Consider the following 72089-nt stretch of genomic DNA (forward strand, 5'->3'; position numbering starts at 1 on the left):
TTAGATTCTAGTTAATTAATTCGTTTCCTAGTAGGATTCCAATACCTTTTCCATAGCCTATAAATATGTGGTTAATGCTCACAATTTATAACGAGTTTTAAGTATTCAAAGGAGTGAATTTTAAGCAAAAATTCAGTCACTTATTTGCCCCAGATGAGCCGAAAATTATAGTACCTTAAGGGCGATTCTAGTTAGTCAAGCTTAAGGCGGATCCGGACGTGCTGTGGACTTTCTACGGAGGGACGACACTTGGAGTCCTAAAGACTTGTTCTTGTTCGGTTCGGGCGCAGCAAGGGAGGGCACGCTACAAAGAGTATGCATCCTAATTATGCTAATTGTTATGTGGCAATTAATTTGGATTCCTGGTTTTAATGGTTTTTCCGCATGATTTATATTCAGTTATATGTATCATAACCTAACAGTGGTATCACGAGCCTCTAATTAATTCCATAATAATTGCTTAACATGGTTAAATTTTATAAATTTGCAAGGAATTAAAATGGGTGATTAATTTTTGTAATTGTAATTAATTGCAAATTTGCGTTTATTTAATTATATGTACGCAGTTTTTCGGCAGTTTCTTCGTTACTCAACGAAATCGAGTGATTTTTGTGTCAATTCCGCATGTAAAAGGCATTCTAAAATTTTGACAAAAATATTGTTTTTCGGCCGAAACCAGAATTCCCAAATTTGAAGCCTAGCTATGACTTTTCGGAGGTTTTAGTTTTTCGAATGCAAAGTTTGTAATTTTAAGATGTTAAATTCAAATATTTGAGATTCTTGTTGTTAAATCTTGAATTTTTTATTGACCTACTGTATATGTTTAACAAATTTGAATGCTAGCTTGTTAATTATACAACCTAATTTGTAATTGTAATTAATTTGTTGAAATTCGAATAATTTAGAATTGATTTGATTTTCATAATTAATTGACGATTTAATTAGGTATCCATGATTAAAAACCACCATAAAAATTGTTAATTTATGATAAATTTTAAATTTTTATGACCTAGATTTGAATCAATGATAATCGGAAATTAGATAGTACCCTTTGCCATAAGTATTCCCATTGACTGTAAAGTTTACTTCATGAGCTTTACCTTGATATAAATCATCGAACACCGTAGATCGTTGCAACACGTTGATGTCATTGCAAGTTCCGGGTGTTCCAAAAAATGTGTGTCATATCCACAATTCACCAGAGGCATATGCTTAAGGGATTTTTTTATGGGATAGCTGATATAAAAATAGATCAAAAGAAGAATTCTTTTGATCTTGGGGTGGTGGCTGGATTTTTTTTGGCTTACGATTTTTTGGTCTTGGAAGTTTCTTTTTTAGAGAGCTCTTTCTCTCTCTAGAAAAGAAACCTATTTCCTTTATATATATTTTATGATTTTACTAATATTATTTTTGAGAAATAAAATTAATTACAATTGAAACTTATACCAAGGACTAAATAAATAGGAAAAGATAACATATTACTCAAAATACTGAATCTTTTCCATAAAAGTTAATTTAAATTTATAAATAAATAAAAATAAGTTTTGGATACTAATTTTTTCACCAGAAAGTAACACGTGTCACTCCCAGTGTATAATGTAATAAAAATTATAAAAATATGGGTAAAACTTATTCTGGTGTGCATGCAAGATCTTTTGGAATAATATTATCATTTTCTTTACTAATCTCCTTTCCTCCTAAAATTGAGTTACCGAACTTGGTTCATAAAAATATAATGGAATGTTTTTTTTTAACAGTAGGTGCAGTTGTGTAGGAAATTTTATTACAACCGGTTGTTGGAGTACAAAACTGTGTTAATAAATGAACTAAACCACTTCACTCACATCCTCCATTCTTAGTCCTGATCTCCGATCACAATCATAAAAAACCAATATTGTTAATACGTGTATGACAATTTTTATTAACTAATTCTGTGATCCGTTACCTTTACGTTTGTCACTTTTGTAAATTTCTATATTTTAATTTTTTTGGGAAAAAATATGATCCTGGCCCTTAGAGCATCAGCAGCCGCAAGCTACAACTCTTATAGCTTTCTTTGCCACCTCAACATTTCTAACTACACCTATTTTAAGTTAGAAGTCTTCAAATTGGTAAGTTGCAACTCATTTTTATTTATATGGGTATCAGTGTATCACAGGTTGAAAATATGTTAAAATAAACACTACAAAACAACTGAAATTGTAGTATGAACCACGTATAGCCCACATAATGCAACAAATGACATTATAACCATGTGGCTTTGTGGAGATACTTAGCTTTGTGGAGCTACAACATACACATTAAACAATTAATTCCAGAAACCCCCACCCCTCCAAAATTTAATGGTCCCCACTTGTTTTACTTGATTAAAATACTAGTTTAGGACCCGTGCCACGCACGATAATCCAAAATAATTTAGAAGGTACTCCTTAAAAATATAATCCGTAATTTGGAGCAAATAATTTTTTTATACCACTAAACTATATAACAATAGCTAAAGTGGAAAAAAGTATTTATGTATTAAATAGATCATTAAAAGTAAATATCGGATATTATTTTGAAATAGTCAAATAGGTGAACATGTTTGGTCGTATCTTGTAGTTATATGTATTAAGCTTGAACGACACCAGGTTATTAAAGCCCATAATCTCGCTACTTATGAGAGAATGTGTGAAACTTAGTTAGTTATCTGCATAAAAATGAGATTATAAATTAATTATTTTCATATTCTACCATTCTCTATGACCACGGAGATTATAAAATTAATATTGATTATAAGTCTATATTATCTTTTTTTTAATATTTGACAAAAATATGTAAATAATTAGAACATAGAATTGTGGTTAGGTAGTTTCATCTGACTAATAGTAAGAGTTGTATTCGTTAAAAAATAAAAATGTAAAATCTTTTAATAAAAAAAGTAACAATAAAAATAAAAATAAAAATAAAATGGGGAGGAGCTTGGTTTGGCGGAAGTAATTAAAAATTAGGAGTTAGAAGTAATTAAGTTAGAAGTAATTAGGAGTTGGTTTGGTGGAAGAAACTACAAATATGATGGTGCAGGGGTGTGCACAGTGCTCTTGGTGCACTGGTGTCCAAACGACATGCAATAAATATAAAACGCGGATATCTTGTTGAATCCGGAGAAGAAAAGAACAAATGTTGTTTTTTTGATAAGAAAAAGAACAAACGTTGTTCTTTTGTGAAAAAAAGAACAATGACTGCTCCGTCCCTTTTTTTTCGTTCTTTTGTTTTTCACTCCATTTTTCTGGTATATATACCTTCTTTTTTATAATTTTCGAATCAGAATTTGTGAAGAGGAGAGAGAAAAACTATGGAAAGGAGAGAGAAACTGTGAAGAGGAGAGAGAAAGTAATAGAAAATTCTCAGATTTTGGTTGATTTTTCTACTTCAATATCAAATTCTATTGATTCTTCTTCTTCAAATTTGAATTCCTCTGCTGATAATCCGATTTGTGAAGGTAATTTTTCAATTTTTTAAAACGAATTACTTATTTATGATGATTTTGATTTTCATGTTTATTATTTTCATCATTTCAATTTATTTTGATTTTTTGGATCATTTCGATTTCTGCATTTCTCAATAACCTTGATTAATGTATTTTGATTCTATATTTTGATAATTTTGATGATTAATGTATCTTGATTATATATTTCTGATGATTTTGATTTCTGTTCTTTTTTCGATTTTATATGTTCTTTTAGTCTTATCTTTTGTTCTTTTATATATTGGTTCTCATATATGTATTAAGAGATTGTAATAATACAGAAAATAATTATTGAACATGTTGTTCTTTTTTGGTTTAGCTTGTTGTTCTTTGTTCTTTTTTGCTTTAGCTTGTTGTTCTTTTGATATTACACACTTCGGATCAAATTGTTCTTTTACCATTTTTGTTGTTCTTTTATCTTTTTCGTTGTTCTTTTTTCACATGGTTAAAATAAGTGTTCTACATGATATGTTCTTTTCTGCTATTTTTAATGTTCTTTTTATTTACTTTATTATGTTCTTTTATGCTCTATTGTTGTTCGTTTTTTTATTGGTAATGTTGTTTTACATGGTTAAAATAAGTGTTCTACATGATATGTTCTTTTCTGTATTTTTAATGTTCTTTTTCTTTATTTATAATGTTCTTTTAGGTTCATCCTCTTTTTGTTCTTTTGAGGAATTGCTCTGTTTATTCAGCCTCTCTTCTTGTTCTTTCAGGTGTTTTTGAAGATTTAACATCATTTGTTGCTGGTCAAGTAAAAGCTTCCTTTGCTCTTCAATACTGTACTTTTTGAAAAAAGAACAAACATAAAAGAACATTAAGATTTATATCTAATAAATATAAAAGAACAGAACAACAAAACCCACAAAAAAAAAAAAAACAAGTGCACCGTTCTTATCATGAACATGGCTTGTATTTCATCTCCTTCCCCCTCTTTTGTTTTATTTTTTTTATTTTTCATTTTCTATATATATAATATTTCTCCTATTGGATTCATAACTTCTCATTTTAGAAACACATTCTTGAGAGAGAAAGAGGAGAGCTTTTAGTTTCTCCCAACAAAAGAGAGATTTTATGAGAGAGAAAGTTCAAAACAAATTTTCTCCTCCTTTCTCTGAAATGTGATTTTAATTGAATTACGTTTACAAAAAACTAGTTTATTAAGCGAAATACTATTTCAATTTCGCTATTTTTTAAATTTTTTTATTCATTCAAAGAGGTTTATGCTGTTGATGAAGGTGCATCGGGTGATCAAGGTAAATTTTCTCGTTCTTAATTCTATGTTCTTTTAAAATTTTAATGTTCTTTTCTTATAACTTTCTATTTCTGTGGCATCAAAACAGTGTGTTCTTTTTTAGAATCAGCAATTGTTTTATAGTGTTGTTTTCAGATATCTTTTGATAAATAAAATAACGGAATTAGAACATAAATTGGTTGAAAAAGAACATTTCCAGAACTTAAAAGAACAAGAAAAAATATAGATCTGGTTTTAAGTTCATCAAATGTTCGTCGTTTTATTTTTTAATTAATACATAAATTGGTTGGAAAAGAACGTTTCCAGAACTTAAAAGAACAAGAAAAATTATAAATCTGGTTTTAAAGTTCATCAAAGGTTCGTCGTTTTATTTTTTAATTAGAACATACTGTAAATTGGTTGGAAAAGAACATTTCCAGAACTTAAAAGAACAAGAAAAAATATAACTGCTTTTTATATTTGTACTTTTTGTCTGATTTGTCACTATTAGTGTTCTTTTTGTTAGTGTTCTTTTTGTTAATGTTCTTTTTGTTAATGTTCTTTTGTTAATGTTCTTTTTTTTTGCGGTTTTTATTTTTGTTGCGTTTTATTGTTATTTATGTGCGTTTTGGGACAGGTGCACCAAGAGCAACATGCACACCCCTGCACAATCTGAGTGTTGGGAAGAAACTACCCCACGTGCTAATATCCCTTTTTTGACAAAAAATCGATAGTCTTTCAAAAACAGCTATGTGCTAATATTAAAAAAAAAAAAAAAAAAAAAAAAAAAAAAAAAAAAAAGAAAATCCATGGGAAACATTCTAGTTTCTTCCGCCATCCAAATTCACGTTCTCCAAACACCACCGGTCCACCACCCATTCATGTTCTCCAACCAAGTAATCACCATAGCCTCAATTCACAAAAATTTCTCAGAAATTCACAAACAAAACAGCTAATCGCAATCTTGAAGCCCTCTTATTATAGGTTGCTTCTTGTTTTTTCCAAGTCTAAATCTTTCTTAAAGCTCCAGAAAAAAATCTCTTAATTTTGATAAATATAGTGAAAAGTATCTGATTTTCCATGAAAACGCGGGTTTGGAACGCTTGAGTTGACATCAGTAAACAAATTGTGATCGATTGTTTGGGATGCATCTTCTTCGTTCCTCCTCTTTACCAATGTTCTGGTAAGATATTTTTATTTATTTTGCAATTGATCTTAAAAAAATACTGTTGAATTTGCATTTTATAATTATAGATCTTTCATGGGTAACTACAATTTTGGTTGAATTCAGGATGTCGAAATATCTCCCGTGCTTATTGCAAAATTAAATCGGGATTATTTTTTCAAAAATAATGAGATCTGATCACTACCATTGGAGGAGAGGAAAGAAAGAACCACCCAAATTTTCGTTGGATCTGTAAGTGTCTTTTTAGCAAATTTACTCAAAGATCTTGTTTGTTATTAAAGATATTTTTTTAAAAAGTTACTACTAAAAAATATGCATGTTCGTTTTGATGAAAATTGCTTATTACTGAATTTATATTTCTGCAAGTTCACTGATTTATTATTTAATCTATGGAACAATCTGATTTAAGTTTGAGCATGCATGCATTATTCTTACATAGTAAAGATGAAAAATACCAAGTTTAATTAATCAAGGTTGTTTGCGAAAAAAATAAAAAATTAATCAAGGTAAAATACCAATCTGTAAGTTCCGATGAATGTGTTTCAACTGGAAAAATAGCAAAAAAAAATGAAAAAAAAAACAATTGAGTTTTGAAGAACAGTTACTAAAATTGTCCATTATGATTGATGTGTATTTCCCAGCGCAAGACATGATTATGCTCATAATGTATCTGCAATAAGCACATGAAATATTTGTGTTAAACTGTCACTTAAAATATATAGTTAAGTCGGTAAATAATTTTGACCAAAAAAAAGGTAAATAAATAATTAAAAAGAAGTTAAAATTACCTCATTAAGCTAAATTCTGGAAAACTTCTTTGTATACTACATTTTGCGTAGTATTATATGTGCGACCATCCTTATCACATATCAAAATTTTCAACCCACTTTTCCTGGTAACCCTTGATATTGCTACATATAGTTGACCATGACTAAAGACCGGTCTAGGAAGATATAGACCTACATGAGAAAGAGATTGGCCTTGACTTTTGTTTATAGTCATAGCAAAGCAAACAACCAATGGATATTGCCTGCGCTTAAACTTGAAAGGCAATTTTGTGTCAGATGGGGTCAAGAGTAGTCGAGGTATGAAAACTTTGTGACCGACGTTGCTTCCCGATAGTATTTTAGCCTCAATTATATGGTTACCCAACTGTGTAACCACTAATCTCGTGCCATTACACAAACCAGCAGGTTGGTCTATGTTCCTAAGTAACATAACAGGGACTGCTACCTTCAGTTTTAGGGTATGATTCGGTAGCCCAGAACACTTGATACTGTTTAAGAAGTCAGGTGTATATAGCTCTTGATTACCCTGCATATCTGCTTTGCAAATACTATCTGAACTTAAGTATATTTTCTCTTCTCCTGATATCATTGACAACAAATGTTCATTTACCTCCTCTACACACTCGTTTGTTGGAGCAAGAATAGCTCTATCTTGGAAAAACTTTGGGTCATTGTGAGGGGGTCGAAAAAGCGCGAGGCTAATGCGTGACCTCGTCCCTCGTGGGTGTGACGATTCTTTTTATTCAATCAAGTGTAATTGGATTTCCTGTGAGTTTACACCCAATTGACTAGTAATATAGCAGTCGCCATTCAGTTTTTAACGACAATGAGAAAAACTGACAAAACCCGGTTATCGTGACATAAAGGGAGTGCAATTATGTTTGACCACGACGGCCGTAGGTTCCTTTGTGATCCCTGGTGTGGGGATCTCTCAACATACACCCGCAAGGTAGAGATTGAGGGTTCGGGGGACTGTAACTACCGAGAGGAGTACTTCGCTCGTCAATAACTCCAGAGGCAGGATATCCTTACTAGCTCAGCATAAATAATTGAAGGGACATGCGTTAACTATTAAACTAATCTGAGTTGATTTTAGCAATATGCAACATATAATACTAGATCAGTCGCGATTATCTGATTTAGATAGCATTAAGGGACCTAGCATGATAATCCAATTTCCCAAAAATATTATATTTGTTAAGCGTGATAGAACAATCAGATTTAGTTAGTTTAACAGTTCATAAAAAGGGCGAGGAAAGCAGTTAAATCATCGAAAAGGGACACAAAACTAACCACTTTGACTTTGCTATTTCTCCTTTTTATTTAACGAATCTCAATTATGGGACAGGATACGTTCTGTTCGATTTATGGATCCATTGCGACAGAACGCGTGAACAATTTCGCAGCGTGAGGCTTAGGCTAAGGGTTGGAGTCAATACTCAGAATATAATTGTGTTGTGTGTCCTTTTCACGTCGAATTTGGGGATGTATTTATAGGGAAGAGTTCGTGGAAAGATAGAATTGCAGAGTTCTAATCCGCAAAGAATTAGGAAAAAACACGTACCCAGGTATTTTCAGCGCCCAAGCCTGGGCGCCGAAGATTTAGGCGCCCAGAGCCAGGCGTTGAAAATAGGGTCTGGGCTGTTTTCTTAGTCAGATCCGAATTCCTGAAACCCGTAGAGTTTGAGACTTAATCGAGTCTTTTAGTGCGTATTAATCTTGTGATGGGATGCGTCTGGGCCCGTTACGAACTCTAGGCTCGTTAGGATTTTAATTAATACGTAACTCTTATTTCCGAATCATATTAGGAATAGGATTCTCGTAGTTTTCTATCTCGTTTAGGATTTATGTTGGAATGCAACACCTAATTCTGACAGGTTTCTATCCTTTATGATTTGCCACTTTTAGAAGCTAACTTTTACGGCAGTTACTATTTTTAGCAGGTTTCCATAAATAGCAGTTTTCTATAAATATCAGGTTTCGGGTGAAATGAAAAGGGGAATTGAGATTCGTTTATTTTATAGGAGATGCGTTGTCAAGTGGAGATTTATGCTTTCATCATCGAACCTTTCCCTTTCGGGAATGGGGACAAAAGTAGGTGTCTACAGTCATCCAAGTTCTCCAAGACAGAAGGATAGATACTATCAACAATTGCTGCAATGGGATTAGTTACCACATCTTTAATCAACACATCATCTGGAATCTCTATGGTTGTTTCCCCATCATTAGGTTCTCCTTCCTTACCATCTCCAATTCTCAATATCCACTCTGAAAATTCTCTAATCTCATTTGAATCTCCTGAACTTCCTAATTGCAGTCTCATGTTTCGTGTCAAATATAACATTCGACAAAAATCCCATAAATAGGAAGAGTTTATGGCTGCAAAAACAATATCTTGACGACTTCCCTTTGGGATAACCGGTAAAAATTGTCGAAAGTCTCCTCCAAAAACAACTACCTTTCCACCGAATGGTTGTTCCATACTATTTGGATTTGAAAATCTGAGAATATCTCTCAAACTTCTATCTAGAGCTTCAAAACAAAACTTGTTAACCATTGGTGCTTCATCCCAAATAATGAGCTTTGTCTTAATTAAAAGTTCAGCCAATGGTGCTCCTTGTTTAATCTCGCAAGTTGTATCTTCATTCACATTGATAGGAATTGCGAATCTAGAATGAGCAGTTCTACCTCCGGGAAGAAGAAGAGACGCAATTCCACTTGATGCCACATTAAGTACAATTTCACCTTGGCATCGAATAGCTGCTGATAGAGTTTTCCACATGAATGTTTTTCCTATGCCACCATATCCGTAAAGGAAGAAAACACCCCCTTTATTTCCAGCCAGAGCACCCATTATTTCCTCATAAACCTCTTTCTGCTCATCAGTAAGAAATGAAAGTAGTCTCTTGTGCTCTATATCTAAGGATGTTCTATCATAACTAAGTTCTTCTTGGATTAGTTTGTTAAGCCCATCTGAGACTAAAATATGATCTGGAAACGGCATTGGAGGAAAATGTGCAAGAGTGCGTCCATTACTTCGAAGCAATTTCTCTATTTCGGCTAAAGTGTAGTTCTTTATTTGGTCTTCACTTAACTGCAAGTCTAATCATAAATCAAAATCTAGGTCAGAAAAGAAACTGATTTAGTTATACAATAATCTCTGCAAAATATTATATTAGAAAGGGCTGGTCATAGTAAAAATATTATTAGAAATCAAATAAAATGTCACAAAGCTTAAAATACGATAAGTATCCTTAAAATTATGCCATACCAGGTATTTGGAGGATACGTTTTTGCCTATGAAGAATATCGTCTCCAAGGAATTTCCATATTTGCTCCCATACAAATTCGGATCTAGACATACTGCTTGACAACAATAAAGTCACAAAAAGACTTCTTAAATATTGTGTTGATCCCCAAAAACTTGCTTCTGTTATACCATCAATATACTCTTTGTCATCATCTAGTAATCCACGTGCATAGCAAGCTTCTTTGAATGAGGAGTACAATACACCATTAACAGTCCGGATGTCTTCGTAACATGTTGCACCTTGAATTGTATTCAATAAAGCACTCAAATAGTACAATTCTCCGCTGCCCGGAGGTACATAATATACTCTCCCAATAGAAAATCTTTGTTTCCTCGTGCTCCATTCTCTATTTCCATCCTTGTTCCACACAAACTTTGTTGGAAATTCAGCATAAGTTAAACTTCTTGCTATGGGATCTGTTTTATTCAATTCCATCCAACCTAAGAACATTGACTGATCAATTCCGGGTTTGTTAATAATGTTATCGAGTGGCTCGTCGTCTTCAAATACAATACTTTGTTCATTAGGTAGATGGAAGCTTAATCGTTGAACTGATGGAGTTCGATAATGAATATCATATCCAAGGATTCTCCAAACTGCTTCACATGGAGAAATGTACCTGTAATTTGGATGACTTAAAATTGATGAATAAGAAACATAATTTAATTATAATTCATTCAAAATTATCCTTGTAATGTTCTATATCTTTATTTATTTGAAACAAAGGCAGCAACAACATTCTAAAAAGTCCCATTTGTCTTGTAAAATTCACAAAATTAAGGGTGCAATAAAAATAATTTCCTATTTTATTTAATGCTTTTGTTGTTTAAATGTTCTCTGGCGAGGTTGATGAAGATTTAAATGATGTATAACATGCTTTTGTGCATGAGTTTAACTATGATGAAGAATTGTATTGCCTCAGTTCAAAGCTGAGCTTTTGTGAATCAAGTAGTCAGTTTTTCTAGGTTTAAATTAAATGTTCTTGGGCGAGGTTGATGAAGCTGTAGTATATGTATTCTATTGTGCTTGAGTTTGACAATGATGAAGAGTTGTGCTCCTTTAGTTAAAGGATGTAAATGCTGAATTTTGTTCTCTGTTTCTTGGTGGTTTTATTTGCTCTGTTCTGTGATTTCTATCGCCCCTACTAAATTTTTAAGTGATATAGTGTGACATTGTAAACATGTAACATCCTATATCTTTTTGTTCAAGATATAATTAAAGCTCTTCTTGGCTGGATAAAAGTTGTTCATCTTTCCGCCGTATGTGTCTAATGCAGTTAACTGAAAATTTATCTAGTTTCCATGATGAAGTTTTTATTTATTAATTGTATCATGAGAGTTTAACTACTTGAAATTAATGTGAATGGTTGTGTATGACTTTTGACTGCGAGATATTGCTGACTATGAGGAATATGAGGAATGGTATGGACAGCCCCATAGAGCACCAGAATTACAGGTATGTCAATACTAGTGTCTTTGGTTGGTTTAACAGAAACATTAAGGCAAGAAATTCTTGTAGGACATGCAAATCTTGACCTATTCGTTGGTGATGGTCTGCTTTAAAGTTTTTGAGCATGGTATTTTTTGATGCTTCCCTTCGAAGGGCATGTTACATTTTTTTTGGATGGAATTATGTTTTTACACAGCCCATTATCTTTTGGTTTGTTGAATAGAACACACAAAGTGAGAAAGCTTCCTTTTTTGGTTGTTTTGAAGGCTCATATTGCTTTTCTGAGCTAAGTAATTTTTTCAATTTCTTCTTTATTAAGAGTTTTGGTCTGTGTTCGATTTGAAATCATAATATACTTTGTATATGACTGAATCTGAACAATTGCAACTAATAGTCTTTACAGTCGTACTCAAAGCTTGACATGTCAAGGGTGGTGTAAAAGGAAAGTGTTAATGCGAAAAGTGTTTGTAAATTGGAATTAAAGTCCCCATCACCAAATTCATATCCCAGTAGTTATAGATTATGTTTTTGCCAGTCATTTAATTTACCTTACATGTCCTACGGGTATATGGTTTAACGGAAATATTAAGGCAAGAAATTCTGAATGCTCAGCTATATTATTCACGTGACATAGTCAATCTTAAATATAATGTTATTAGAAAATATTTTTAAAAAAGAATACATGTAAGGTCGTTATGTTATAGGAGACTTACCTGCAATCATAGTACGACTTTATCTCTTCTTTATTGTGGTTATTCTCATCATCTCCACCTGCTTGACTTAAGGCTGCAGTTACTCGATCATGACCTTTATTGATATACTTAAAAAGATATTTTATAGATCTAGATTGGTTGCACCATTCAACATTGATATGAGCTCCATAATTCATGAGTAGATAAGGATTGTATGGAACAACATATCTATTATCTAAAGTAACTCCATTTTTTTCTATTGTCCTACCATTATTCCTCCTCATATAATTAGCATATCCATCATCACCAATCGTTGTTCTTTCATTGAACTTTTTAGGGTAATGTTTTGAACACTTCCTATCTTTCATACACGGGGCTTGAGCATTATGTAAACCACGTGGACCATGAAACATGCAATCTCTAACCAAGTTATATAACTTAGGTTGTGTTTCTTTATCAGGTATTTCCGCTGAAATAATCTTGTCGATGTCATTACCACTAAGATACTTGTCTTCTTGGTTCAAGAACAACAAAATATGAGCATGAGGTAGGCCACGCTTTTGAAATTCAACTGTATAGATCACTGCACATATAATTAAATAGTTTTAGAATTATTGAGGAACATCTTTTTACCAACTAAACACAATAAATATATTTGCGGAGTGAATATTAATAATGGATACCAGTAGAAGTACATTTTTAAAGATACTTTAAAAAATTATGTAAATGCTAGGAAAATCTCACCTGACTGTACTCCTCCAAATATTTTTCCATCCTTCAAATCTCTTGTCAACTGATCAAGTTTGATTTTGAAAATTCTACATAGAATATCCGGTCGATCTTCTGGTTTAAGTCCTCTTTGTTGCACATATCGCATGATTTCTGGCCATTTAGGATTGCAAGTGAAAGTGATAAACAAATAAGGATATCCATACCATTTGCAAATAGCCATAGCATCCTGATAGTTTTGAACCATATATCTAGCACCACCGGTAAAAGATGAAGGTAAAACAATGCGTTTTCCAGTAGAAGAAGAATTCGTGTTTTCTCCCATTCTAGCCTTTGTCACATTCTTGTAATTATCTGCTCTCAAATTCTTTTGATGGGTCCGGACACAGCACAACCTCTCAGATTCTATCATTGTAAGACCATCAACCAAAAATTGTTGGAGTAATTTCCGTGCCCACAAAAGAGTCGTGGCCTCATCACGTCTCTCGTGAATTCTATAAGCAAACAAATCTCTCATACTCAGTTTCTTTCTTTTTTGACGTGTGGATGTGTCTCTTAGTTGAATACCAAGTCTGTATCCATCCTCTCCATATGGGAGTAGTAATGGATATTGTAGGGCTAGATAAGAGGGGTGCAACTCAGTTATACGTTGTAATTGACCGCTTTGCGTCTCTAATACGATATCCCTTTCTTCTGTAGAACTTCCAATATCTCCAACAATTAGAGCAGCTACTTCAGAAGCAGTAGGCAAATTATATATATGTCCTTCCGTTAGATTCCCTTCGTCCAATGAGTTTCAGTTTAACACCTCCATGGTGATTATTGGATTCAAATCGGTCCCTTGCCCCTCTAAACGCCTTTGCTAGTGGATTATGTTCATCAAGAATACGTCGAAGATCCTCAACAATAGCACCATCTAATGAACTTTTTGCACTACTTGAACTGCATATAAACCCATAAATTTTGTATTAGAATAAAGATAGTAAAAAGAATATTTTCTGATTTGCACCAGTAAATGTACAATCATACCTGAAAAACTGCATTCTGTTGGAGACTTCGTTTTCAGTATCATAAATATATAATTGTGAAAACTTTGGAGATGATCCTCTCGGTGGTAGTAAATTCCCTATCCTGTGGTAATTTTGGCCATGCAATCTAAAGGTAGATGGTCCACGTCCTCTATTCACAGATGAATCAATCTTTCCACCCATTGAAGTAAAAGCAAACATCATGTTAAATGCTCGTATATTATCAAGGAAATTCCTGCTTTTAGCACCTTTAATCTTATAGAGATTCTGAAGTGTTTTTGGTGGTTCTTGAAGTTTAGGAAGTTGAACCTTTCCGTGCATGCAACATTGTGAAAATTTTGGGTCTGTAAGTCGATCTTTCCTTTCTCTCTCTTCAAACCACATTATTGCCCCACAATATTCACATGTATATATTGGATCCCCAATGTCCCAATAGCCTACATTCATGTTTGATAATGTACGGAGGATATGTAAATAACATTATAACATTGCAAAATCTATTTATTTACTACACTTATATTTGAACATAAATCAACATATATACCTTCAGATGCACTATCTCCGGAAATATTACCACCTAATAATTCATGAAAATGACCAGTAAGTATCTTACTAAAAAATAAAATAATGTAATCGTACATAATAAGATAAAATATTAAATTAAATGAGCAGTATAAGATTATTTCCTTACATCATAATAAGATAAATTTATTGGTGATTGTTCATACCTTCTATGTCAATATGATCGTCATCCTCACTAAGTTCATCAATATGCTCTGATTTATTTATGAAAATAACAGATGCATTATCATTTATTCAGTTTATAAAGAACGTTATAAGTTGATAATTATTTGGGTGGCCCATACCTTCTGTGTCAATATTTGAATCATTCACACGAAGGGCATCACTAAGATCAGTTGCTACCAAGGGAACCATAGATGAAATGTTAGTGTCCTTCACCAGACCTTTGATCACACAATTACATCACAGAATAGGTATAATCTTTAATAAAAATGAAAAAAATCAGAAAATCTATTACCTATAGAACTACTCGCAAAAAGTGCATTATTCCCCTTACACCTCGCGGTTCTATATTTTTCTGTTGTTGGTATAATTCTTCCATTTTGTATCATGTGTTTTCCCGCTATAAGTGAACGGATAGAATTTTCATTAGTAACAAAACAATTCCCGATGCTAGAACATGGAGTGCCCTTTCCATTATTATGAGATAATGTTGATAGTTCAATCGGAGCACAAAATTGATTTTGACTTGCAGATGATTTTTCATTGCCATTGGAAACTAAAAAAATTCAAATATTAAAAGTTTGTAGCTTGTCGTTTTAATTGATTCTTTGAAATTACACAACTTTGAACAAACAAAAAACATACCATTTGATATATCACCAAGTGGTCTTCTCTGTTGATTCGCTGAAGTTGGTGCTTCATATGATAGTCTTTGACGCTTTTCCTTCATTGTTGTTAATCGATTTAACCTTGCTTTTTTCTTATCACCATGATCCATAATTTCATGTGTTGAAATGATGTAATTGAATTTGAAGGAAAAACAATTATTAGGATGTCCTAATGTTTATACAACTTTACAGGATATTTTCTTATTTGTTCACGATCTGTACAATATTTCTACAGACATTTTACTTCCCTTTTATTGATTGGTATTCACGGAATTGATATTCAGTCATATTTTCTTAGAGTTTCGACTTCCCTTTTATTGATTTAATATTCCATAATAATTTTAGGACAATATGTGATAATTTTAGAATATTCCTTGATCTTTATTCTGTACAATATTTCCGTAGATATCTTACAGCTGTATAATATATTTCTACAGAGTTTTTACTTCCCATTTACTGATTTGGTGCCTAATTTATATATCCTCAAAATATACATTTTACATAAGTAAATACTTCCTCCATTTTTTAATAATTGCACCATCTTGGTTTTAGCACTATTTACATATTCTTATATAGTTATTTTTTGTGAATTATATGTAAAGAAAAATATATTCATGTGGGATCTTGTTAGATTCGTCTCGAAATATACTTTCAAATCATCAAATTTTTATAATTTTTTGAAATGTATAATGAGAGATATTAGTTGTTAAAATAGTGCATTGGCAAGCGTGAAATCCCAGATGGTGCAATTAAAAAAAAATGGAGGAAGTATATTTTTTATAGTAGTCAAATAGATAATATTTGCATTATCAAGTTAAAGAATTGAATCAGCTATATAATATACTTCTACAGACTTTCTACTTCTCTTTTACTAATATGCATTTTATTTTTACAAACTTTTTATTAATTTCCATACTTTTTGAATAATATACTCTGCAAATTTTTATCCGTGTCAAGCAGATATATTTTTATTATTATTCGTATGTGATCATCATTTTTTGATATGAGGTCCAGTCGCAACTTCTGCCTCGATCTCATACTCTTGTATGTAATTAGGTGGGAATAGTTGACATCCTCATAATAGAGAATAATATGCTATTCTTGCGGCGTATGTGTCATCATGATGTTCATCTGATAGTTTTAATGCAGTTTATGATGACATTATGATATTTCTACAGAGTTTTCAGTTTTATGGATAATCTCTATTAATATCTTATTCTATTAGTTGCATTCAGTGATGTTGATGCAGACCTGGTTTGCCTTGATTCAAAACACTTTCTCCTGAAAATTAATCTTTCAGTTTTGTATGGATAGTTTTCCCTCAGTTTGATCACATTCTGATATTTAAGCTCTGAAGTGAATGTTTATAGTTATATAATAACTTGTTGTGACATTTGAACTAATCACAACTTGATCTTTTCAGGTGCTTATTGCTGAAGTGTGGGGATCTCTTTGTCATCTTGCGGTGTCTGTAATTTCCATACTTATATAAGTGTGTGTTCCTCTCTAATCATATTCATATATTTTATCTTACAATGCTTCCTTTTTGCTGCAAGGGTTGTTAGATCATCAAAGTCATTTTTTATTAATCTCTGATGGTTGTTTCTGAAAGCAGTAGGATATTTTATATGCTGATTACTTCCTTTTTCTCTATCAGGATGGTGCTGAGAAATCACTCAATGTGTCATCAAGATTTTCATCTGAAACATTTCCCTTGGATGTCCATATTGCCACCAAGGTATCTTCAATTTCTACCATCCATGACAATTCTTTGGGAGTTAATATTACCGGATATCATGCAGTTACTGGAAAGTATATTGTTTTGTGTGTTGATTTTGTGCAATTAAATGCGTGCAGTAGTTATTCCAATGAACGTCGGTTGAAATCTCCATCATATTGGATGAATATTATAAAGATTAGCATAGCTTAGCTGCATTCCTGGTGCCTTTGCATTCATGAGCAATTAGAATTAGTAATAGAGGAAAGTGATAAAAAGCAGATACACCAAAGTATTGGAACAAAACTGCAAAACATATTTTAATTTATTCTCTATAAGAAAGCAAAAACACCTCACGTAATATAAATGCAATACTGAATAATTGGAAAGTTTTAAAATCCATAACTAAAACGAAAAGCCTAGTTAAAATATAATAACTCTAGTTATCTGCTGTGTCTTTTTCTTGTTTAACCGAAATCTTTCGCTGGTACTTATTTGAAGAATGCTCAGTTGATGTAAGGTGCCCATCGTCATCAAGATCTTTGAAACTTCTTTTTTCGTTTGGAGTGATACAACTGTTGGAACAATTGTCGTCCATGTCCTCATTGTGTATGGTGATAGTGTTCTGCAATATATTGAAATAAATATTAGTGGTTAGTCCTGGAACAACATAGTATAATTATGTTAAAATTTATAAGTTAACTTTGATAATGGTAAAAGTTAAAAATATTAATACCTCTCCAGTAGCCAGAATATTCACAGTCTTTGAAGTAACATCAATTTCCTCATGCTCAATCTGCTATAGTTAATTAAGTTGCAACTCATTTTTATTTATATGGGTATCAGTGTATCACAGGTTGAAAATATGTTAAAATAAACACTACAAAACAACTGAAATTGTAGTATGAATCACGTAGAGCCCACATAATGCAACAAATGACATTATAACCATGTGGCTTTGTGGAGATACTTAGCTTTGTGGAGCTACAACATACACATTAAACAATTAATTCCAGAAACCCCCACCCCTCCAAAATTTAATAGTCCCCACTTGTTTTACTTGATTAAAATATTTACTCCAGCCAACTTGCTTTATTATTTTATTTCATTCAACTTGTTACACCCCGTATTTTTAAAGCCTTATTTATTATTCTGTAATTACTATTATTAACGTAATTACGTCCTAAATTTTTTGTATTTATTTTTCGATCTATTTTAATCTTGTTATGTCATTTCTTTGTGACATAACACCAGTTATCTGAGCCTAATCTTATTTTTGATCAATATGATTTTTCTATCTCTAGATGAAAAGTTACATATTTGCCCTTGATTATTCAAAGAAACCAATGTCTCATTTTGTTTCTCTTCTTTCCCGTGAGACTAGAAGAATTTCCCAATAAGCTTTGACTTCAAACAATCAGTTTAAATACATGGCAAGTCCTACTTTTATTTCTCCTTCTTCCTTTATACGTGTAAATGAGAAACTTGGCCAGCAATATTTTTGACTTTTGTCTCCCAAATTTATGTTCATTCAGTTCTTCTTCCTCTTTTATGTGTGGCACAACCTTGTCAATTTGAATTGCCAAATGTCTAATTTATTTCTCAATTTCACGACTCACCATGTCAAGAAATCTTTATAAATAGCCTGCTAATATTTAGTAATTTGCATTACCAAAACTCAATTAAAAGAATGAGTAAGAAAAATAAATAAACCATTGATGAAACTTGAAGCTTTTTCCATCATTTTCTCTCTCCTCCTTTAACCACCGCGGCTCCACCGATGCCACCACCTGCTTCCGGCGAATTTTCCTTCCGCCCACTGCACAGAACCAGACCCGACGCCACCTTCTTACCGATCATCGGATTCCACCGTCCCTGCTGCACCGCGTGCTGCCAGGGTGTCGGAGCCGCTGACTCCATTTCCTCTTTTTGGTGTTGCGTTGCTACTGCTTCTGATCTTCCTCTTTGAATCAAAATCACCAAAAATAAAAAGGGTTAAAGGGGTTTGGTAGTTGAAAGTGGGCCTTGAGTCCTATTATGGAAGCACTATTATTTATGGGCTAAAGTCAACTATTTTCCTGGTGGGTTTCGGTTACAAGGGCAAGCAAAGTTAAGTAAGTATTTTGATCTTATTAAGGTTTCCTGTTTAAGTTTAATAAGTAACCATTCCTAATTATGGGTTTTTATTGTTATTATGGAGAAATTGGGCTTATCAAATAAAACGTTTGGTGGGCTATGGAAGATACGTTTTGGAGTATAAAGATATCGTCACTTTAAGGTTATGGTGATCGAGGTAATTATTATGTCTAGTATTTTATCTTAGGATTAATTGACCAGAATAATCCCAACTTTAGGTGGTTTGCTTTTAATAATCCCAACTATAAGTTTTTTTTTAATAATCCGAACTTTTACACCTATTGACTTTTAACGGGCCTAGCAGGTAAGTTACTTACTGTAGCAGGTAATGTATGGCGTGGCGCTGACATGGCAATAGAGAGTTAGTTTTTTTTTCTTTAAATGCATTTATTCCCCCTTATTTATTTTCCTTTAATAAATCTCCTTATAACCCTTGTTTCTCATTTCGTCATTTTCTTTGATTCTCCACCCAAAATTTTAAATGTTTTCAAACCTCATATTTTAATGTGACATTTAATAGCTGAACGAAGTAAACCTCATATGTTAGATTCACCGGGTCATTTTCGGGTTCAAGGGGGTGTATTCCTTTGGGTTTTTTTTTTAAAGGATACAAAGTTTAATTTATTTAAATGGGTTACTACCAGTAACTTACTAGTAGTAACAATGTTGATGACCTTTGATTTCAGTTATTTGAAAGGGATACAACCATAGCAGAAATGGTGGTTACCAAATGAAGCACGATGAAGATGATGTAGTATGATTTAAGTTTATTTACCTGCCAAATTAAACAAATAACACAAAGTAAAAACAAAAATGTCAAAATGAACCTCCTTTTACAATCAAAAAATTGTCAAATTACAATCTAAGGTTAAACATACGAGCATGGAAGGTGTTTGATTTTTGTTTTTATTTTATTTTACAGCAGATGAAAAACAAAAAGGGTTTAACTTTGGGTGAATGGATATTGAATGAATGACGTGTACCAAATTTTTTAGAGAGAAACTAAAAGCCCAAGTCCAAGTTTGCAAGTGTTTACCATTTTAACAGGTTACCGGTTTTTGGGATTGTTAAAAGTCATTAGGGGTAAAAGTTTGGATTATTAAAAAAAAAACCATAGTTGGGATTAATAAAAGTGAAACGTTCAAAGTTGGGATTTTAACATTATGTCTGTATATGTTATGTAATTTTTATGTCCAACATTTAAGTTTATATGCCCGTATGTGAAAATATATAATTATATGTTTGTATGTGATTATGTGACTATTATGTGACTTAAGTGCTAAATGATATGATGTATGATTTGAAGTATCATGAGTATTTTGATGATGATATATTAAAGTACTTTATTATTTTATGATGATATATGTTTATGATTATGATCATGATGTTAAAGACGTTGTTCGGGAGTAATTACGATATTTATAAAGTTATTTTAAAGAAAGACGATGTTGCTTTTGTCGGCATGGAAAAGTAAACTGAACTAGTAAATAGGCAAGTTACAGGTAGAGGCAAGTTAAAGTTAAAGTTTGGGAAACAGTTCCACCTGAAATGATGTAAGAAAAGTCCCGCCAAAATCTGTATTTGGCAATGAGCTGTAAAGAAAATGATTCCTTGCCGACACAGTTTTCAAGATAACGAGATTAAGTTAGTTATTTCCGAACAATAAATGCTAATGATTGATATGTGCCAAATGATTTTCAAAAGAAAAACTGTTTTGACGGGCTGGAGTAATATTACTGTTTCCACTCATTTTTGGATTTTTCTGTGTTTTTCCTGTTTTCTATTTTTATGATGAAGCACAGGTTCGACTAAGGAGCTCAAGTTGCTCAAATGAGAGTTATTACTAGAGTTGGTTATTTATTATGAAGATATCGAGATGAGAAATTATTTATTATGGAAATCCTGTTACTGAGGTTGTTATAAGAATATTGATTTGTATTTATTTTTGGGAAAGTTGTATTATTTATGGAATGTTATTAAGGATTATTTTATTTGTGGGCCCATACCCACAGGTCCCAGGATTATTTATGTCTAATTCCGCTGCTAATGATGAGCTAAGTGCGGTTTATTACCCCTAATTAACTTACCGAAAAGTCGGGGCGTTACACAACTATTCTTCCTTAATACTCGTGTCCGGTCATATGTGACTCCTATTTAAATACGGAGGGAGTATTGTATTGTAGTGGTTTTTAGCTTGTTGCTCCAATTTTTCCAATATTGCAAGCAAGTCCTTTGAACCAACCGTTGTTGTTAACCAATCCACCCCTCCACCTTCCTTTTTTTTTACGGGTAAGGAAAATTTTCATTAAAATAAAGGCATACAACATCTACAATCAAATGTTCCCTATACAAGAACAAGAACAAATCTAAAATATAATAACAAATTCTTTTTTCGGAACAACTAAATGAGCAAATACTGAAGAACAACTCTGAAACCATAGTATATGTGTAGCCATAACTTCAAAGCATCTTTTCGTTGTATGGAGGAGCTCGTTACAAACATTATATTCATCTTGAAAATTGAATCTGCTTCATATCCCGAATTGATCTGGATCTTCAAAGTGAATACATCATAGAAACAACACCATTTCCACCATGAGATGCACAAACAACACCCCTTGACTCGATAACAACACGAAAGCAAAAAACCTTTCGAAAGAAAAGGATAAAAAAAACTTGTCTTTCAAGGGAGAAACGTTCATCCCTGGAGGAGGAAACATTATTAAACCTACAAAAACAAAACAAAAAAAAATTAAAGTAAATAACACAAGAGAATAAAGCAATTGAGACTTTCCACCGACCAATGAAAGCCCCTCAAAAATTAACAATGGATGCTAGGGTCTGGAAGAGAGAGGGAAATAATCGTATTGACGGGATACATATCTCTCAATCTAATTGAATAATAATTTACCCCTCAACCTTCCTCAATCCTCACTTCTCTCTCTTAAATTCTTTTGCCCAACACGCTATCCCCATTCTACCGCTCCATGCCTAACTTCTTGGCGCCACACCACCACCTCACACTCACACCGCTACTAGTACCACCACGGTACCAACGAGTCTATAAATTTTGGTTGTACCGAGTAAGGACATGCATACGAATAATTTTACTATTTTAGTGCGAAAATTTTGCAGTAATTGTGGGCGTCAAATAACAACACCCTACTAAATACATAGTATATTTTATGTTACAACCGCTTATTTTAGTTTTTCGGTGAAAATAGACTGCCTACCGCGGTAGTGCATACCTAGCAGGTAGTGTCTACTTAGAGAACAGTTACAGTTCAAACTTGTGTAATGTTTAATGTATCAGCCTGCATTACAATTGAACTCCAGATTTTATACAAAGACAGATAATACATAGGCAACCAAAAAGATGGTAAAATGTTTAACCCTGCTAACTACTTAGATAATCAACCAAGACAACATAATATAGGTTATCTGACAATCCAGTAAACTGTTAAGTTATCCCTGAATCAACCTCCAAAAAAGAAACAAGCTCCATATCTTCAGTTTTTGTCAACGCGCAACATTGCATCTCCCTTGCATCTTCCCCTCGGATTTTCACCAAAAACCAGAATACAGGATGACACCAGACAGCAGGAGCATTTTCTAGTGTCACACAGCTAGAACTTACACCAACATCAGTTCATAATTCAGCGTCCTGCAGAGAAACATTTTACGTGAGAAAGTACAATTTACAGTAGCATACCTCAGACCTCAGTGAGTTTATCACACAGTACAAATCTGCACCAGCAAACAGTAGCTTACTCTGTGATTCAAACAGGTTTGTTTAACACTTGTATAGGTAAGATGAAATTCAGCAGTCTTACATTTTTACATGCCCAACTTTGGTCAATCAAAATTCAGCAGTCAACACAACCACCTATTTTACTGAGTCTCTTCCATAAACTTGCTAAATTATTTTACTGAGTCTCTGGTCTTACATTTTTACATGCCCAACTTTGGTCAATCAAAATAGGCAGAGGTTGTGTACTCCAGCAACAAAGTAGAGCGTAAGTAAGACAAACACAAATAAACAATCACAGGTTCTGTTAACCTTTAGACTTCGCCTCACCATTATGGAAGTTCTAGTTAAGCGTGCTAATATGCAAGATTTTCCCCATCCTAGAAGTTGGGATACAAGATCTTAACAAATCCTTCTTACATTCATTCTATTTCAACTTTTCAAGGCAATGTTTCCTACTTCCTAGTCCGGGATATCAGCACAAATCCAGTTTAACAGGAAAGTCTCCAACATTTTAGCAATGTAAATAAGAGTGCATTATATTCACCTGATTTTCACTTACTTTTTTTGAACTTAACTGAACTTGTTTCTCCTGATATAAGTGGAAATAAAGTGAACAGAACAGAGCCTAAATATCAATCAAAATCTTTGTCAATAAAATCTAAAAATTACAAGGAAAAACTAGCGAGTAGAAGTGCATGCCCCGATATTAATATCTTAAAAAAAACAAAAGAAATATGGCTTGTGGATTCAAATATGACAAGATCGATTACCTTCACGAAATTGGCCATAAGTGTGACGCTTTGAACACTCCTCCCTCATCCAACTTCTTGTGAGCATGAATTAGCAGCCATATTTACATGAAGTTGTGCAATCTCCCCATTCGCTGAATATTGAATTGCCCCCATCAACACAACCACCTATTTTACATGCCCAACTTTGGTCAATCAAAATTGATAGAATCTCATGACAGATCCAGCAGCTAGTATCATAAGCTCCATTGAAAATTACAGCTCATTTGATCAGAAAGGAGATTGACACAGTGGGCAAGTTGACTTGTGGGATGTTGAAAACCATTTATAGAGGCAGGCGGCATGGAATTTATGCTTGCAAGTCTTGCAAGCAAGACGAGGAAGGCTGTGATTGGTAGTATGAATCACACTGTAACAGATAGGGCACTCCTCAACTCCTTCAAATTCCTTGTCAAAGTTACTCTTCCATATCCGTATGGCCTCAGCTACCGCGCCGTTCTGAAATAAGAGACAAATAAAATGTCAACAAAGTGTCCGTCAAAGCCCTCGGCTGCATAGAAAACATAAAAAATAACAAGGGGAGAAAGTGCCATAAAAAATCAGATATGCATGTAATGAACAAAATTAATACACACCCAGGATTCATCTAACTTGCTGATTGTTTTTTTTTTTAATTGGAGTAAACAATATGTCCTATTGTCCTATGTTTCCATGAAAATTGCAGCTGTTTGACTTTTACACTATTCACGTACTAATTTTGACCACATGTTTTATTTACGTAACAAAAGCAAATGTCCTTATGTAAAATGTATACTTTGAATACATCAACTTTTTATAATTTTAACTAATACGTAGTATAAAATTAGATACACTAATGGTCAAAACTATGATTTGGCAAGTGATAGTCAAATTGTTGCAAGTTCAATGGAACGGAGGAAGTAAATATCTACTTTCTTCTTCTTTTGACATCTCCCTGTATATTTTTATTTTCTTTTGTAATGTCTTTTGTCATATTGGATGGGGTCATGGGGATCAGAGAGAAACACATGTATGAAAATCCTACCGTGCATAGAGCACTGAAAATTACTGATCAAAGGCAACCCAGTTGCTAAGATTCAGGCACTAAATCTGTTAAAGTAACAGATCAGACAGATCCAACATTAAGAATTGTCAAACAGTTATTATAATTTCAAACGATTAACAAGTAAATATATAAAGCCATGCAACATCCTGAGTAGCCTCGTGTACCATTTCATCAACAATCAGAGACTCAGAGTAACTTAGTAAGGTATTCTTTTTGCAAGGTGACAAGTAAATAACGCATTCCAACATGGAATGCTATGTTACTTCAACACTGGTTGACGGAGGATATCGGATCTTCCGATCCTTCTACACGACATGACACGTAAATATTCAGTGGCCTTGTATGAAATTTTTTACACCTAGTGTCAGAGGAGTGTCAGGTCCTCCGATCCCTTGTCGGACACAACACCCAAATGAGTATAAGTAACACATTGCACCACATTTCCTTATCATATAAACGTAATTCTTTGCTTTTCCACAGTAAAACGCAGAAAATATAATTAGACTCCCTCTTCTTTTCCAAATGTGAGCTGACGACTTCGGGTATGTCATATTTGCACATAATACACATGAAAAATTATTGGAATGTCCAACAAGAAGTTAAGCGATTACCTGATTACGGACAAATGCCATCATGGATAACAACCATTTTCTTTGCTTTACTTCACTTATGCCAAGACTCCTTGTACACTCCACATCCACAAGCCTTAATGGGTAGGAAGCAGGAAGACGGATGACCAAATCCATACTGGTCTCATCCTTGGTATAGGTGGCAATGACTTCATTGGCTGATTTGCTAACACTAACAGCAAAACACTCGTCTACGAAATCAGATTTCTTTATCTGCATCAGTAATTGGAAAATGAAATTTATCAGCATCACAACTCAATTTAAGAGGACGGAAAGAGGGATTAAGACTTTGGTTATGCATTGCTTAGAGTCTAATAAAATACTAGCTATTAGAAATTAATAATAATAATAATAATAAGCACCAGCATGTACAGCCACATGGCTTACAACGCACAACAAATAAAAGAAACAGATGAAGCAAAATGAAAAGCTGCATATAAGAAGGGGGGGGGGGGGAAAGTGGCAAACAAGTGGTAGACAATGATGAAAGGGGAGGAAGTGTCCTCGCCTACCTATTTATCCTAAGGGGAAGTAAACCCGCTACTTATGGTCAACTCCTCAAATTTTAACAAGCCATTGCTTCCTATTAATGGCCATGTCCTACCTTCTTACCCTAATTTATTTTGTAATGACAGCTGGCTAAATAACAAAAAGCATTCTGCTCCAACAGATGGATCAGATAACAACTGTAAAGACCACATCCATAAACTCCATCCTTAGTCCCCAACAAACTCTAAACTTAAGCTGAACATAGCGAGTACAAAAGCCGAGGATACACCAACTATTTGCAAAATTAACTAAAAAAATATATGTACCAAGGAAAAAGAAAATGAGTAAACAGAAGTTATGAAATTAAATTTTAAGGAACCTAATAGAAAAATAACACCAGAATATAGCACTGAGATGCTGACTGGAAACATAACATTGTGCGTCTTACGCATATTATCATCATTTAAAAAGAATCATTAAGATCAGGTAAAAAACATGGAAGTAAAGAATTTCTGATGTTTATAATTCAAGTACATCTATGTTAAATCAATCGAAGAGTATGATGCATGCAACTAAGAGGAAAGAAAAGTAGGATAATAAACACATATAAGTGAAAAGAGACTGTAAATGTGTTATGCCCACTCATACATGTATGCAAGACATCACTAATGGCTCTACATGTACACACAACAGATCTGGCAAAACACAGGTAACTGAGTATACTCCATACTTTTGAGAGGATCTGAATATACAAACCTGCGATAATTCATCTACCATCAAATGTGGGCTGCACCATGTTTTTGTGAAAGATTCTATGGCAGATGAGACAGAACGATCACGTAAATCATTGAACCAAACTCGAACATAAGCAGGGAGGACGCGAAGCATTAAACCAAATATTGCAGCAGCAAGTGATGCCATTTTTTCTGGCCCAATAGGCCAAAGCGATTCCACTGCAAAGAGTATAGACCCCGTACTGATAGCACGTGTTGCCGCAGTAGCAATATTTACAAGCTCGGGTGGGGTTTTCAAGTCTTTCTTCTTCAAGGCATGTGCTGCACATAATTCAACAGGAATGTGCTGGAAAAGACAGTCCAATATGGTTGAAGAGGCAGACTCCTGTATCTGTTGAACCAATTTCTCCCTATTGGGGGAAGAAGATGGCAAGGACACTAGATAGCTCAAAACTAGACACCAAGCAAGGAAAAGATGCACCTGCACATTCGATATACTCTATCAATAGACTGTTAAGATTGCACAATTCTTCAACCACTAGGTAATAAAACAAGAGGACCAAAAACTCATTACTGAGGGAAACCAGCCTTACCCTTTCTTGTGCTTCCAAATCCATGTATAAAACATCAAGTGGTAATTTGTGAATCAGGCAATGTATCTCCTCTCTCGAAGTAAGGTTATTCTCTGAAGACAAATCAAGATCATGGGATCTAACATCATCAGTAGAATTTCCAGTTAATGTATCTGAAACATGATCTCCCACCAAGGCCCAACTAGAGAATGGCTGACTTGAAAGGAGAACAAAAGAAGCAAGCTGCAAGACAGATACTGGTTTAGGAGAGAATAGGATGGCCATCAAAGAACTAATAGCACCAGTTCTTAAACCCCAAAGCTCAACTGCCTTAAAAGCTTGTTCTCTAGAATGTGTGGAAGATTTCAAAGCATTTGAAGATACTAAGTTCCAGAAGTGAGGATAAACATGATGGCTTCTTGCTATTATGGATAAACTCTCGCATGAAAGCGAACTCGAAATAGATTCTGCAATACCAACTGACAAAAATATTCGTAGAACATCCTCCTGGACCAGATCAATAGTTTGACTACATGCTTCTGTCCTTAAAACTGTTAGCTTCTCAGCTTGATCCAAAGAATAACATCCCACAAGCTCCATGACTAACAAAAACGCGTAAAGAGCATTGGTTGCAATGTTCACAAGAGATGGATCCAGATTCTGCATGATCTGTTTAAGCTTGCTTATCACAAGATCTAAGTTATCTCCAGACCCATTTCCAGTTTCAAGATCCAAGCATTCAGCAGCCTCCTCCATTGTTGTAACTACCAACTCAATCCAACACCTCAAGTTAGACAATACAAATTTCCAGTCTTCTTCATGAAATTCCTCCCAACAGTACCCTACTGCAATAACCATCAAGCGTGATAGCAATAGTGATACGGCTGGTAGCTCATTCGTGACAACAAATGAGTTAGCATCATGCCTTTGCTTACGGAACACATCGAGTAAAAGTTTTTGCTCCAACGAACTAGGATCCAGTTTTAAGTGACCTACATCAGCTGTTGTGCTCAAAGGATAACATGACAAAGCCAACTGAAACCAATCTTCCATTTCTGCAAGTACATATCAAATGATTTATCAAGCTAATGAAAAAAGAAAGAGAAGAAAATATTATGTAGTTATAAAAAAAAAAACTTTGTACAACAGGATTAAACAAAGAACAAAACCCTTAATCCACCATCCGTGGCAGGCTGACAGCCACACAACAGGTGGATCCTAATCAACGACTTTTTTGCTCCTCTTTTTAATCAACATTCCAGCATCAACAATAAAGCCTTAGTCCCAATAGAATGGGAAAGCAAAAGATAATATACAGTAAGAGCAAATTCAAACATAGAAATGGAACCACTAGTGAAGTGATTGCCACCCAAGTACAAGTACTTGCACACAAGCCGAGGGCATATGGAATTATAAGCAATGTGATTGCCAAAAGTACCAATATTTAACGCAAAAGCGCCCGAAGGCAAAACAGCCAATCAGGATCTAGCCAAGCTTGAAGACAATATATGCAATTTTGCAAGCACTTCATCAGTTTGGTTTCTGTATATGACAGTAAATATTCAGCAACTCCAAAATCTATTGACTTACCTTCACCAGATGTCCATGACATCAGGGATGGGAAATCCCGAATCTTTTCAAGCCAGTCCCGAACAACAGTTTCTCTAAAAGAATCAGGCGAGGCATCTTTAACTAAACCACCGGATCCCTTATTATGGCACAAGAAGTGCGAAAGAACAGATATCAGGGGTGGAAGAATTCTCAAACAATTCATGTTTGTTTCTTGACCTATATAAAGCTTGTTTAGAAGCAACTCCCAGAGTCCAACAGCTTTTTCTTGTTTCCATATGCCTTCATTCAATAGAGTAAAAAGTAAAGATACCAGGGCTCTCAAAAAAGGCTCTTCAATATCATCAAGATCTTTACTTGAAGGTGGCCACGTATTGAAAAAAGTAAACTGACTCTTTTTTCCGCGTACAAGAGCGCCTTCAAGCAAAATATTTAAAGTGGAGTCAAATAAGCAGATTAGGCTACCACCACTTTCTCTTTTAGCGTAGGAACTTAAAGAAGGTAAAAGAGTGCTTAAAGCACCACCACTAGACCACTTCCAAGTGCAGAGCATTTCGGCAACAACCCAAGCTCTGGAAAATTCAGGCTGAGAAGTATCAAGCTCATTGGCTGCTCTTTCTTCTACATCTAAAGGTTGTAGATCAGAGCCAAACACCACTCTGCTGATACCCATTTCAGAAATAAGCTTGTCAACTAGAGCAACAAACATCTGGCTCCGAGACATCTGCATAAAAGAAAATCTCATGAAAATCTCATAAAAACATGTTACTAGGCCATAAGCTGCAGGAAGGGGGGGGGGGGGGGGGGGAGGGGGACAAGTATGAAACTTATGTGGAGCATTTTTCTTCATAGAGAAGAAGAGGAACTTCGATTTCAGCATTGTTTGATTTAACAACGAAACTTACATAAGCAACTCGTACATGTAAGTCAAAGGTTAATATAATTAGAAGCAGTGCAAGAACAAGTCCCATAAACATAGTTGTTTACATTGGGAAATTTACTCTTTTAGGCATTACATGCAAAAAACAAAAGTGGTGTGACCATGGTCCATTACACAATATATACTGATTTTGATGGTAAAACAGATGCATTAGTGTAAGAAAGAACAAGGGAAACAGGATTTAGCCACTCTTAAATATCTACAGGGGGACCAAGTGATGCTAGAAAGCTAGTGCAAGTATTTATTGAACGGTTTTCCATTTTGTGCATAACTAATGTGAAGCAAAAACTAAACTTCTCATGTGTTGTGAATTCAGTTGCTCTACCATGCCTCCATAACCTAAGAAGCTAATGTTTTCTTCAGCACACATTTTTTAAAACTAACAAAAACAGTTCTTATCCCTGCAGTGACACACAATTAAACCACAAGAAAAGAGTCAATGACGTATCATCTCTGACACCTAAAGAAGGTCTAGGTAATAAGGTAAAAATCTTTTCTGACTATAGTCAGAAAATCAAGATACCTAATGGTACAGTTTCAAAGTTGCAGATCCAAGGACTTGGAGAATACTTCAGAGCACCAATATCCACATTGAAATCAAATCCAAATATAAATACTAGAAATATAAAATATGAAAAACAATTAGCTCATAGTATTCAAAATCTATAAGGAATATGGATTCCACTTACATGTACATCAGTTAAAACACCCTCATCTTTTAAGGCATATTTTCTCTCACTATTACTGTTATCTGGAGTGATCCACAAAGGCCAAAGTTCATCAACGCTCAGAAGCAGATCTACTAACTTTTTCTCCTCTATTTCACTCAGACAAAGATGCTTGCTAACTTCAATCATCCAATTGCAGCATAGAGATGTGATCATGCCAGCATCAAATGCATTCTGCCCAAAAACAGCAGACCTGATAAATTGTATAAGAAGACTTCCTAATGTCACCCGACTTTTTGACGCAAGGCTTCTCCAAAATTCTTTGCTCATACTTGTACGGAAAACATGCATCGCTTTACCAAACTCCTGCCTGGGCAAGATATTTTCAACTGAACAATCTTCGCGCTTAGCATCTGATGCTCTTGACATATCATATTCCCAATCAATTACAAAGGTAACGCCTCCAATGCCAAGAAGCAACTCACTATCCTCGCAATATGATTTCAAGCTAAAAAGGGTGCCTCTGAGAACTTCCAGAGAAATGTAAGCCATCCTAACCACATCTGCAGATTTTTGAGTGTCTGATATAGTGGACTTTGTAAGAGAACATGATAAAGAACCAAAATCCCTCACGCATGAGAAAGGGGACTCCAAAACAAAGGCTAAAAGATTTCCAAATACTTCTCTGTATATCCGAATGACGGCACTTTTAGACAGAAAAGATGTATCATCCTCCTCTGATGTACCACCAAGAACAGCTCTGAGAGATTAAAAAAAATCAGAGACAACATAAAACAAGCGTCAGAACTGAAAGTAAGTATTAACACATACTACTAGTAATTACATGAACATAATGTATCAAGGATACTCAGCCACATACAGTAAATAGTCAATAAAAACAATTAAAAAAAACATGGCAAAGTACAGGAAATATCCTAGTAAAAAGAATAAAAGGTTGATAAAACCAAACTGGAGGCATGTTGGAGGCTGATCAGCGTAAAGAGGAATCAAATGGAGGTGAGTCATACCGTATAAATTGCAAATCACAATCTATTAAGGCAGGAGCATTCTGCATAATAGAAACTGCAATTGAATCCAGCAGCTCATGTTGCCAGTTTGCAATTTTAGAGAATTTATCATCACCAAGTTCTGACTTCCTTTTGATCAACTTCCTAGCTTTCTCAATTAGAATTGACAACTTTCCAATATAGAATGTTGCAGAATGGTACATATTGGCAGAATATGAGACAATAATATTCCACTGTTGATTAAAACATTCATCGTCCAGCAATGCAAGCAAAAGATCTAAGCGAGCATCCATGGCACTCTCACTTCCACTGAAACACCAAGAGACAAATGTTTCTTCATAAACCTTCAGAAACTTGCTTACTTCTCCATCAACTTGGCCGGCGGCACTGCCATCTGCACTTTCCTCAATTGGAACGAGTCTCAGTACAATGTTCCGTGACCCAAAGATAGAAACCACAACGGAGAGAAATTTAACCACCTCAGCTGATTCCTGATTTCCAAAACACAACAGATAATGAGCCAAAGATGGTACATCGTACGCTACATAATTTTTTTTCCTCATAAAAAGGCTCCCATGAAAGGCATAGTATGGGGGGTCAATGAATGTGACATTACCTTACAACGCAAAGAAGATGTTTCTCAAAAGTAGAAAATGAAATAATGTTCAAAAGACAACTAGTTGAGACATTCCATTTAGCACATAATAATGAAAGGCTGAAATTTGCCATAAGATACGTAAAAAGAAATAAAAATCATCACCCCGAATAAAATCTATTAGATCAATAGTTGAATGATTTCCAGATCCATGAACACAACCTACAATAAAATACATGAAACAACTCATGCCCTTACTTCATCTCCAGACAAAGTGACAATTATACATGCATCATCTTGAAAATGCTCACCAAAACTTATGCAAAGTTGAATTACTTTTCACTTTTCACTCATTTTATGAAGAAAAAAAACTTGCACAATGAAATCGAATCATCACTAATAGCAAAAATAGCAAGGTGAATTGCCAATAAAAAGATGCAAGAAAGCAACTTATATCATACTAAACAACATTTATTTTGTGTCCCCTTGATGAAATCTACCACTGCCTAAGTATTGGCACACGATAGAATTTCTGACAACTGACCTATATGCATAGGATCCTGATACGTTTAAACCCAAATGCTAAGAGGTTTTGTGGTTAATGCTAATCTCAAACGGATTCTATATTTTAAATCGAATGGAACAAAATTGAACGTGCTCGGTCAAACGAATCGAGACGAATAAACTTAAATGGTAAGTTGTAATGAACCCAACTAATGAGGCCCAAGAAAAGCAGCCCAACAACAATAGCAACACAACAGCAAACAAGGACAATAGAGCAATCAGTAGAGAATGTTAATATAAATAGAATTAGAGGAAGAGTGAAGTTTAGGAAATGGGTAGTGAATTGTGAGACTTGTGACCTAAAGTCACTCTTTTGGAGATTTGTAGCCTCAAGCTACTGCCTATTTGTATCCGTACTGTTTGGTGCTAATCAAAATCTTCTTCTTTTCTATATTTTTGTGCGAGTGTGGGACTGAGTGAAGAAAGAATTTGTTGGTTCTTTACACTTGGTATCAGAGCGGACAGATCCAGGGAAGAAGCAACCATGGTACTCTCAAATACACAGAGATTCGAAGCCTTGGAGAATGGACTTGCTGAAGTAAGCCAGAGAACGAATGGGTTTGAAGAAACGGTGCAGCAGCTGGTAGCAGAAGGCATGGCTGCCTTTCAGAAAATATTGGCCAAACATTTTGTGGCCAAAAGTGTAGAAGATGCACAGAAGACAACCACCACATGTTTGGAAGGCAAAATTGATAGGTTCAAGGAAGAGCAAGGCATACACATGGCGATAAGGAAACAGGATCAAGAGAGATTCCAGGAGAAGAGGAAAGCCACAACCCAGAAAAATCCCACTATACCACAGCAGCCTTTAAGCGAGGATGAACTCGACCACTTGAACAACAGAAGGTTCGATGAAGATGATGAAAGCAGAGTGTTTGAGAGGGGGCGAAGAAACGGTGATCGTTTTTTATCAGATGAATTTGGAGGAGGTGGTTCAAATGGTGGAAGGTCCAAAGATAATTTCGGAGTTCTAGAGGGCTATTACGCCGGCGAAGGTCGAGAAGATTTTTTTGACAGAAAATCTGGTTCGGGTGTCAATCTCAACATCTTCAGGTGTGGGGGGGCAGAAGAAGAGCCACCACCAGGAGACGGATTTCATCGCGGTGGAGCTGTTTCTTGCGGTGGTGCTGGTTCTGGCGGTGGCCCACGCTTCACCGGAGGTAAGAATAGTTGTAGATCTGATTCTTTGTTAACAAAAGGATTTGGAGGTGGCGACTCATGCGGTGGTGCTTCCAAAATTGGGGGTTATGTTCATGAAAATGGTGGTGGCGGTTTCGGCGGAGGATGTCAACCAGGTGGTTACATCGACAACCACCGTGGTGGAGGAGATTTTGAGGAAGGTGGAGTCAGAGGAGGTGGTGGCCAAGGCTTTTTGGAGGTGGAATGTAGTTTGGTGGTGGTGCCGCCCTTATGGTGGCCGGAACCTGGACAAGGAAAGGAGCAAATTTGTGGAGTGGATCAGATGCTAGTGGTTCCGGTGGTGGGCCAGGCAGATTTTCCGGTGGGAATTGTGGTGGTGAAGCACATAACTTACAGGAGATGTTTCAAGAGTTGTATGGAAGAAGCTTCAATGAGTCACATGTTGGCTTGAAGAAGGAGGAATATTCTAGTAAGGGCAATAGGGTAAATGGTGAAATGGCTGAAGTTAGGTAGGAAACATGTGACCTTTCAAGTTTGAATATAATTATTGAAAGAGGAGTCAATGTGGACTATTCTTTAGTCACTAGGTCCTGACTGATTTTGGGCCTACAAACTCAAAGCCCAATGCTGAAATTACTAGTTGTCATCCCATTTCTCAAGCCCATTCTTTTAAAGCCAGTAGCTCCATCAACTTTTTAGAACCTCGTTTGTCTAACTTTGATCCCACTTATACCTCCTGTTTATTTTCGTACAATACCAATCCAAACAACATTTGCTTCAACCTGTACACTTATCCACCCTATTCGAACAACATCAATTCTTCCCACCACTCCATAGTATCTCGTGAACGGTTGGTGAAGATCCCTTCCATGGCGCCGAAACGTATTAATCATTGTTGCCGAGGCCGAGAATTGATTGCCGACTACTATCCACCTTGAGGACAAGGTGAAAGTTTAGGGGGTCGGTATTGTAATGAACCCAACTAATGAGGCCCAAGAAAAGCAGCCCAACAACAATAGCAACACAACAGCAAACAAGGACAATAGAGCAGTCAGTAGAGAATGTTAGTATAAATAGAATTAGAGGAAGAGAGAAGTTTAGGAAATGGGTAGTGAATTGTGAGACTTGTGACCTAAAGTCACTCTTTTGGAGATTTGTAGCCTCAAGCTACTGCCTATTTGTATCCGTACTGTTTGGTGCTAATCAAAATCTTCTTCTTTTCTATATTTTTGTGCGAGTGTGTGACTGAGTGAAGAAAGAATTTGTTGGTTCTTTACATAAGTTTCCACTATTATATCAGAAACTATTAAGAATAAGAAACTGTCTTCCAATGACACTTAAATACTTAATAACGGCTGTAGAAACCAACTTGAAAAAATAAACCTTCCTAATGTGACAAAATTAGAGATCTTACTGGCTCTGCAAAAGCTAATGTAAACTAAAATATCTAACAAACTAAAAGCTAACATAAACTAATATGATAATAAATATCCTTATACTACAAGTCTAACATCAACCCATTGTAGGCTTTGTAGTGATCAAACTACGGTCCGTGACCGCTAAGCCCTCAAATGACCCCCCGAGTAGGCCACTATCCAGTCCAATGATAATAAAAGCTGACAATTAAGGGATATAGGCCATAGAGCTTTACTGATGCTTGATCAACTTGACCCTCAAAAGCTCCTGCATCAGATCCATCAAGGCCAAGCTGGCCAACTCCTTAATTATGTCGCTTAGGCTATAGAAACATTTCCTATCATACCCCTTTGATGGCAATTATCATTAATTGTTTATGGTTAAAAGAAAAGAATCCGGCTGTACCTGCATTAAATCTTTGAAGGAAAATATCTACCACGGTCAACTAATCCAAAACTTAATTTTACAAAAATCTTTGACAAAACCCAGTAACCCAAGACCATGATTTGGTTGCATAAGCCTTTTATACTTCTGCCATAATTGGAGATAGCAAGTGATTGCTACCAAGGGAATATAAGTAGGATGTTTGCATCATGGTCCGACTCCCGAATTCCTTTGAAGCCTGACCACTAATGGAAGATGAGGCGCGTTGCACTTATTTTTAAATAATAAAGATATTAAAATTGTAATTAATATTAACAAATAAGGAGTACAAAAAGGAAGGAAAAGTTGTTCTTCCACATCAAGCAAGATCACAATCAATATCAATTTTAATATCTTGCAAAACCCCATTCCGCCTCTGCTCACAAAGGATGTTAGATAAGCCTATCATATCCACACCTAATCACATAAGTTGGCACACAAAAAGATCAGCGCTCTAAATTATAACCATTTACACCATATGAATGCCATAAAAGCATAGCGCCATAGCAAGTTCTTCTCCTTGGCCCCTCAAAACAACACAAAACGTACTTGTAGCAAATCCAACACACCTTCCACCTATTATGCAATTATTAATCTCTTAAAAATCCTCTAAAACTTATTGTGGTATTACCTTTAAAGTAGTTCCTTAATTGTTTTTTTTTTGGAGGATGTCTAGAGAAGGGAAGAAGAAAAATGAAATGAATGGAGAAGGAAAGAGAAAGAGGGAGGTGGATGGAAACCAGTTATTCGTAAAATAGTCATTTCATGTCCATTACACGGAGGAGAGGGAAGATGTAGACCCTCTTGGGCAGATGTTCGTAATGGGGTCTATGCCATTCATAGATAAACTTGAAGATTGGTATGTTTTATGAACAGAAGTAAAAAGAACTTATTAGGTAGTTGTTTTCAAAAGTGGACATTTAACAGGTAGTTGTTCACAAAATTTCCAGCAAGTTACAAGTTCATACACGTTTAGTTCAGGTGAAAAGAACAGGCCCAAGATTCACTCAGCATAACACATAAACTCCGCCAGAGTGAATGGCAGCAATTGACAAATTATCTTGATTTAGCAGTCCAAAGAACAAGGTGGCAGACTGGCAGTGCTACAATTCTAAGACCATGTTATGTTAACAAAGAAATGCCACAATCATGTCTTGAAAACCTCAAGAAATTCTATTAAAAGCCTAAATCCCATGTTGAGCCTAAAAGAGCCCCAAAATTACTTATTCAGAAACTTTCAGATTTTACAGCAACAAAGAGAATGTACAGATTATAATCCAAACACATGATGACTTGATGACTGTCAATCCATTCACATAATAAGCAAAGCTCCCTGAAAGCATTTGTGACAATATCACTAGTTCAATAAGATTTCCAGAAATCAGAAATGTCTCTCTCGAACACCAAGAACTCTCAAATCCCAATTGGATTAGCCGATCAGCACAGTAGCCAGCAGGCCAAATATACTTTGTACGGAGTATAACACTAATGAGTATTCCTAGACTGCATTTATCACAAGCATTATTCTATTCTGCTATTAAAGGATTTCATCCAAGAAAAGGAAACCAAAATCACCTACAATGCAGAACATCCTACATCCATGACACTGAGATCAGAAGCTTTGTTTGTGGGAAAGAATCAGTCAAGGACCTTGGATCAAAAAATATTTTCCTGACCTCAACAGAAAAACTCTATCACTGCTCCAAAAATGAGCCACCAGTAGCTCTTAGCTCCTATTACCTCCGTTTCAAAATAATTGCACAGTTTCTAATGGCACATTATTTAAGAAAGAAGAAAGAGAGAGTGTAAAAAAGACAACTCCAGCCTTTTAAAAGCGAGAGAGAAGAACGGATACGCAGGGCTATCCAGGGAAGCAAATGAAGAATTGAGAGTTAAAAAGACAGTAACAACGAGCAAGATCTTCACAAACATAATGAAATGGATACTAACATGAAACTTACATGGGATATAATCAGTGGGAGAGACCTTTCCAGCATAGGACCAACCAGATAATCCAAGGGCCAACTTTCAGATTTTAACTCTACATACTCTTCCACCAGCACTAAAAATCTTATGGCTTTCCCTATATTCCCAGAAGCTTCCTTTACATGCTCTGCTTGCTGAAATGTCTCAAGGCAGCAGCCCTGAAATGCTTCACAAAATGGAGTGAGCAGTTTGCATTCCAAAGAGTATAAAGCAGAAAGGACATCAATTATGCAGCGTCCCAGGTCATGCAACTGCCCTTGTTTGATGTCTAATAAGTTTTTGTCTAACAATTTGGAGGTGTTGGCGTCTGCATGCCTTGCCTCGGAGTAGATCAGAAAATCATGCCACAAAAGCTTCACAAGTACATTATCAACAAGAGACATACGGAAAATGTATATTGCATCTTCTCCACTACAATATCTGGAAAAAATAAATAGAAATATATAAGACACTGAAGACTCAAGACAATAAATGTACGGTATACAGAGAACCTTCATGTTAACGGCTAATGATGATAAGTCCATAGTTAACACTTCCCTACCATCTTTCTTTTCCCCTAAACTTAGCCTAGTGAGGGCACATGAAAGCATGCAACTTTTAATGGGCAGAACTCAGAAGTGATCCCTCCCTACCATGAGTACTGAGCAGAGCAAGAGCAAACTTGTCCACATGCATTTACTAGTAACCATAAGATACCTTCACGCAACCCTCTTTTATGTTGCAATAACCATCTCGAGAATATATAAGCAAAATACAATTAGAAAATATCGTACAGAATATGAAAGATCTAACTTTTGGATTGAAACTATCCAGAATCTTTTGCTCTTTATAAAGGTGGGCTCCTCCTCACGCTAAATATATTCAACATTTCAACTTCGACTAGAAAAAGTACATAACAAAATGTTATCACTTTCAGCCCCAATTGTTCCATTGTCTCTCCAATCAGCCTTCTCAAACAGGGATCGTATGTGTTGCGAATTGTTCTTAAGGTATAGATTAAACTGATTTCATAGACAATAGCCAAAGACACAAATCACTAAACACCCAGGATTCAACACTAGGCAACTGTTTTGGATGTAAACTGTCAAGTGCCCCTCTTTTTTTGTAACAAAGCTACGTACATAAAAATGCATAATGTATACAGTCAGTAGTCAACTATTTTAAGATAAGTTCAGATATAAGAATATAATGTAAGTTTAGATAAGTTGAGATAATACAAGGGGAAAAAATAAGTCGATTAAAATAGAGCCGTAATTTAAAAATATTTTTTTTAAAAATCCTAATATCCTAACCGCCAACCAAAGGAAACCACCGTAATATTTGATCCCTAACAGAGACCGCCAAGAGAAAAGCTGCACAAAAGATTTTATTTTTGCTTTGGAGATGATATTTTAGTCGAGAAGTTAGTACCAAGAGAGATAATAGGGAGAATCAAAACGCAACGAGGTGGAAGAGGAGAAACAAAAGCTGCTTTGCATTGTTAAAAGGTCGGCTTCCTGCTTTGAAGCACTTCATTCAAATAGGTAAAAGTCATCAGCTTTTTCCCTTTCTTTTTTTTTCACTTTTATTTATAAAAATTAGGAACTACAAACATTTTGAAACACTTCAGACATTTCAGAATTAAGAAACTTCTCAAAAGCAACCCAAGAACATTTGGGGCTATATGTTTTTATAGAAGTTTCGGTGTCTAGAAATTTTACAGGACTCCAAAAATATGGGGGTTAGACACTTCTGCGTTTAATGGAAGATGCCCATCTAGCAATGCAGAAAGCCAGTAATGAAAACTGACCCCTGCCACACAAAACAATTACCAAAGAAAAAACATACCTTCCACAGTTATGTAAGACCCAACGGAAACATTCTTTAAGGGCCGCCAAAAATGCCAAGCGATCAGCATTAGTAGGATGAGATGCATTTCTTCCTAACCATAGGTGCTGGAAGAAGTCAACAAAGTACTTTTGGCCCCCAATAACTTCAGCAGGCAAAACATCTAGAAGAAGGACCAAAGCAGGGTACGACACCTGTTGTGACCCAAAGCAGCCATTTTTCAGGAACTGCCAGAAGCGATTCGAAAATGTTTTCTGAAAGTTTATATATGACCAACTCCCAGAAAATCTCCTAGAAAATAGCAAAAATGTTTCCCACAATGCTGTATGACAAGATGGGTCCTTTTCTTGGAATGCACCAAGTATAGCAGTAGCAAGACCTTTCACATCTTCTTCACTAAAAACATCACCAATATTCTTGATGAAACTTCTGAGCACTGCATATGTAGCTGACCGAACAGCAGGGCTCTCAGATTTGAGAAAGTCAAGGAAATAATGATGAGACACGAATAAAGTCTTCGCAGAAGAAATAGCCATAACTTGAGCTTTTGAACCCTTTGTTGATTGAATGTTTGAGTCTTCAGCAGCAGGTTTCTCTGACTGCACGCCAATCAACACATCGAGAAGTGTAGCAAGAGCCAGTAATGATGATGAAATAACCTGACATTCGACAGAACAGAGGGAAGCAGGCAGAATAGACATTAAGTAAAGAAATATATTCTTAAAAAAAAAGTATGTAGCGCCTGTAAAAAAAAAGTACTTCATCCATTTTTTTTCAATTGCACCATCTAAGATTTCACGCTTGCCAATACACTGTTTTAACCACTAATATCTCTCATAGTCTCATTATACATTTTAAAAAATTATAAAAATTTGATAATTTTAAAATATATTTTAAGACGAATCTAACAAGATCCCACATGAATATAATTTTCCTTACATATAAATCACAAAAAATAAATATATAAAAATAGTTGAATAGTGCTAAAACCAAGATGGTGCAATTATTAAAAAATGGAGGAAGTATGTAATGAAGGCTGTAAAAATATGTGATGCATACAACTTGTACGTTCAACATCACATCTCAAGTAACTGTCCTTTTAATCCCAACAGTTATCATCCAAAATGAACTCATAAATGATAAGTACATATAAATATAAAGTACTCCATATAAGTTTACATCAGATACTGGACAACTGACAAACACATACCCTTGGATGCATTTCCACCAACTCATCCGAAGCGGTAGCAAGATCAGCCATACCCTTCTGCGTAAGCTTTAAATTGTCTTCCAGATACTCAAATACCTCTGGAGCACAAAATATTAGTGCATCTAGTCTTTTTTCCTGGGTTGGAAAGGCAACCTGTTTCAACAACAAATAGATAACATGTTTTAGTCTGCACGAAGTCAAGCACTTAAGCAGAGGTCACCCCTACTGTAATTGAAGCTTACCATTTTACACAAAGACAAACTACATTGTAGAATCTTTTATAAAAAAGTGACAAACAAAAACTATTTGATAGAAGGCTGTAAACAGCGCTATGCGAATACATGAAACAGATAAGAAATACTAGACGCAATGCATATAACATAAATAACCATCCAACATTATATATTTATATGATTATATCTCAATTAATTCATTCTTTTTTACACAAAACAACAATAATCATTAAACAAGCAGTGAACTACTCACAAGTTTTGCAAATGAAATACTCATAATTTATAACAGTCTAAACAATGGAATTAAAACTCGGTTGTTCCATTAACACAATGGTCATGTAACGGATTTTGGATTTTCCGTTCAGCGAAACCCCGTTACATAACGCCGCGAGAAAAATCACATCTTTCAACCTACATCGAGAATTACGAACCCGCATTAGAACATTTTTTCCCGTCACATCCGCGCATTTGTCTAAATATGTTCAGTAATTATGTAGTTTACGAATAATGGAAAATTGAGTAATTATTTGTTCAAATATGTTACCCACTTGTATCATGATAGGTTTGGTTATATTATGTCGAAAGTATAATTTTTAAACTTAAAAAAGCTATACGAGCCTTAAACCAATTAGTCTTATTCAAGTTGTGTTAACCGCAATCCGTTTAATTTTTCTGTTACAAGCCGTCAGTTCTGTGACAACACGACCATTACCGCGATGGCGACCGCATCCGTTATTTTTTCTATGAGTCTACTCTAAAGTCAGCTAAAAACCCGGAGAAAAGGTAAATTGGCATGGACACGTCAAATACACTCGTATTGTAGACGATTCAAATATTCTTCTAGATTCAAGTATGCTATCACGTTAAGCTCGATAACGCCAATCAAGTTCATTTCTATGAGCAATGAAGCATTCACAAGTAAACGTTTCGTTAGGCTAAGCGATAATCATTGAAATTCTTATTCCTAAGCTCCCTTGAAAATATTATAAAGGGTCGGAAAAATTGATGTATGCTCAATCCCAATTTCATTCCCCTAAAATGCCTCAACATGTTTTCAGATATATGCAAGGAGGGGAAAGGGAAAGTCAATTCTACATGACAAGGGGGGAAGAGACAGCAACCTTGGCCAAGTGAAGAACCACTCCACATAGTGGATGCATCTGAAGTATGAAAGTGTATCGTCCCATTGAAGCTGCTTTTTTTTCTTAGCTTACTTTTACTTAATTTCTTTTGTCTTATATTAGAAGTTTGTAATTAAAAGGGGAAGGAGGCGAATCAGAAAGGTATCTTGAGAGTATTGGCAATTCTGGGAGATAGAATTGAGATATCCTCTCGAAAGTTCTCACCCTTTGTATTACAAGACTTGAGCTTTATCTATCAATCAAAATACAACCTTCCTCTATATTCTTGTTGTTTCTGTATTGTGTGGAAGTACCAGGTTCGTTTCAACCCCCACTCTATTTCAGTAACATGAGTTGATCACTTTGCTAGAATTCAATATTTTTAACTTTTAACATTCCCTTATGATGCTTAAGATGAGATTAACAAATTGGTAAGGTACTTCTGTTCCTACTTATAATAGGAGTAAAGGAATCATGAAAAAGCATGATCAAACTACAGTAGTTTCTTTCCATTTTAGAGAATTCATTACCCTATATGCACAGAATGCATGCATCAGTTCATCTATGCACATCTGCACAAGTGCACATGTATACATGCATGAAAAACACAGTGGAATTGTCACATAACAGGAATTGTTCATCAAGCATCTCCACCATAAAGCATGTGAACAGAATCGAAAATATTGGTGTTTGGTTTTTCAAACTCAGTATCACTTCATTGACAGAAATCAATGCAACAAAACCAATGCCTTAAAAAAACAGGCCTACTCCGACAATGATGTTTTCTAGATGATGTTTTAGCTAGCTAGTTTTACAGAACTTCACAATGATATACCATAGGAGTCCATCAAAGATACAATACAATAAATTGTCATCAAGTATGGCACTCAAAAGGCAAGCCAACTGTCTGATCATGAACCATACTAGTAAAGGAAATTATCACAAACCTGTAGTGATCGCTTAGCAGCTTGAGAAACTTCAGAAACTGAATCAAACTGAGCAAACCACCATGGTCCCATCAAAGACTTAAGATGCAGAGCCAGATCACGTCTGCAGAAAGGGGGAAATCGGTTATTCTCACCTAAATCCTTTAACAGCCTCCCATTCATAGGCATTGGTTATCAATTTATATTCTCCTTTAACAGGTAGAAAACACAGGTAAAGCAAAGCAATATCAATTATAAACCTTGAACCATATGTTTTCCTTCTCTCCCCTTCTTTGTGTCTCTCTCTTTAAACCCCCCCACCCCTCCTTTCTCTTTCTGAATGGTTAAAAAAATTTAAGTAGTGGGAAGCAAAAGAACAAACCCAGCAGCAACGACAAGGCTCGTCATTGTGTCATGAGTCGCTCGGCGAACTTCTCTATTGTAATCCATCAAAAGCCTCCGGTACTCAAAACCCTGAATCACAAAGTACAGGTCAAAGAGAAGTGAAAAATGACTGGCATAAAACTGACAAAAAATTACTCACAGAACTCAATCACTTTGTATTTATACCAGCTCAGAGTCACAAAGCTAAACTGCTTTGAACTTCCCCCCACACTGTCATAAGGTAGACCTTCATCATGACTAAAACAAAAACCACATCTCAAAGACTACTTTAATTAAACCAAGTGACAAGAGCCAAATGTGATATTATCTGCCTCCCACGGCCGACACCTCCCTAAGTCACGATTACTAAGTTAAACAGAACAAGACAGATGTACAAAAGAAACATAAAAGGAAAACCTTTCATTAAGGAATGAGTTGGAAAACAGAAGAAAAGCTAACTAGTGGAAGATGTTCAGTCTATAAGTGATTCCAAGACAACACAAAAGTCGGATAAAGTTTTAAGACACTGAAAAGCAGATGAAAGGAGATACATACCCATTGAGGAATTATTGGTAATACATCTTTCCCGGACTTGTCTTTCAGTAAGGTTGATAAAGAATTTAATGCTTTAAGCTGCATAAAAAAAAGAAATTTAGAAAAACAGGAGTCAACTTCAAGATCAAAAGACATCAATCAAATAGTTTTCAACTTCTAGTGACAGGATATTTGTCTCAGCTATAATAAATAAAAAAGACAGGAAATTGTAAAAGAGAGCTACCCAGAAAAATTTTACCGCACATATTTCTAAACCAGATAGTCCGCTTTTACTACACTGGCAAGGGTCCCACATTTGATATTTCCTGGTAGTTATTATTTCGTAACAGAAACAATCAAAAGAAATACTCCCTCCGTCCTTTAATACTCGCATCGCTTTCCTTTGCGGGCAGTCCTTTAATACTTGCACCGCTTCTATAAATGGAAATTTTTACCAATATTATATTATTTTTCACACCCCTACTCCATACAAAAAATCATTTAAAAATTCACACCCTTCACTCACCACTCATCACCCTTACACATTTCCCACTAACTATATTAAAAAAATATCCCACTATCAACTAACACTCATTAAATTAATAAGTCAATTTAGATGTCTTAAATTCCGTACCGGTCAAACCGGTGCGAGTATTAAGGGACAGAGGGAGTAAACTACTAGGAATTCAACCATAAAAACTTCGTTAGGATCAAAGTAATAGTAAAAGAAATTTGTTCATGAATAAAGGCATGCCACGATTTCCACCTCATTTGAAATTAGTGTGTATGGGATAGGCGGGAAAACATATTTTCCAGGCTTCGTTTAAACCGCTGAGGATGATGACGCCATTTAGGACAAAGCTAAGATATAAAGAGACTGAGAAGATCATTTAAGCAAGTAGAGATAGTGGGTAGAGGAGCTAGCTTCTATGTGTGATCTTTTGTGAATTCATTATATCAGATGTGCGGAATTCTAGAGTTTGGTTTGGAGATTCTTCAGGTGTATTTCACGGAATTCATTCCTTGCTTGCTTGACTTAACTCCCTAAGTATTCAGCCTTTTTGTTAGCTAATTTCATATGGAAGTAAAGAGTACCTCTAAACTCTAAAGGTGCGGACTTTCATGTGGACGCTAGCATCGGCGAGGAATAATAGGATGACATTCAGCAGAATAGTGGGGAATCTCACTTAACATATGCAAGTTATGCCGGTAAACAGTGAGTCTTCTCACATATTTTCAGTTGCAAAATGAGACTTGGGTTTGTCCTTTTACTATTAAGATTGACTGCAAGTTCTCTATGTGGGGTTTGAGAAATCCTGAGAGAAAAAGGTGTGGTGAAATGTTGTGATGGCGATCTTGTGGAGTATATGGTTGGAACAAAGTAGACTTACTTTTTCTGGAGCTTTTGTTTCTTGTTAGACAAAGTAAATTTGTTAGAACCTTTGTAGGCAAAGGCAGCGGGGGCTTTTAAGGGTTATTCAATTGGGGAGATTCAAAGGAATGCGATTCATATATTTTTTCTTTTGAGTACTATTTGAGGATTTTTGTCCTCTTGCTGTGAACTTTTTCTTGATTAATTAATACATTGTTTTTTCGTATAAAAAAAGACCATTTAAGCATGTGATACGGAAACTTAAAAGGTGCACTCAGATATGTCAAAATAGGGGGAAAGGAACGTTCTTATAGTCTTTAGATTTTTTGTACCAAATCTAACAATAAATCTAAACAGCTCATCTATTACCACGTTTCGGTCGCCCATATTTCACATGCCATCCAAAAAAATTCCACACCCCATTAGTTGGCACTGTAAGCAACCCTCATACTAAGCACAAAATCCAAACAATCAAACGAAACTCTACTAAATGACACAACAGTGAATCTCTTAGTGAATCAAAGTGATCATATGCTTAGTCGGCCACTTTGCAACATTAGTAAGTTTTTAGTACTTGCTCTCTCAATCAACAAAAGTAGTATGTCAATATTAGTAATAAGCATCAAAGTTCTTCATCTTTCCTAAGAAAAATTTGCCAGAATTCAACTACAAACACTAATTACCTTTGTGATGGGATCTTTTCGAGCAAGCCTTTTCAAGTATAGTACCATCTCACCATCAACACCCTGCATTTAAACACCTCAACATCACGATTTCATCAAACCAATGAAAACAATTCAAACACCAATTCTCTTGCAATGCAACCTCACCAATTCAACATCCATAACATAAACTCCCAAAATAGTTGTAATAATTCCACTCAATTAAAAAACAATCAAAACCCCGGAAATCATACCGCGAAAGAAGTGGATTCATCCCCATGTAGAGCAGAATCAACCCGGGAACTCCCCACGTAACCTCCGAAACCGATTGAGGCAGCACCCGTAGGCACCAAAGAAGCAGCTAGACTGAAAATGTTCAACAACAACACTGATTATAATCTACCAAATTAGAGAAAAATCATACACAAATTAAGAATAAATTAACCCAAAATGATTGATTAAAGAGGCAATTGGAGTTTAACATTGAGTAAGTACAGAACGAGTAGAGAATTCAAAGGGTTTACCTGCTGCTAGAAGCGCGAGCTTTGGTTCTGGCACTATCACCCTTTTGTTTCCCCATTGATTCTCCCCCCTTGCAATATCTTGTCTTTGTACGGTGTATCTGGGTGCAAAATGGCGGAGTTGGGTGTTTCTGGTGGTGGTTTTGTATGTTTAGGCGGTGGCGTGATGCTATGCCGCCTTTGCTGCCGTCGGAAGATCTTTCAAAGTTTCGACAAGTCTCGTATTCACTTCTGCTATTAGAGAACGCAAGCACTAAATGCAGTACAAAAAATGCTAAATGTAGAATAAGTTAATGATACTTACAAAATTTATAAGTCGAAAATACCCTTGTTTTTTCATATCCATTATCCAGCCTTTGACCTTTCATATCCATTATCAGCCTTTGTTTCTGTTCTTCCTCGTCTGCCTCTCTTCCCATTCAACAAACACTCTCAATTAATTTTCAAATTTCTTTCTCTCTCCTTGCTAAGATCAGATTTTTGTCGTTTAATTGTTTAATTTTGTTATTTAATTATTGATTATCTTTCAAATTATGTATAGGAATTTTGACTTTTTTTTTTAAAGAAAATCTGAATTAGATGACTTCCGTATGTTTCTTCCGGTGGTGTTTGTTGGCTTTCGGAAATTTTAAGCGGTAGTGTTTTATAGGTTCCGGATGTTTTAGCAGGTAATTGATTATAGTTTTCGGAAATCAGTACCGGCGGAGGGTCATAGTTCTAAGATTTTTTGCCGGCAGTCAATCAAGGGTTCCGTTTCCGGCAACAAGTCATGGGTTAATGGGATGAAGAAGATGGCTAATTAAGTTGTTGCTTCAATTAGACAAATTAAGAATAAATAATGCTATAATCAGAATGATTTAGTGAACCACAATACAACAATTATGTTGTTCATCCCTTCTATGAAAATGGCGGCATAATGAAAATCTCATGTATGAAATTACTATAATCAGAATGAGTTGTACCCAAAGGGAATTGTTATGGTAAAAGCATATCAATGACTAATCCCATGAATGCGTTAATTACATTAGGCTAGCTAGATAAAAAGGATACAATCAATAAATCATGGTCACCGCATACAACTTCTAGCGATTGTTATTTTTAATCGGGTTTGTTTTATCTTTACTCGTCATACAATATAAGTCCGGTGAAAATTTTGAACAGAATTCTTTGTAAATATTACAGGAGGTAAAATAGTCGTTGTTGCGTAATCACCATTATCCATCGATTTGCAGCACAGAGGTAAAAGTTAAAAGATTTTAGAGTTATTAATTTACAAGTCATTGAATACTAGAGTGATTATATAGCTTTTGGATGGAAAAACGAATAGATTATAACAAGGGTAATGTAGGAATAATAATATTTAAGTAATTTTAAGTTATTCTGCATTTAGGTAAAATACTACCTGCATTTAGTACCACCCATTGGAGAAATGTCTTGTTTAAGGTGTTACTATTTGTAGCCCCTTTTTTACTTATGTCGCTCATTTTCTATAAGGAAGTATCACTCTTGTCCCTCTCACAGAGTCACGGCCTCATCCCACTCACTCATCTCTAGACCTGTCAAAATTCGACCCGTCCCAAAAACCAACCCAAACCCGACCCAAAAATAATGGGTCTTGAACAAGAATTTGTAACCCGTAACCCGATTTTATCTGAACCCGAGCAACCCGAAAAGTAATGGGTTTTTGACCCGATTGATTGAACATCATTGTATTTATAGTAATAAAATGAGATTATGAGAAATTTTAAGCATAGGAAACACGTTGTTGTTACAATTGTTGGGTGTAATATGATTTTAATTTGAACTATATGTCATTCTATGGTTGAATTTGACTAAATATAAATTTGTGTAAGAGAAGTTTGTGAATTTGTGACCAAATTTTGTATATTTATTTCTTAAATTAAGGAAATATAGTACGTGTTTTAAAATCTCTCAACCCTTTGGGTCGACCCGAACCCGAAAGTTCTGCGTCTTGAACAAGCATTTGTAAACTCGAACCCGAAAGTGACCGACCCGAACTAACTCGAATCCGAAAATAATTTTTTAGAACCCGACCGGACCGACCCGTTTGACAGGTCTACTCACCCCTCTTACCAATGTTTCCTCTTTATTTCTCTAAGTCTATTTTTCCCACTTTAGCCACCCCTACTGCAACTTCCGGTAACCACCGCCACCACTGTCGTCACCATCGCTGGTTGGAATTTGGAGAGTTGTTTCTGCCAGAAACGAAAAATGGACGACGACCTTCCATCAACTTTGTCGGAGACGCCAGAAGCTACGTGAGAAGTAAAGGGGCGGGGGAAATCCTAGAAAAGTTAGAAAATCGGATTGAAATCCCAATTTTTCCTGGGAGGATTTGGCCCAAAATCCGAAATCGAGTTACTTCCCCGATTCTGCCTGGGCAAAGAATCGTGTTGGCTACCGGGTTCCTTACTTTTGATTTTTTTGTTCCCATATACTTCCTCCATTTTTTTATTATTGCACCATTTTCCTTTTATGGAAGTTGCATATTAATTGCACCATTTCCTTTTTTAGCAAGTTTACCTACATGAAATGATATTTGTATCCTTATATGGGTGGTGGGGACCAAACCCCACTTGTTCTTTACATAAAAACTTGTACTTAATCACATGGGTATTTTTGTCAATCTCTCACATTTTACCCCCTTTCTTAATTCTTGTGCCCAAGGTAGATGGTGCAATAATAAAAAAATGGAGGAAGTATTACTTTATACCGAGTATTTCGTTAACTAATTTAGTTAAATGTTAGCTAAAAAAGACGATTTTATATCTCGTGAATTATTTTGTAATTTGGTTAATTTTTGTTAATATTTCGTACTTGTTAGTGCTTCTCATCTAGTTGGTTGATGTTCTCTCTCTTTCCAAGTCACTTTTCATTTGCATTCGAACCATATCGGCCTTAGTAGATGTTCAAGTTATTCATGCTAAAATTAAAATAATTTATGAATAAGTCTTATTGGGATTCTTATGTATAATTCCTCTTTAGGCTTCAATCGCGCGAGTCTTATTTTATTGTTAAATCGTCATTTTCATATTTTTCTTGGTGTATACACCTACTTTTGTCCCCATTCCCGAAAGGGAAAGGTTCGATGATGAAAGCATAAATCTCCACTTGACAACGCATCTCCTATAAAATAAACGAATCTCAATTCCCCCTTTTCATTTCACCCGAAACCTGATATTTATAGAAAACTGCTATTTATGGAAACCTGCTAAAAATAGTAACTGCCGTAAAAGGTAGCTTCTAAAAGTGGCAAATCATAAAGGATAGAAACCTGTCACAGTTAGGTGTTGCATTCCAACATAAATCCTAAATGAGATAGAAAACTACGAGAATCCTATTCCTAATATGATTCGGAAATAAGAGTTACGTATTAATTAAAATCCTAACGAGCCTAGAGTTCGTAACGGGCCCAGACGCATCCCGTCACAAGATTAATACGCACTAAAAGACTCGATTAAGTCTCAAACTCTACGGATTTCAGGAATCCGGATCTGACTAAGAAAACAGCCCAGACCCTATTTTCAACGCCTGACTCTGGGCGCCTAAATCTTCGGCGCCCAGGCCTGGGCGCTGAAAATACCTGGGTAAGTGTTTTTTCCTAATTCTTTGCGGATTAGAACTCTGCAATTCTATCTTTCCATGAACTCTTCCCTATAAATACAGCCCCAAATTCGACGTGAAAAGGACACACAACACAATTATATTCTGAGTATTGACTCCAACCCTTAGCCTAAGCCTCACGCTGCGAAATTGTTCACGCGTTTTGTCGCAATCGATCTATAAATCGAACAGAACGTATCCTGTCCCATAATTGAGATTCGTTAAATAAAAAGGAGAAATAGCAAAGTCAAAGTGGTTAGTTTTCTGAGAACCGTGACGCACCTCTCAAGGGTGCGTCGTAATGTGTCCCTTTTCGATGATTTAACTGCTTTCCTCGCCTTTTTTATGAACTGTTAAACTAACTAAATCTGATTGTTCTATCAGGCTTAACAAATATAATATTTTTGGGAAATTGGATTATCATGCTAGGTCCCTTAATGCTATCTAAATCAGATAATCGCGATCGATCTAGTATTATATGTTGCATATTGCTAAAATCAACTCATATTAGTTTAATAGTTAACGCATGTCCCTTCAATTATTTATGCTGAGCTAGTAAGGATATCCTGCCTCTGGAGTTATCGACGAGCGAAGTACTCCTCTCGGTAGTTACAGTCCCCCGAACCCTCAATCTCTACCTTGCGGGTGTATGTTGATAGATCCCCACACCAGGGATCACAAGGGAACCTACGGCCGTCGTGGTCAAACATAATTGCACTCCCTTTATGTCACGATAACCGGGCTTTGTCAGTTTTTCTCATTGTCGTTAAAAACTGAATGGCGACTCCTATATTACTAGTCAATTGGGTGTAAACTCACAGGAAATCCAATTACACTTGATTGAATAAAAAGAATCGTCACACCCACGAGGGACGAGGTCACGCATTAGCCTCGCGCTTTTTCGACCCCCTCACAGTGGCGACTCCACTGGGGATAGTGAAGGAAATACTCGTGCTTGTAGATAATCAAAATAGCCGAAGGGTGAAACGATCCTACCCCGCGTTTATTTCCCCATCAAGTTGGGACGACCTGAAAATCAGCATATTAATGTGAACGGGCAGAACCGCATAACGAATCTCGGCTCCCTCGGGAGTTGGGACTAAGGATACCTTTTTCCGCCAATAGGGGGGTGCATACGCCGCGCATGTTTCCCACTCGGTACTTGTGCAGGTAGTACACCTATCCCGAACCCAATCGCTCGCTCATTAGGTCCCTCTCGCCTGCATGCCCCCTTGGCTTGCACTTGCGGGTTGGCCTCTTAAGCGAAATTCGTCTGTTGAAGACACTACCTCGACCAGGGCATGTGTTGGATCTACGATAGAAGCGGTACCAAGCCAGGCGCAAGTAAACTACCCATAGAAGCCTATCATAAACTACGTGGCATATTTAATTTTCAAATCCATGTTTGTAATGTAGTTATGTGTAGCGAAATATGTGATTGTGTGTGACAAACTATCCTAGAAAACCAACGACCTTAAAAATTGCCCAAACATTCATAGACTAATTTGCCAAAGAGTTATACCGAAACACGTGCTCCGCAAACCCGAATGATTGCCACAAAAATAAGCGACGCTCGGGATGGCCTGTAACGAATCTCACAAACGCTGCTACGCGTAAAGGACGTTATTAGGAAAGCACGCAAATCGAAGTCGCATAAACAGAAGACAGAAAACGAGAACCAGCCAGGGACGCATTTTCAACGCCCCTGGCTGGGCGCCAGAATTTCTCACGCCCCTCGCTGGGCGCTGAAGTTGCTGTCTGGCCTTCTGGTCAAGCGCAGCAGCCTCGGTGCCCGGGCAAAAGAAAAATACGTAGCACAAAAAAATGTTCGTAAAAAGAATTGCTACGAGGGCGTAAGGAAAGCACTCGATTTCAAAAGCGACTCGTAAAAAATTAATAACTCTTTATGTCGTTGTTAGGCCTCCTACGACGACAATGCTCGGCACCAAAACCGAACATGCTAATAACTATGAATGTCACACGGGCAAGTGTTTCGAAAATCCAAAGAATGACCAAAATAAAAAAAAACCAAAAAGTGTACCGACAAAAGAAAGAGTGAAAAACCAATTTAGAGAGTCGAAGTCTAGACTAAGTAATGCTTGAAACTTTGGGAACCTAAACTTTAGCTGATCTTATGCCTAGGACTGGTCCTGCCACTTGGTGCCGATCAGGGAATCAACGGTTAGTGCGTCTCGAAGATACATCACCAACATCAGGTTTAGAGACTCCAAGCTCCGTCCGTCATCCCTCATTTCAAGGATCTCCGCTTCCCCAACCTCGGTTCGCACCTTCAAACATGTCCATCGAAGATTTGCAAGAGCAGATGGCTCAAATGACCCGACTCATGGGCCAACTGAAAATGGAAAATGAAGCTTTAGCGGCTGCGCAAGCCAAAAATGACCTCGATAACGAGAAGAGGATTGAAAAAATGGTCCTACAGCAAACCATGGGGAGCAAATACTTCTCCCTCGATCCTGAACCTTTTCCTGGCAAACTACCAGAAAATTTCAGTTCATCTGACTTACCAAAGTTCAAGGCCACGGACAACCCCCGTGATCATCTACTGAGCTTTGTGAATGCCATGAACTTGAAAGGCGTGGACAAGTCCATGTATTTACCTGCCTTTCCTTTGTCCTTGGAACCTGTGCCGCTCAAATGGTACTATCACCAGGACCCTAAGCTCTTCCCCACTTGGGAAGACTTTGTCAATGTCTTCATCAAGCAATACTCGTCGAACATGGATTTCCAAGTCACCATGCGCGAGCTGGAAGTTCTCTTCCAAAAGAAAAATGAGGGTTTCACGACCTACTTTGCTAGATGGAGGGACCAGGCGGCCCAGCTAATCAATAGGCCTCCCGAAACAGAATTGGTCCAAAAATTCATTGACAACCTGGACCCGGCTTACAGGCAACACCTTAGGTACCTGGGACTTGACACTTTCAAAAGAGTTTATGATGTGGGAATAAAGATCGAGGACGACCTCGCCAAAAGCATACAAAGCAAACCCACATATAAGAACAACACCTATAATCGGGGTAACACATCCCAAGCCCAAGAAGTCCATGCTGTAGAAGAGACTCCCGCCCGAAGAAGCCCTGGAAGATGGGTCCGAGACTGAAAGTTTGCCCCACTCGGGTCGACTTTGGTAAGCCTTTGAAAGACTAACCAATCAAGGAAAGTTGAGACCTATAGGCCCCACCCGTGACCCTCCTGTCAAAAGCAAATATTGGGTCGAAGGTACTTACTGCAAATTCCATCAAGGAAATGGGCATGACACTGAAAACTGCTGGAATCTAAAACATACAATCCAGGACATGATAGAGGATGAAGTGATACCTCTCCCTAACGTTGGCAAACCCAACAACAACATGAGCCCACTCGGCTCTTGTCACATCTCTCTCGACCAACCAGAGAATTTCGACCCCACGGTGTATATTACACCTCAAGGTGCACCACTCGCTGTGGTCCCTATGGATCGAATCGAGAGAGAAGTGTGCGGTGTGTGGAACGATGATGCTGAAGATATTTACCTATCTCAAGTGTCGGGCCAGGACCTCTTCACTGAAACTTGGCCCGGGTATGCTCTCATTGACACCACCCCTCAGGAGCCCGAGGTCGACAACCTCACCCGATCCGGAAGAATATACCTACAGGATATTCACCCACCTCCTATGGACGACATCCCGGTTAGGCAAACTCCTGAGAATGGACGGCACGCCACCGTCGCATAAGTCATTGAAAATCCTCTCCTAAAACAACTAAAAAGAACCAAGGCCGAGATTACCATCTGGGATCTCATGTGTACTTCAAAAGAACATCGCGAAAAGCTTATTCGCTCACTCGACCTCATCTCAGTACCTACAGATATCACACCTGACTCATTGGTTAGCCATGTCACGAGAGATGCCGGAGAAAAGGCCATAGTTTTCACTGATAAAGACTTACCCAAAGAGGGGGGTGCTCACAATAAAGCCCTTTACCTAGTGGTTGGATGCAAAGGACAAAACATCCCCCTAGCGCTCGTAGATAATGGTTCGGCGGTTAATGTCTGCCCATTGCGAACCGCCCATTGCGTGGGGCTAGGAAATGATGACTTCCAAACCTCCACGCAAGGGGTACGAGCTTATGATAACTCCCGAAGGCCTGTATTGGGAAAAATCAACCTTACCATACAAACCGGGCCTGTGGCACGCACCACGGAGTTTCAAATAATCGACATCAAGCCCACTTTCAACCTCCTCTTGGGGCGACCTTCGCTCCATGACTTAGGAGGCGTGGCTTCTACCTTGCACCAAATGGTTAAACTTAACCATAACGGGGTAATACTAGAAATCCGCGCCCCTCCCCTCGACGTCAGTTGCACTATGGTTGGAACGGCCGAAACTGCAGACGACCTTTATGGGTTTCAAATGGAAGAAGCAATCCAGTTCATCAAAAATTATGATCCAGCATTCCTAGACCCGCATGCATCCCGAGTCATCCCTAGAATGCTGTTAGCTCAAGGTTATTTCCCAGGAACCCCACTGGGCATAAGGAAGAAGGAATACACATTCCATCCTTTTCCCAACAGATCTACTCCCTTTGGCTTAGGCTATGAACCAACGGAGGAAGATATTGCTGACCGCCTGTCTAGGCTACGCCTTAACAAAGCCAAACAAACCACCCTCCTTCCCCCGTATCAAAGGACCCTTAACGGGATGTTCGTTCGGGAAGGAGAAAAACACCAATGCTGTGATTTCCCTAAACCCTTCGTTCAGGATGGCTTGCTAAAACCCGGATTTAAAATTTTCCATGACTGCCACACCTTGGGTGAGGCATCCCACCTCACCAAGACTAAAACAGCTGAAATATTGGACAACCAGGCTCTATGGACATTGTTTAACGAATCGAGGCCTATGGAGAACGAGACTGTGATGACTACCCTAGCTTTACAAGATGAAGGTTTCGATCCAACCCGGTTAATCTCTCCTGCATCAACACTAGAAGAGGTCGAGAACGGGTGGGTGAAGACATATCAGTGGGTCAACGCAAAAGGAATGGAATTCAAGATGAGTACCGGTGAAGGACCGAAGTTTTATGAGACTAAACCCCAGGCTTGAGCCATATAGCTAGAGCACCATTAGTAAAAAAGCGCCTAGTAGTTCTTTAGATTGATAGAAAAAAATAATAGAGACTTTAGATGGTCCTAAGGCCCCTTAGAATATGGGTCAGTTTTATTTCAGTGTGTTTTCCTTACTTTCCGAATCAATAAAGGCGTAATATTTCTCCTAAAAATTTTCTCTAACACTAAATAAACACCAAATGTACTTGCAAAATACAAAAATAAAGAGGCGGCCCACTCTAGGCCCAATAAACAAGGCCCACTCGGTCTTGAATCGTGACATCGAAATTCATCAACCACCCCAAAAAAAAGAACCACATTATCATATTACCAAAACATAAGGGTCTAACCCATGCAACCCAAAGAAAGCAAAAGAAACCATGCAAATGTTGCTCAAGAAAAAAACTCATAAAAATAAACGCCGCCCCCGGCATCAACACGCACCTCAGCCCACTCAAAAGCCTACACAAAGATCTTCATATCTTCCACACACTAACCCAATTCCCAAAACCGTTTCGAGTCACGAATAGAAAAAATTAATCCGGACAAAAATGCGTCTCACGTTAACAGTCAAAAAGCCTCCGAAATAGCCTCAAAATTGGCTTTAAATACGAGCAAAATATCAAGGCACAAAAAAAAGAAATAAATGCAAGAACATGTGAAGCAATGCGTCAAAAATTGACTGCCCAAGTCATTTTCAGCGCCCAGGGCTGGGCGCCGAAATTTCTGACGCCCCAGCCTGGGCGTTGAAACTCTCTGCCTGCCAAAAATTTTCTTTTCGAAAGTGCTCGTCATTTTATCCGCACACAACGGAAAAATAACGAACACTTGGGGGGTACAGTACGTATCCAAATAGGTTTACCAAGAATATAGCTACACAAATTAGTCGAATTTTACGCGACCTATGGCAAAAAAAAAACGGCAGACGAAAATAATGATAATACTTCACTCATTTGACCGGTTAAGTAATATGCTACCACCGCAGGGCACATCTATTAAAATCTGGCATCCTAGAACTTATTCGAAAGCTATAACTACGCGCGACCTGATTCTGACAAGATACGTAGGCAATCCTTACCAAGGATTCGGTCCAATAAAAAAATTCTTTGTGCAAAAGTGTTAGACATATAAAATACATAAAAAAGAGGAGAAACAAAAATAAATGAAAATGAAAAATAAAAATACGCCTTTATTGAGAAATAATAAGAAGGAAAACAAAGTGCTAGGAATAAAAACAAACACAACTGAAATAAATAGAGGGCACCCACACCCTAGCAAGAACTACACTACTCTAGTTCTTCCGGATCATCAAATAAAGTCTTGTAGAGGGCAATGTTCGCAGGATCCACCCCCACAGTCTTCTGCGCTGCCCCAATGTCAATCTCCATAAGAACCGGCTCCTGGACACTAACTTCCAAAGATGCCAAGGCTTCAGAAACATTCTCAGTTATAGCCCGCTCAGCCTCAAGGGCACAGACAATGGTGGGAGAAGGATTATTATCATCAACTAGACTAGCCACTGTTTCTACAGGCGGCTGAGCCTTCCTAACCCATACATTGTTCCGGCGACGATCTCCGCGAGAGCTTGTATTTCTTTTAACAACAGCAGGCCCCTTCATGTTAGGATCTTTTTAGGCCTGAAACTGGAACGGGGAGGAACTTCCTTTCGCTTTCGATCAGGACGAGCTTTCACAGTCTTAATACTATAGGTACGAGGTCTGGCAGAATCAGGACCCTCATACTTAACACGAATACGAGGTATCAAAAGCTCAGCCGGCTCCCCATTTCGAGCCTCGGTCCTCACATCTTTATCATCGGAGCTCATTCACAACTTGTAGTTTTCAGAAAGACCCACAAAGCCATTTGTAGCTACGGCCCAACGCGGGAGACCATCATAATACTTAGCCCACGCTTGGACCCGTGTTTGTGAAAAGGCCGCTACCTTAGGTGGTACCGTATCAGAAAAGGGGATAGTCTGCCTTAAACCATATTGACGCATGACTCGGTAAGGGAAAATATAAATGGGACGAGATAGTCCCAACAAAGAAACATAAACCGATACATCAGAACCCCCTGTCATAGTAGTCAAACCCCACCATGGTACCACCCACTTAATAGAACAAATGCCATAAGTAAAAAAGGAGGTCCATTCGGCCTCGTCCTGGCCTTGGTGCAAGTATTTTCGGTTACCCAAGGCTATAGGGCGATAATGTTTAGGATCGGCAGGAGCTTCCAAAAGTCTAAGCCGTTCCGCAAGCCAAATCTGCGAAAACAGGTACAATCGAATCAAAAAAATGAAAAAAAAACGGTCCCTGGGGCGCAGTTTCAACGCCCAGGACCAGGCGCCGAAAACTCCAGCGCCCAGCCCTGGTCGCTGAAACTCAGCCCCAGGCAAAAAATATATGCAAAAGTGGCGTATGCGTGCGTAAAGGAGAAAATTGATTACCTGCAGTAATAGGGGGCTTCCCTTAAAATGTTCAGATTTGGCATCCTTCTTCAGCTCATCCCCACTCAGCAAAGTCTCGGCAACAACCAACGGCATGATAGAATAGCAACTTTCCATCTGGCTAATCAAGGGGATCAACCTTATGTCACCGAACTCACCATTGTTATTCGATAGCAAATAGTGATTCAACAAGCAAAATACAAGGGCTCGAATATTCAATTTCTGTTCAGTCATAATCTTACTAGGCCTAAAGTGATGTTTTACAAGTTTTGCCAAGTTAACCTTATCATCTACAACAATTTCAGCAAACATGTTATCATCTAGTCCTAGGAAAGCCCTTATGGTTGTTTTACCCTCTTCAATAGTGCCAGGGGTAACAGGAGTAGCATTAGTAGGATAACCAAGGATTGCAGCAAATTCATCGGGCAAAGGACATATTTCGTTGCCCCGAAAGGCAAAAACATGATGATCAGAGTCCCAAAAGCTTAGGGCAGCATGCAGAAAGTTATAATCAATATTAATTTGTTGTAAGCCTAAAAGTGCCTCTAAGTGGTATTCTTTTAACAAAGCTTTTTCTGTAGGAGTAAGGGTCCGTAGCCAACGCCTAACAGTCCGTTGGAGTGAGAAAGTAGGGATCGACATGACAAAAGCAATGAGTAATTAAAGCACAGCAAAAGGAGAGAAAGAATTTGAGAGTGGTGGAAAATAGGGACGTATCTAGCCCCTATATATAGCTGGACGCACCCAGTAACATCCTGATCCCATTCGGAAACGTGTTAGGAAATCCGAAAGTCAAATATCACCAGGAAAAGACTTTCGGCGCCCACGGCTGGGCGCTGAAATGTTTAACGCCTGGCCTTGGGCGCTGAAAATGCAGCCCAAGGCCCAGATTTCCCAAAACGCGGAACAGGAAAGGACTTAAAACCGTGTTGCTAAACACGAGGCCCTATTGCAAGTAAGATCGATCCCAAAGCACCTTTAGCTCCCAAATAAGCAAAAAAATAAACATTAAAAACTTGGTCGAAACTTAGACTCGTCTAAGAAAATGCTTATGTAAACTTTTCAAAAAACAAGTTAAATATCATGGTCATTCTTCGAAACACCAAAAATGTGTATCGTTAAGTCGTTGGTTTTCCAAATAAAAAATGTTTGTCTGTCAAAGGATTAATCCGGGCCAAGCTAAAGCCGGATGTCGCCTGAAAACTAAAGTCGCATTCCACGGCTTCGCTAAAGTAGCACACTACTATAAAAGGTCGCTCGCACATACAAGCATGACCCCAAACATGATTACAAGATGTGAAAAACGACCGACGAGCCCCAGTGCTTGGGGGCTCGCGAAAGAATAGACTCCAACAAGGAGCGCACGATCAAAATCACATTCCCAGACTGCGCCATACACCATATCATGTTTGGATATCTGAAAAAAAAAAGAACAACAACAGGTTCGACCTCATCGAAAGGTCGTCATTAGCACTTGTGCACGGTCCTCTGATTGAAGACCAAGTCGAGCCGTAAAGACTAGCTCAAAATCACGAAAGCAGACGGTCGCAAGACGAAGGTCCGTCTGAACACGTTGTCAGCCCACGTTCAGGTTACAACTAAATTCGAGCATCCCTCGAAAGAATTCGCTCTTGCAAGTATGAATAAAAAGAAAATTCTCAAAAAGAAATCACAAAGAACCAAAGAAATAGGAACTTGCCCATCTTCAGTCGGCAAGATCGCGTCACAAACCGCGCGAGTTCCCAAATCGAAAAAATGAATTCAGGGACGTCCACCCTTAGCGGACAGGGCTCGCCCACCTTCAGCGGGCGGGGTCTGCGTCACTAGCCGCGCAGGTCCTCAGTTTTCCAAAAATGAAGTCTTCAAAAACAAAATGAAAACAGGCTCGCCATCTTCAGCCGGCGGGGTCTACGGCGCAAACCACGTAGGTCCTTATTTTCAAAAAAGCAAACAAACTTCAAAACAAACTCGTCCACTTCTATCGGACGGGGCGTCCACCCTTAGCGGACAGGTTCGCCATCTTCAGCCGGCGGGGTCTACGTCACAAACCGCGTAGGTCCTTATTTTCAAAATTCAAAAACAGATTCTTCCACTTCTATCGGACGGGGTGTCCACCCTTAGCGGACAGGCTCGCCATCTTTAGCCGGCGGGGTCTGCGTCACTAACCGCGCAAGTCCTTAGTCGCTGCAACGATAACTTTTTCTGGTTTTCCTTTTTCCAAAAATTAAAAGGATTGGTTTTCCGTTTTTTCCAAAAAAAGAGCGATGTGCTGGATTTTCCTTCGTTTTACGTCCCATAAAAACAAGGGGTTTTTCTCGTTTAGCTAGCCCTGAAAATGAGAATCTTTAAAAATATTCTTACCTCGTGGTTGGGGTTGGCCAGGCCCAATTACACTTTATAGCTTTGATTTCGAAAACATCTGTAGCTACTCCCAATGACAAAGTGAGGGAGTTTCTACGCCTCTTTAGATACTTCCAATGACAAAGTGAGGGAGTATTCTATACTATCCGTTGACAAATCCCAATGACACGTGAGGGATATGTTGACATTTCAAGTGATGACCCTTAAGTCAAATGTTATCACTCGGGGGCTCGTGAGACCCTCGCAAAACAGGTCACATACACCATGGCTTGTGTGACGCACTCCGTCTAATACTTTGACCATCGTCTCATCCCGAGACTCAGTCAAAGTGGGGGCTAACTGTAGACACCTACTTTTGTCCCCATTCCCGAAAGGGAAAGGTTCGATGATGAAAGCATAAATCTCCACTTGACAACGCATCTCCTATAAAATAAACGAATCTCAATTCCCCCTTTTCATTTCACCCGAAACCTGATATTTATAGAAAACTGCTATTTATGGAAACCTGCTAAAAATAGTAACTGCCGTAAAAGGTAGCTTCTAAAAGTGACAAATCATAAAGGATAGAAACCTGTCAGAATTAGGTGTTGCATTCCAACATAAATCCTAAATGAGATAGAAAACTACGAGAATCCTATTCCTAATATGATTCGGAAATAAGAGTTACGTATTAATTAAAATCCTAACGAGCCTAGAGTTCGTAACGGGCCCAGACGCATCCCGTCACAAGATTAATACGCACTAAAAGACTCGATTAAGTCTCAAACTCTACGGATTTCAGGAATCCGGATCTGACTAAGAAAACAGCCCAGACCCTATTTTCAACGCCTGGCTCTGGGCGCCTAAATCTTCGGCGCCCAGGCCTGGGCGCTGAAAATACATGGGTACGTGTTTTTTCCAAATTCTTTGCGGATTAGAACTGTGCAATTCTATCTTTCCACGAACTCTTCCCTAGAAATACAGCCCCAAATTCGACGTGAAAAGGACACACAACACAATTATATTCTGAGTATTGACTCCAACCCTTAGCCTAAGCCTCACGCTGCGAAATTGTTCACGCATTCTGTCGCAATCGATCCATAAATCGAACAGAACGTATCCTGTCCCATAATTGAGATTCGTTAAATAAAAAGGAGAAATAGCAAAGTCAAAGTGGTTAGTTTTCTGAGAACCGTGACGCACCTCTCAAGGGTGCGTCGTAATGTGTCCCTTTTCGATGATTTAACTGCTTTCCTCGCCCTTTTTATGAACTGTTAAACTAACTAAATCTGATTGTTCTATCACGCTTAACAAATATAATATTTTTGGGAAATTGGATTATCATGCTAGGTCCCTTAATGCTATCTAAATCAGATAATCGCGATCGATCTAGTATTATATGTTGCATATTGCTAAAATCAACTCAGATTAGTTTAATAGTTAACGCATGTCCCTTCAATTATTTATGCTGAGCTAGTAAGGATATCCTGCCTCTGGAGTTATCGACGAGCAAAGTACTCCTCTCGGTAGTTACAGTCCCCCGAACCCTCAATCTCTACCTTGCGGGTGTATGTTGAGAGATCCCCACACCAGGGATCACAAGGGAACCTACGGCCGTCGTGGTCAAACATAATTGCACTCCCTTTATGTCACGATAACCGGGTTTTGTCAGTTTTTCTCATTGTAGTTAAAAACAGAATGGCGACTCCTATATTACTAGTCAATTGGGTGTAAACTCACAGGAAATCCAATTACACTTGATTGAATAAAAAGAATCGTCACACCCACGAGGGACGAGGTCACGCATTAGCCTCGCGCTTTTTCGACCCCTCACACTTGGTTGAAAATATTTAATTAGTTTTAGTCCTAAATTTATTTGTAAATTGAAATCAATAATAGAAACGATCATTATATTGTTATTGGAGTTATTTTTGTTTTCTTTCAATAATTGTTATTGGAGTAGATTTAGGATGAATTTCATTTAAATCTTGTTTATAATACAAATCTTATAAACAATGATTGTCATCCCCATACTGTACGAGGAATTATTTGTTCCCAAATAACTAAGAAAAATATTTTAATTAAAATGTACTAATATGTTGACCGGTACCCAATATTGGAACCAGTTTCAACCGATTCCGGGATCGATTCAAGAAAACTTAGACCTAATCACAATCGATTCCAAAATAAAGGAACCGTCGTTGACTAGTTCCAGGGACAGTTCTATGGAATACAATCAGTTACCCTGTCGCGCTCACCCTTAGACGCACCAACAGATCTATGGAATACAACCGGTTACCCTGTCCCGCTCACCCCTAGACAGTTTCAACCGGTTCCGGAATCGTTTCTGAAGGAAATATGTCCTTCACCCAAGGTGCATTAAATCTAATACCAAGGTTCAGATTAATTGCGAACAATTAATTCAGTGAGATCAAGTGATCGGAACAGCTAGCTGGAGCAATGCTTCCGATCAGTGAGTTCTAATGGATATTGAACTCACAGCTTACTCTTGACTGAATCTACAAGGTCACACCAATGACACGTAACAGATCACCGGATTAAATGAATCGGAAATTCATTTAATAGCCTTTCGGGATTTAAGTTGGAAACGTATTATACGATACGACCTTGCATCGGAATCGTATATCGTATCGCGAATATTCGTAAGCTAGGCGAGACGAATAAATCGTATCGTACGACGGTGATTCGTCGTATACAAAACGATAAATAAATATATCGGAAATATATTTGATCGCGAATACGAGGAGCGGCCCACGAGCCAAGTGCACGAAGCACTCGAGGCCCATGGGCGCGTGCATAGGCGAGCAAGCAAAGCGCGGCAGCAGCGAGGCCCAAGAGGCAAGGGCTGTGCGCGTGCGAGCGGTCCGAGACCACGACACAAGCAGCAGCGCGGCCCACGGACCTTCGCTGTGCGTGTCCGTGTGACTTGGCGTGCGGGCTTGCTAGCCGGCCTTGCCTCATGGCTTGGTCGGTTAGTAAGGTTATGTAAATAACCTTGTAACCTATTTTTCCAACTTAGCACAATCATAACACAATTCATATTACTCAAACCCTAGAGACACAGAGAACCCTAATTCTCTCTGTGCCTCCAAAGTGAGTTCTTCCCAAAAGCAAAGTATCTTGATCAATTGCCTAAGCTACGATTATCAAGACGGATCTGATCGTGTCAATGAACCAAGTAGAGGAACGACAAGTGGAGTTCTTTGTTCGTGTTCGTTGACAGATTATTGTGGAAAACACGCTTCGAATGTAAGTTTGCTTAATCTGTGCTTTATACATGTTTCCTTGGCTTTGGGGATTGTTCCTGTAGACACCTACTTTTGTCCCCATTCCCGCAAGGGAAAGGTTTGATGATGAAAGCATAAAAACTCCACTTGACAACGCATCTCCTATAAAATAAACGAATCTCGATTCCCTATTTCATTTCACCCGTAACCTGCTATTTATGGAAACCTGCTAAAAATAGTAGCTGCCGTAAAAAGTAGCTTCTAAAAGTGGCAAAATCATAAAAGATAGAAACCTGTCAGAATTAGGTGTTGCATTCCAACATAAATCCTAAATGAGATAGAAAACTGCGAGAATCCTATTCCTAATATGATTCGGAAATAAAAGTTACGTATTAATTGAAATCCTAACGAGCCTAGAGTTCGTAACGGGCCCAGACGCATTCCGTCACAAAATTAATACGCGCTAAAAGACTCGAATTAATCTCAAACTCTACGGATTTCAGGAATCCGAATCTGACAAAGAATTCGGCCCAGACATCACTTTCAACGCCCAGAGCTGGGCGCCGAAATCTTTGACGCCCAGCCCTGGGCGCCGAAATCTTTGACGCCCAGCTCTGGGCGCTGAAATTGCATGGATCTCTATTTTCAACGCCTAGCCCTGGGCGCCGAAATCTTTGACGCCCAGAGCTGGGCGCCGAAATTACCTGGGACGTCTCTTTTCCTAATTCTTTGCGGATTAGAACTCTGCAATTCTATCTTTCCACGAACTCTTCCCTATAAATAGGCCCCTAGTTTCGACGTGAAACGAACAACAACACATAATATATTCTGAGTATTGACTCTAAACCCCTTGGCCTAAGCCTCTCGCTCCGAAACTGTTCACGCGTTCTGTCGCAATCGATCCATAAATCGAACAGAACGTATCCTGTCCCATAATTGAGATTCGTTAAATAAAAAGGAGAAATAGCAAAGTCAAAGTGGTTAGTTTTCTGAGAACCGTGACGCACCTCTCAAGGGTGCGTCGTAATGTGTCCCTTTTCGATGATTTAACTGCTTTCCTCGCCCTTTTTATGAACTGTTAAACTAACCTAATATGATTGTTCTATCACGCCTAATAAATATAATATTTTTGGGAAATCGGATTATCATGCTAGGTCCCTTAATGCTATTTAAATCAGATAATCACGATCGAATTAGTATTATATGCTGCATATTGCTAAAATCAATTCAGATTAGTTTAATAGTTAACGCATGTCCCTTCAATTATTTATGCTGAGCTAGTAAGGATATCCTGCCTCTGGAGTTATCGACGAGCGAATTACTCCTCTCGGTAGTTACAGTCCCCCGAACCCTCAATCTCTACCTTGCGGGTGTATATTGAGAGATCCCCACACCAGGGATCACAAGGGAACCTACGGCCGTCGTGGTCAAACATAATTGCACTCCCTTTATGTCACGATAACCGGGTTTTGTCAGTTTTTCTCATTGTCGTTAAAAACTGAATGGCGACTCCTATATTACTAGTCAATTGGGTGTATACTCACAGGAAATCCAATTACACTTGATTGAATAAAAAAGAATCGTCACACCCACGAGGGACAAGGTCACGCATTAGCCTCGCGCTTTTTTCGACCCACTATGTTGCTGGTGGAATTCAAAGTCAATATACCCTCAGGATTCCCTAATCATAAAAGGGAATACATTAAACTTATTAATTAAAGATACAAGATTAAGTCTCGTTTTCATCAGATAGTTAAAGGGGAAGATTCAGCTAAAAACTCATTGTATAGTCAGATAATTGCTGGTTCATGCCAGCCTTCCATCCAGCCTTTGCATTTGCATTTATCCGACCAACGATTGAGTCCTGGAATAAGAATTTGGAGGTGAAATATGATCAATAAAGATACCGCTTGTTAGTTATATACATCACTCAAGGTAGCAAGAACTATACCTGGAGAAGGTTGGTTCAACTTTAGCTCAGGAACTGAATCTGCCACTTAAAGCTACAATGAAAATAACTTAAATTGAATATCCAAGAAGTAAAAAATGGAATAGATAACAAATACAGACTTATTAGGAAGCAGAGCAAAGGTGGTGGACAAATGCATGAATTACACTCTTACCACTTCTTGTTATCAGATACTCTTAAATACTGATTTATTAATACAGATTTATTAAGGTGTTAAGAGTATGATACCAATTTATTAAGGAATAAATACCGATTCATTAAACACTCTTAAAACTTTGTTAAATACCGATTTATTAACACTCTTAACACATTTTGTTATCTACCATGGATTTACAATCTAATGCATAATTCTACCCTTTCAGAACTACTTGGATTAAATCAAATAATCTTAACTCTTAAAGTACAAAGTATAACATTTACCTGTTGGGTTTTGGCACTGCTTTCGATGTAAACAACTACTCCAATCATTTTCTTTAGCTCCTTACCCTACACGATTTCATTAAAATTTATCAAATGATAATGTAAATTAAGGAGTTTGTAGGAAAATAATGCTTAAAATTTTAGTTCTACATGAGATTATATTTCTGTACACCTAATGATAATTGGAGTAGCATGTACTACATCCAACTTACCTGAGATGTAGTAATAGCTGATGTCCCATGATGATCCTTCAAGAATTGACGATTTTCTCTTAAGAATTGAAAAATTATTAAAAAAAATAAGAACCCTAAATTCAAAATCACTGGAAATCGACCAAAAAATATATTTTTTATCACTGTCCCGCTCACCCCTAGACGCACCATCACTTCTTTTTTATCACTGTGATCATTTCTCGTTGTTATGATCTATGCTATAAATTACAATAATAAAAATTACATACACTAAATAAGGACGAATTAATCTTTACCCTTAGGATAATATTAGCCCCACTATGTTGCTGGTGGAATTCAAAGTCAATATTGAAGGAAATAATTAATGCCCTTGGTCCAAGACTCCAAGTATGCATTTAATGATAACTCTAATAAATGCGGTTCAGTATTAATTATACAAGTTAATAATTCAGTGAGATCAAGTGAACTGTATGCTTAGCTAGAGGCCACTTCAGTTCAAGTGGATTAATGACATTAATCCACAGCTTACTCTTGACTGAACCCGTAGGGTCACACAAATAGTACGTGGCATTAAATACTCTATCTAATCAATATTCGGAATCGATGGATCTTGGTTTCAGTGGGAGCTGAGATCGTCAAAGGCAAAGAAATGAATACTCCGGAAACGATGATGTTGCCGGAAATGGAAATATGGATCGTATCGGAAATATAAATATTATCCAAGTCGTAGATGTTGCCGGAAACGGAAACATGGTACGTATCGAAAAATATTATCGGAAATGGAAATATTGCCGGGATCGGAAATATTGTCGGAAACGGAAATATCGTCAGAATCAGAAATATTATCGGAATCGGAAAATAATTCCGAAAACGGAAATATTAAATATTTGTTCGAGACGGAAATTAATTCTGGAATCGGAAATGTTAAATATTGTTCGTATCGGAAATGAATTCCGGAATCGGGAAATTAATCGGAAGCACGTCGTACGAATTAGCATCGGACGAGCTTGCTAGACGAAGGCCCAACACGAAGCCAGGCCCGCGTCCAGCAAGGCAATCGCGCGCCACAACACGCCCAGCCCAAGGCTGCGCCAGGCCCACCGCAAGGCAGGCCCACCGCGCGCCAAAGGGGCAGGCAGCTCGTGGGCTTCGTGACGAGTGGGCTGCGTCGCTTGGGCTTCGCGCGCGCGCGCGCATTGGGCCCCTCGTGGGCTGCTGTGCATGCGTGCGTGTTTGTGTTCACATGCGAAACCTAAAGCGTATAGGATTCGTTTGATGATTAAATTTCCTAATCCTAAAAAAATAAATGAATTAAATAAGAGTTCTGCTAGGATTCTAATTTAATTAATTCGTATCCTAGTAGGATTTGATTGCTTATTCCGTGGCCTATAAATATGAGATCAAGGCTCATAATTTATAACGAGTTTGAAGTATTCAAAGGTAAGAATTTGAGCAAAAATTCAGCCATACACCTAGCCCATAATAGCCGAATATTTTAGTACCTTAAGGGCGATTCTAGTTGGTCAATCTTAAGGCGGATCCGGACGTGCTGTGGACTTCCTACTGAGGGACGACACTTGGAGTCCTAAAGACTTGTTCTTGTTCGGTTCGGGCGCAGCAGGGGAGGGCACGCTACAAAGAGTATGCATCCTAATTATGCTAATTGTTATGTGGAAATTAATTTGGAATCATGGTGTTTATAGTTTTTCCGCATGATTTATATTCGTTTATATGTATCATAACCTAACAGTGGTATCAGGAGCCTCTAATTAATTCCATAATAATTTCTTAACATGGTTAAATTTTACAAATTTGCAAAGAATTAAAAGGGGTGATTAATTTTCGTAATTGTTAATTAATTGCAAATTGCGATTATTTAATTTTATGTACGCAGTTTTTCGGCAGTTTCTTCGTTACTCAACGAAATCAAGTGATTTTTGTGTCAATTCCGCATGTAAAATGCATTCTAAAATTTTGACTAAATTTTTTTCCCGGCCGAACCCAGAATTCCTAAATCTGAAGCCTAACTATGACTTTTCGGAGGTTTTAGTTTTTCGAACGCAAAAGTTTGTAATTTTAAGATGTTAAATTGAATATTTGCGATTCTTGTTGTTAAATCTTGAATTTTTGATTGACCTACTGTATATGTTTAACAAATTTGAATGCCTAAGCTTGTTAATTATACAACCTAATTTGTTATTGTAATTAATTTGTTGAAATTCGAATAATTTAGAATTGATTTGATTTTCATAATTAATTAACGATGTAATTAGGTATCCACGATTAAAACCCACCATAAAAATTGTTAATTTATGATAAATTTTAAATTTTTTATGACCTAGATTTGAATCCATGATAATCGGAAATTAATTGATTAATAAATTTTCGATTTTTTGCCCTAAAATTATGAAATTAATATGATTTATTAATTTGTCATTAGTTTTGAAATAAAAGTTTTATTTTTTATGAAATTCGCTCATAAAACTTGCACGCACAAAGCAATGTGTGAGGGGGTCGAAAAAGCACGAGGCTAATGCGTGACCTCGTCCCTCGTGGGTGTGACGTTTCTTTTTGTCAAATCAAGTGTAATTGGATATCCTGTGAGTTTACACCCAATTGACTAGTAATATAGGAGTCGCCATTCAGTTTTTAACGAAAATGAGAAAAACTGACAAAACCCGGTTATCGTGACATAAAGGGAGTGCAATTATGTTTGACCACGACGGCCGTAGGTTCCCTTGTGATCCCTGGTGTGGGGATCTCTCAACATACACCCGCAAGGTAGAGATCGAGGGTTAGGGGGACTATAACTACCGAGAGGAGTACTCGCTCTTCTATAACTCCAGAGGCAGGATATCCTTACTAGCTTAGCATAAATAATTGAAGGGACATGCGTTAACTATTAAACTAATCTGAGTTGATTTTAACAATATGCAACACATAATACTAGATCGATCGCGATTATCTGATTTAGATTGTTTTAAGGGACCTAGCATGATAATCCAATTTCCCAAAATATTATCTTTATTAGGCGTGATAGAACAATCAGATTTAATTAGTTTAACAGTTCATAAAAGGGCGAGGAAAGCAATTAAATCACTGAAAAGGGACACATTACGACGCACCCTTGAGAGGTGCGTCACGGTTCTCAGAAAACTAACCGCTTTGACTTTGCTATTTCTCCTTTTATTTAACGAATCTCAAACTACGGGACAGGATACGTTGATTGCGACAGAATGCGTGATCAATTTCGCAGCGTGAGGCTTCGGCTTAGGGGTTGGAGTCAATACTCAGAATATGAATTGTGTGTTCCTTTCACGTCGAACTTGGGGCTATATTTATATAAAAGAGTTCGTGGAAAGATAGAATTGTAGAACTCTAATCCACGAGGAATTAGGAAAGAACACGTCCCAGGTAATTTCAGCGCCCAGGGCTGGGCGCCGAAGATTTCGGCGCCCAGAGCCAGGCGTTGAAAATAGGGTCTGGGCTATTTTCTTTGTCAGATTCGGACTCTTAGAATCCGGAGTGTATGAGACTTAATCGAGTCTTTTAGTGCGTTTTAATTTTATGATGGAATGCGTCTGGGCCCGTTACGAACTCTAGGCTCGTTAGGATTTCAATCAATACGTGACTCTTATTTTCGAATCGTATTAGGAATAGGATTCTATCGCAATTTCTATCTCATTTAGGATTTATGTTGGAGTGCAACACCTAATTCTGACAGGTTTCTATCTTTTATGACTTGCCACTTTTAACAACTACCCATTACGACAGTTACTATTTTTAGCAGGTTTACATAAATAGCAAGTTTCTATAAATAGCCGGTTTCGGGTGAAATGAAAAGGGTGATTGAGATTAGTTATTTTATAGGAGATGCGTTGTCAAGTGGAGATTTATGTTCTCATCATCGAACCTTCCCTTTCGGGAATGGGGACAAAAGTAGGTGTCTACACAATGGACGCTACGTGTTACCCTTAAGGGGTGTTGTATAGTGTGGGCATGCGACGACGAGCAAGGGAGCTCGTCGCCCATGCGGTACAATGCAGCGAGCAAGGGCCATTGCACACGAGCACAAGGCAGCACGCTGCCCTTGTGTCAAGTGTTGTGTGCAGCGAGGGCGAGTAGGCGATGGGCGATGGGCATTGGCGTGAGCCACGCGAGCAGTCGCGTGTGGGCAGCGAGCGTGTTGCGCCACAGCGCGCGCTGCCGTGCCCAGCGAAGCAACCAGACGCGTCGAGTGAGGCAGGCTGCGCGCAACGTGGCCTGGGCTTCCTGCGTTGCGTGTGGCCTGCTCGTGTGATGCCTTACGATCAGTCGAGGGGCGCTGCTGCCTCGTGCACTCGACGGGGCTTGGGCGCAAGCCCAAGTGCCTCGTCTTGTTACGATTGATGCGTTTTGATTTTAATTTTAAATTTCTGTTCGGAAACGATTTAAATTGTTTTCTCGGAATTAAATTTTGAATAATCTAATTATTATAAATTTAATTTATACTAATTATTTTACTAAAATTAAAACATTGAATTAATTTAAATTCATTTAATTCAACTGAAAATAAATTAAATGGATTCAATTATAAATTTATATAAGCTTTAAATTTTAATTAAATTTGTATGTTTCCGATTAGACAAGGAAATACATTTTTTATGTTTAAAATTACTAAAGCATGTGAATTTATTGGTTTAAGTGGGTGCATTTTAGTCATAAACTCTTGATTAGGTTTACATTCCTTTAAGGTTAAAACAACTTGATTAGAATTAATAAGGACTGGATAATTGGTAGATTATTGGTGCCCTTGATTAATTGCTGCAAATATTTATGTGATGCATAACAATGTGTTTTACTAACCAGCTATGTGGGCCATTCATGATAATGAATGGGTGAATGGTATATATTGTATATGTACTGTTTTGCAGGTTATTGAAAGTGACTAGTATGACCCAAATAGGATAGTAAATATGGTATGCGTACCATTAATTTGAATGTAATATTGGTCTAAAGTACCAAATTTTATTGCTTTTAAATATGGTCTGCGTACCATCAAATAGTTGTAATTAGTTTAATTATAGCTGATCCTATTTGAAGAAAATGACGCCTCCCATGGAGAAATTCAAGACGGAGTTTCCAATCCATTTTCAAGACGGACTTTGAAGTTGAAGCTTCAAGATGAAGTCGGGCCATACTAGATCACATTTATATCTTATGCATGTTTTAAGTTATTTATTGCTTTAAATATGTCTTAATTATGCATGAGATTATGGCTTGATTATGTTGCATGATTGAGGATTTTAGTTCACTTAAAATCTAACCAACATAGTAAGAGCCTTAAGTTCCAAACTTAAAAATTGAGTTAAACGTGCCATGCCAAAATAACACTTACTTGGATAATGATAGGCTGTCGTACACCCGTCAAAAATAAAATCCTAGCGAAACCTCCTAACAATGCAGTAGGGTAAGCAGGGTCGAATCTACGGAGAGATGGCTATTTAAATCTAGCTTTCAAGGTATGGTGAAACTAACGATATCAGGAAATTTAGGATTGAATGTTTAAACTAAAATAAATAGAAAAATAAACTAAAAGATCTAGGGCAACGGTTCACCATGTTCATAGTTCAGAATCAATCAAAACATCATCAAAAACTCAAATATTCAAATTATCTAGAGCACAAGTTAATCCTACGGTCGGGTATTAACATTCTCAATTCAACATATGCAGTACGATCGCTAACATAATCAGAACTGCTAGTTGTAGGTAAGCCTCTAAAATTCGATTCTAAATCCTATTAGCATGATTTAATCAAACAATTGATCAGATTGCAATGATTAACAATATAAACCTAATCAACTAGAAATATCAATGAATAATCAAACCATCAACAATAATAATAAAGATTCATAATATAAACATGGATTCCCAAACCCTAGAAAGCGAACTACTCAATCATGAAACGAACAATGAAAATCAAATCTAAGAATAAAAACATAATTAAAAGCAATAAATAAAATAAAGCGAAAATTCGATAATACCTCAAAGAATTACATTAATGGAGTATGAAGAAAATCTAGGGTTCATGAAAAAGAGAAGAGAGAAAAAAGCGTGAAATTAGAATTCTAAGGGAATTAAAACCTAAAGGAAATAAAAGCATAAGGGATAAAGCATTCCCTTGAAGTACTTATATGCTTCCTAAATTCTAAACAAAATAGGAAAAAGTAACAATTACATAAGCTATGATTTAATTGGACGATCACGAAACGAACGCACACGATTTCGCGCGGAAGTAAGTTGGGCGGAGAAACCAGCGGGCCCGCTGGTCCGTCGCTGGTTTTTGCGCCCAAGGCGTGGAATCGGGCCATCGGTTTGGGCTGTGGGCGAATCGGATAGTCGAGCCATCTTGTTTATGTCATAACTCTTGTTCTACAATGCCTATAAGGACGT

The 72089-nt window shown here is 37.2% G+C and overlaps 1 protein-coding gene, 1 long non-coding RNA gene and 1 pseudogene across 2 annotated transcripts; 1 reads left to right on the forward strand and 2 right to left on the reverse strand.

Moving 5' to 3' along the window:
- Window positions 1-6034: 6034 nt before the first annotated feature.
- LOC110798042 (uncharacterized) lies at window positions 6035-15447 on the reverse strand (annotated as a pseudogene).
- A 3085-nt stretch (window positions 15448-18532) lies between these two features.
- Window positions 18533-21237, forward strand: LOC110798044 (uncharacterized). The gene is made up of 3 exons (XR_002535997.2): window positions 18533-19168; window positions 19255-19347; window positions 20993-21237. It is a non-coding gene; the product is annotated as an uncharacterized lncRNA (long non-coding RNA).
- Window positions 21238-22467: 1230 nt separating this feature from the next.
- LOC110798047 (E3 ubiquitin-protein ligase listerin) lies at window positions 22468-46662 on the reverse strand. The gene is made up of 18 exons (XM_022003176.2): window positions 46644-46662; window positions 46321-46548; window positions 46051-46162; window positions 45818-45880; window positions 43784-43861; window positions 43227-43318; window positions 42866-42968; window positions 40565-40717; window positions 39355-40013; window positions 37503-37947; window positions 31404-31894; window positions 30397-31135; window positions 28789-29491; window positions 27220-28253; window positions 26649-27107; window positions 25386-25616; window positions 23712-24188; window positions 22468-22854 (listed from the first exon to the last, which is right to left on the reverse strand). The coding sequence occupies exons 1-17, from the start codon at window positions 46655-46657 to the stop codon at window positions 23961-23963; spliced, it is 5832 nt and encodes a 1943-aa protein (XP_021858868.2). The 5' UTR covers window positions 46658-46662; the 3' UTR covers window positions 22468-22854; window positions 23712-23960.
- Between the last annotated feature and the right edge of the window lie 25427 nt (window positions 46663-72089).

Source organism: Spinacia oleracea, chromosome 2 (genome assembly GCF_020520425.1).
Source record: "Spinacia oleracea cultivar Varoflay chromosome 2, BTI_SOV_V1, whole genome shotgun sequence".
NCBI classification, from domain to species: domain Eukaryota; kingdom Viridiplantae; phylum Streptophyta; class Magnoliopsida; order Caryophyllales; family Amaranthaceae; genus Spinacia; species Spinacia oleracea.

Excerpts from the sequence above, each read along its gene's own strand:
- LOC110798047 (XM_022003176.2), bottom strand. Across the intron at positions 46,163-46,320 it reads GCTCGCGCTTCTAGCAGCAG|TCTAGCTGCTTCTTTGGTGC; the intron begins GTAAACCCTTTG and ends GAACATTTTCAG. Across the intron at positions 28,254-28,788 it reads GTCATGGACATCTGGTGAAG|AAATGGAAGATTGGTTTCAG; the intron begins GTAAGTCAATAG and ends ATGTACTTGCAG.